The sequence below is a fragment of the Neolamprologus brichardi genome, chromosome 9 (assembly GCF_056152115.1).
Source record: "Neolamprologus brichardi isolate AB-2024 chromosome 9, ASM5615211v1, whole genome shotgun sequence".
Classification (NCBI taxonomy): Eukaryota; Metazoa; Chordata; class Actinopteri; order Cichliformes; family Cichlidae; genus Neolamprologus; species Neolamprologus brichardi.
This window is the reverse complement of record NC_142112.1, coordinates 35,382,346-35,454,434: the sequence shown is the minus strand read 5'-3', so window position 1 is coordinate 35,454,434 and position 72,089 is coordinate 35,382,346. Positions and strand designations below refer to the sequence as shown.

The following is a 72,089-nucleotide window of genomic DNA, read 5'->3' as shown; positions in this document are numbered from 1 at the left end:
GGAGTTACCGTTTCATCCTAAGGAGTAAAATCGTGAATTTGGATGATAAAACAAACTAAATAAACGTTTGGATCGATATCTGCATCGATCTGCCCACCCTTGTCTCCTGGATCGTAGCTGAGATCAGCGTGAACCACGTGGGTCTCTGCTCCCTGATCTGTTTCCTGTGTTTGGAAAGAGTTCCAGCTTCATCACGGAGTTTCTCTCGGTTTGTGGGCTCATCTAAAGGTAAGCACCGAGCTAACTTTACTGTGAGTTCAGTTCATGTTGAGTTTAGCTCCTGAATGAGGTCTTCTGCTGCTCTCCTCGGTGTCTGTTCACAGTTTATTGTGAACACGTTGAGAGAAGAGTGAGAGAGTGTTTGGAGAAAAACACCAACTAATCATTAGCTCAGCATGCTGGGAGAAGTTGGAGCAGAAAAGTCTTTTCATTGTCCCTGCAGCTGTTTTTCTGCATGCACCAAACCTCTACAGCCTCATTTCTATTTGAAGTGATAACAGGAAATGGATGAGAGCGATCTGCTGCAGTATCAGGGTCACAATAAACTTTATTGTCCAGCTGCTGTGGATGAACACATGAGAGGAAGTGAACTCCTACAAAGTGTCATTTTAATGAGTGTGGCTGCTGTAAAGTGATGCACAGGAAGATGTTAACAAAAACTAATGAAACAGAGATGAAAGTAAACTGTTCATATTTGAAAGCACAGAGAATAAAAATATATTGTGGTGGTTAATGTGCAGCTCTTGGTGATTTGGGAGAATCATGTTTTTAATCATGTTGTGCATTGAATGTTGGGTTTTATTTCATTTTGTCTACAGAAGTTTTTCCCACTTGTGATCGTTCAGATTGATTTGTTGGGTTGACTTGAATCATGTGAAAGTTTAAAGCTGCACTTCCCCCAAAAAGAATAAAGTATAATCATGAAGAATGTAATAATGTCTTCATGTGTCAAACACAGCTGCAGTCAAAGCAGGAAGGAAAGCACTGAAACCACTGATCAAAGCTCATGATCAAAGATTGCTGATCAATGGCCATGAGTACCATTCACAAAGAGTTGGGGAGTCGCTGTAAGCGATCAGTGGTTGTTGATCAATGTTCATGAGAATTTCCATATTAATGGTCAATAACTGACCTCCCAGCCCATTGTTCCTTCAGTGGTGCTCGTTTCAGTCATTATGTAAATGTACTGTTGAAGATTGGGGAAACCTGCAGTCAGCTGAAACTGAAGAAGTCACTTGGATGAGTGACGAAACGTTTCTCCTACTGCAAAAGCTACGTCCAGATGAACAGAATCAAACTTTGGGGAATGGTGGAGTTTGGAGAGTGGCACCATGGGGGCTGGAGAGACTTGTGAAGTGGTGATCAGGTGTGGGCCCTGTTATTATGAATGGTTGGGGTGGGGGGTGGAACTGGGGGGCTGAAGGTGTGGAAAGTGTTGGGTGGGGGAGTAACAGGTTTGTCCCTGTTTGTGGAAACCACAGGAGGAGCTGTTCAGGCTGTTGCTGGGTGTGAATTGTTGATGGAGTCTTTAAACTTGTAGTTGCTGTTTTCCAGACTGAAGCAGAGTCGTTAGCTGAAAACTGGTTTTAGAGGTTCATTCAGGACACCTTCTCAGGCTCTTACAGCCTTACCTGTATCATAACAAAGTGTATAAACCCCAATCCACCTTTAACATGGTCCTTCTCCCAAACCTTCAAATAGGACTTTCTGGCCCTGTCATAGTAAAGGGCTGCTTAGAATATTAGAGCCAATGTCACAAAGTTCCTCCTGAAGTATAAGTGAGTGAGAGAGTTTCCTCACTTTGCAGCACAACACGTCTCACAAGATTTCTACAAGCAATCAGAGTGAAATTTGTATTTTGTGTTGTCAGATGAACATATGAGACACTTTGACTCTTCAGTGCAGTGTGGAGCCTAACAAAGATCTGTTTTGTGTCCCAGCTGATCAGCAGGAGGAGAAGAGTCTGACGGAGCAGCAGAGGAACATTTTTAGCCATCTGGACTCAGCTGAGTCACTACAGAGGAAACAATGAGCTCAACACAGAAGGTGAGGAAAATATCACAGTTTCACCAAATAATCAGTCACGTCTAAAACTCTCATACTCCCAACCTGTTATGACTGTGTTGCATTTTATTATGTATTTTTAAATTGTGTTTACAACCATTAAGAAGTCACAAGCAATTATTATTCTTTATTATTAGTAGTAGTATTAATTACATTTTCAATTCAGTGTTACTTATACAGCACCAAATCACAACAACAGTCGCCTCAAGGTGCTTTGTATTGTAATGTGGATCCTACAATAATACATACAGAGAAAAACCCAACAATCATATGACCTCCTATGAGCAAGCACTTTGGCGACAGTGGGAAGGAAAAACTCCCTTTTAACAGGAAGGAGGAGAAAAACCCAAAATTAAATTGGAGACACTACAGTTACCGAAAGTTCTGGGCGGGTGGGGAGTGCCAAACATAGAAAATTATGTTCTTTCAATACAAGCGAGGATTCTTTCTCCCTGGATACATGAACATTCTGATCTACCATGGCTAAATATTGAGGAAGTATTATGTAAACTATCCTCACCTTTTAACTTTCTATGGAAATGCCTAAATTGAGATTCACAGAATCTACAGAAAATGCAAAATGTTGTGATCTATATCGTTGTCGGAACGATAAGTGTATTATATGGGGATATGGGACTTTGGTCATACTGCACAGCCCTACCCTCAAATGCCTTAAAACAAAACTAAAAAGCCTGTTTTATAATTGTAAGGATTAGTTTGTGTGTTCTTAGGGAACTTTTCCAGGAAAAAGACTTTCCACACAAATATATATATATATATATATATATATATATATATATAGTGTGTATATATACTTATATATATATAGTGTGTATATATACTTATATATATATATATGTAGGGAGTAAAAGTAAAAAATTCCTAAGGTTACAATCAGACTATGACATTTTCCTTCACTGAAACAAGCTAGTAGCTGATACTTTTGATTTATTATCGTTTAATAAATTAGAAAATTATAAAAAATATATAAAACAGTGTGTACCTTACTACTCTGACTGTGTTAGCATGCTAGCATTACTATTAGTCTACAGCAGGAGGGACGGGCAGGATTTTAGAGTGTTTGAACAGTCATTATTATTTTTAACACCAGGTTGGATGTAATGTGTTACTATTACCAGTGGGTGGGGACAAGAGACCTTTAAGGTGTTTGGTGCCACACTCCACCTTCAGGTTTAAAACTAGTGTTAATGGAGGGAGTTTGAAGGTTGAGTTTGTTCCACGACTGCATTTCACTCACTGCCTCTGTTTGTATCTCTGTCACTGCAGGACCAACATGGAGCGAGAAGTCAGCGCTCTCAGGAGGCCGACAAACCTCACAGAAGAAAGAGAGAGAAAACATACAGCTGTGACGAGTGTGGGAAGGATTTTACTTTGAAGGATTCACTAAAACAGCATCAGGTCATCCACACTGGAGAGAAACCGTTCAGCTGTGATTTGTGTGGAAAGTCTTTTTCCTGGAAAAGTTCCCTAAGAACACACAAACTCATACACAGTGGAGTTAAAGCGTACAGCTGTGATCAGTGTGGCAGAGCTTTTACTCAAAGAATCAGCTTACAGAATCATCTAGTTACCCACTCTGGAATTAAGGCATACAGCTGTGACATTTGTGGGAAAATGTTCAGCCACATAGAGAGCCGAAATATACACCTACGCATTCACACCAGACATGATGTGTACTGCTGTGATCAGTGTGGCAGACAGTGTACAACCAACAGGCAGTTACAACGCCACATGTTGACCCACACTGAGGAACGACCTTATAAATGTGACCTTTGTGAGAAGACTTTTAAATCTCCACGTCACCTGAAACAACACCAACAGATCCACACCAGAAAGAGACTCTACAAGTGCAGTTACTGTGAGGTATGTATTTTTATTTTTATCTTTATCTGTGTTAACTGAAACAGTAAAATGTAATACGACGTCTGCAGAGATGCTCTTTCTTTAAGGCGACGTTCAGGATAAAGATGTTGAAGGACTGATTTACACTGTCTTTGTGTCTTTGTTTAGAAGCACAGCGACACAGATGGATCCAGTTCTCAACCCTGTCATCACTGTGGTGGTGGGAAAGACTTTCGTTGTGACCTCTGTGGAAAAACTTTCAGTTGGCAAGGCTCCCTAAAAAGACATCAACGTAGACACAGTAGAGACAAACTGAAATACTGCAAAGAATGTGGGAGAAGCTTCACCACACTAACTGAGTTAAAACGACATGAACTGATTCACAGTGGGGTTAAAAAGCACCTCTGTGAACAGTGTGGGTCATCCTTCACATCTAAAGGTGGGCTTAAATCACACAAACGAGTCCACACAGGAGAGAAACCATACAAGTGCAGACACTGTGAAAAAAGCTTCTCACACTCATATGGTCGTAACAAGCATGAACATACACACATGGAAGGAAACTACAGCTGTGACCAGTGTGACAAGAGCTTCAGGAATCTCAGTTCATACTCCGAACACAAACGATCCCACGTTACTAATAAACTGTTTCACTGTTACCAATGTGCCCAAACATTCACTTCATTATCTGCTCTGTGCAAACATCAGCGTGATCACTCAGGGCTGAAATCACTCCCATCACTGGATCACAGTGAATCTGAAGTGACAGAAAGATCCTCTGGTTTCAGTGTCAGACTTAAAACCCTTGAGATCAGGCTCCACAGAGTTCAGATCAAATCTCCTGTAAAGATCTGATGAAAATGTTCCACTGGATGGATGGATGTATAATTTCTTTTTCTGAAGGTTGCTCTCTTCCTGTTTCTGCCAGTGCTGACTGCACAGATGTAATATAGATCCATGTCACTGTTTGGAAGTATCAGAGAACTGCTGATGCTGTAAAGCTGCTGCTCAGTCTGATGGGCTGTTGTGTTGTTATTGGTGATGCTGGATGAAGGGCTGGTGGACCAGGTGAGCTCAGGTTGAGGGTAGATTCCGTCTGAGCTGCAGGTGATCCTTTGTCCTACTTGTTGGAGATTAACTTTATGGACTTGAGCTGGAAAAAAAACTAAGAATAAAAAAAAAAACAAAAGAAAAATATATTTCTAAAGAAGTCAGAAAGAGATTTTCTTGTCACAATTTTCCTTTTCTGAAAATTGAATCTGAATCTCAGACCACAGTAAAATATAACATTTGTCTTAGTGTTTTGACAAAGCATTTCTAAATACAGATAATGATTAGTGATGTAACATGTCATGTTTTCTTTATGTATTTGAAGTGTTATAAAAATGACTCTGGATCAGTCCTGGTGTCACAGACAGGCTTCGGGGCTTCAAACCTCAGAAAGTCCCTTTGGCTCTCAGCTGAATTCCTCTGACACACTTTAACAACTATAAGTCAAAGGTCAGAGGTCATATGATTTGGGAATGACAATGCTGAATAACCACATCACTGATTAGGTATTGTAGTAACAACTATTATAATTATTTAGTTAATAATACGGGTTCAAGATGTTGTTTGTGGTTCAATTTCTTGCGTAGGTTGTAAATGTGGCAGCTTTAGTCTTTCCTCTCTTTTTAAAAAGAGTTTTGTTACCGTCCACATTCAGGATGATGAACATTTCACTGATGGTGCTGGTGTGGCACTGGTATCTCCCCTCATCCTGAATGTTCACCTCTGTCAGCTGGAGTGAGGCGTTTCCTCTGGAGACCTGATCCTTGGAAAGTGAAGTCCTACTTCTGACTTAATATATGATCGAGCAGTTATATAAACATGAATCTATCCACCGAGCTCCTCCTCGTCTGCTGTGCATCCGTGTTCAGCAGCCTTTCATCTGTATCTCAGGTTTTGTATATTAAATAGTACCTGCTTCTGGGGTTCGACATGTTTCGGTTGTCTTATTTTACGTATATAATTAAGATGCTGTGAATAAGTATTTCAGTTGTATCCCGTAGTTGTTTGCTTGACATCGAGCTTTATCCAAGGAAAAGATTTAGCCATCCTTTTTCAGATTTAGCCATCCTTATATTTTGCTTGTTTTATTTTATTGTATTTTTGCACAACGCTGTTGCTTGTGAAGCTCGCACACAAGAATTTCACTCGCATGTAATGTACCCGTGTACCTGCACATGTGATGTGACAATAAAAGTGATTTGATTTGAAAAACAAAAACACTGTCTGTCTTTCCTCCAAAATCACACTTGGATTACAGTTGGACTGATTTACCAGGTGGTGATACAAAAGATAAAAGTCTAAGCTATTTAAATCTATAGAACATAATCAACAACAGAGACCAGACCTGAAAGTGTGAAACATACTGTATTTGGCAAAAATATATATACAACAAAATATAATAAAAATAGTTATAAACAAAAATATTTTTTGAATAAGTGTTTTCATTAAGTGTTAGATAATAAACTCAAAAAGCTGCACTGTACCATAACAGCCAAGGAGCAACAAAGTCAGTGTCCACATCTACCTCACATTAAACAGACATATTCATATGAAATAACTGAAATGTAAAACTGTAGAAAGCTGACTAAAATATTTTAATTCTCTTGAAAACACCATGAATGGTTTTCATGGGTACCCCTTTAATGAGCTGATGGGGGCACCCAGTGTATTTATAACTGAAGCAGAGTCTCTCAGAGTGAACGTCCAGATGTGATCAATAGTGAGTCAGGATGTGATTCCTTCAAGAGTATACAGTCGTGGTGAGAATTACATAAATATTGGAAATTGGAAAAGTTGCTGCTTAAGTTTTTATAATAGCATTTTGCATACACTCCAGAATGTTATGAAGAGTGATCAGATGAATTGCATCGTCCTTCTTTGCCATGAAAAGGAACTTAATCCCAAAAAACCCCTTACCACTGCACTTCATTGCTGTCATTAAAGGACCTGCTGAGACCATTTCAGTAATCGTCTTCTTAACTCAGGTGAGAATGTTGACGAGCACAAGGCTGGATCTCATCATTTCAGGCTGATTGTGTTAAAATGGCAGACCTGACATGTTAAATGGAGGGTGATGCTTGAAATCATTGTTCTTCCATTGTTAACCTGCAAAGAAATGCGTGCTGCCATCATTGCGTTGCATAAAAATGGCTTCACAGGCGAGAATATTGTGGCTACTAAGATTGCATCTAAATCAACAATTTATAGGATCATCAAGAACTTCAAGGAAAGACGTTCAATTCTTGATAAGAAGGCTTCAGGGCGTCCAAGAAAGTCCAGCAAGCACCAGGATCGTCTCCTAAAGAGGATTCAGCTGCGTGATCGGAGAGCGTGCTCGGGAATGGCAGCAGGCAGGTGTGAGCGCATCTGCACGCACAGTGAGGCGAATACTGTTGGAAGACGGCCTGGTGTCAAGAAGGGCAGCAAAGAAGCCACTTCTCTCCAAAAAAATAACATCAGGGGCAGATTGATCTTCTGCAGAAAGTATGGTGTATAGACTGCTGAGGACTGGGGCAAAGTCATATTCTCAGATGAAGCCTCTTTCCGATTGTTTGGGGCATCTGGAAAAATGCTTTTCCGGAGAAGAAAAGGTGAGCGCTACCATCAGTCCTGTGTCAGGCCAACAGTAAAGCATCCTGAGACCATTCATGTGTGGGGTTGCTTCTCATCCAAGGGAGTGGGCTCCCTCACAATTTTGCCCATAAACACAGCCATGATTAAAGAATGGTACCAAAACAGCCTCCAACAGCAACTTCTTCCAACAATCCAACAACAGTTTGGTGAAGAATTATTGGAATTATTTTCCAGCACGATGGAGCGTCGTGCCATAAGGCAAAAGTGATAACTAAGTGGCTCGGAGACCAAAACGTTTAAATTTTGGGTCCATGGCCTGGAATCCTAAACCTATTGATAATTTGTGCTCAATACTCAAGAGGCAGGTGGACAAACAAAAACCCACTAATTCTTACAAACTCCAAGAAGTGATTATGACAGACTTTTATGTTTTGGTGTTGCACTGACACGTCACGTGACTTAGACACTTTGGGGGTTGTTAAGTTGTTTACATATTAATTATATTGTGGCGGACCACCAGGTGGCTCCACTCATACCCAAGTTGAAGGGAAGTGCTGGGGTGGAGATTTTGGCGCTTACTATATGTGATGTTCTGAGAGTCAGTTAATAAAGTTGGAGTGACTGAGACACTGCGACCTCTCCTGTCGTTATTACATACCCCCACATTGGTGACCCCTGTAGCGAACATGCTAAGGCTCGACGACGAAGCCAGCATGCCTGGAGGCATCGGCTGCCGCCGGACTTTCACCTCCATGATGGCTGCGTTTGCTGTGGCGCTTAAATTGCCGGATTTTTGGCTTCACAATCCTCCTTCATGGTTCGTGCACGTGGAAGCTCAGTTTGCTCTTCGTGGAGTTTCAGCCGACGATACTAAATACCACCATGTGGTGGCCAAGGGTCTCGCGCAACCGCATACAACCCGCAAGCTAATGGGATGTGTGAACGGTTCCACCCAGTAGCGGTCCTAGCCTGTTTGGCGCCCTGGGCAAACACCCCCTCTGGTGCCCCCCACCCCCACTTTCTCATTTAAAAAATGAGAAAAGAACTTTAAAAACGGGTTGTGTGTGAGACTTTAGATCAACAAAATATAAAATATACATTTTAAATTGTTATTGATCCCTTTACCCCTGGTCCTAAAGTGTATATTTATTTTCTTACTCTTCTTATATATATTGTTTGTTTACTTGCACTGCTGTAACTAGAGCCTCGTTGTCTCGTCTCTCTATATACTGGACTGTATGTAGCGAAGATGACAATAAAGTTTACTTTGACTTCAGCAGCAAGCAGGCGCACTCGCGCTCACTTTTTGCGTATAGAATTTTGAAAAAACATCGGTGCAAATGATAAGTCTGTATCATAATGTCTGGTGTTTTCGTGTTTGTTGGTTTGTATGTCTTAAAGACATAAAGACTTGGATGGCCACTAACTTTCTGCTTCTTAACTCAGATAAAACTGAGGTCATTGTACTCGGCGCTGAAAAGCTTAGAAATATGGTATCTAACCAGATTCTTACTCTGGATGGCATTACCTTGGCCTCCAGTAACACTGTGAGGAACCTTGGAGTCATTTTTGACCAGGATATGTCCTTCAACGCACATATTAAACAAATATGTAAGACTGCGTTCTTCCATTTGCGCAACATCTCTAAAATTAGAAATATCCTGTCTCAGAGTGACGCTGAAAAACTAGTTCATGCATTTATTACTTCCAGGCTGGACTACTGTAATTCATTATTATCAGGATGTCCAAAAACTCACTGAAAAGCCTTCAGTTAATCCAAAATGCTGCAGCAAGAGTACTGACAGGGACTAGAAAGAGAGAGCATATTTCTCCTGTTTTGGCTTCCCTTCATTGGCTTCCTGTTAAATCCAGAATTGAATTCAAAATCCTTCTCCTCACATACAAGGTCTTAAATAATCAGGCCCCATCTTATCTTAATGACCTTGTAGTACCATATCACCCTATTAGAGCACTTCGCTCTCGCTCTGCAGGCCTACTTGTTGTTCCTAGAGTATTTAAAAGTAGAATGGGAGGCAGAGCCTTCAGTTTTCAGGTCCCTCTTCTGTGGAACCAGCTTCCAGTTTGGATTCGGGAGACAGACACTATCTCTACTTTTAAGATTAGGCTTAAAACTTTCCTTTTTGCTAAAGCATATAGTTAGGGCTGGACCAGGTGACCCTGAATCCTCCCTTAGTTATGCTGCAATAGATGTAGGCTGCCGGGGGATTCCCATGATGCATTGAGTTTTTCCTTTCCAGTCACCTTTCTCACTCACTATGTGTTAATAGACCTCTCTGTATTGAATCATATCTGTTATTAACCTCGGTCTCTCTTCCACAGCATGTCTTTTATCCTGTCTTCCTTCTCTCACCCCAACCGGTCGCAGCAGATGGCCGCCCCTCCCTGAGCCTGGTTCTGCCGGAGGTTTCTTCCTGTTAAAAGGGAGTTTTTCCTTCCTACTGTTGCCAAAGTGCTTGCTCATAGGGGGTCATATGATTGTTGGGTTTTTCTCTGTATCTATGAAGCGCCTTGAGGCGACTTTTGTTGTGATTTGGCGCTATATAAATAAAATTGAATTGAATTGAATTGAATTTGTTTGTAATTTGTTTTATTTTGCGAGTTGGTAATTTTTGCTGCTCCAGCCAGCCAGAGCATCCCCCGCTGCCCCGCCCTGTGCCGCAAGCAGCAAGCGCACCTCGCAAACGGAGGGCGCCCTTACTCCCAGCAAATGGGCGATAGAAAACCAATGCCCTTCCCAATATGCGCTGGCATGATGTCGGGGCAGCATGAGAACGAGCCGTGATGCCGCCCCCACCACGATGCCGCCCCGGGCAACCGCCTGTGTCGCCCGTATCTAAAACCGCTACTGGTTCCACCGGTCGCTTAAGGCTGCTTTTCGCGCCTCCTTAAAGGATGGCAAATGGGTTGACCGCCTCCCGTGGGTTTTGCTTGGGCTGCGCTCTGCTGTTAAGGAGGATCTCGGAGCTTCCCCAGCTGAGCTACTGTTTGGTCAGCCCCTCCGCGTGCCTGGAGAATTCTTGCCCGAGAACCCTCCCCCCTGCTTCGATCCATCTGTGCTATCTTTCAACCCGCTTTTGTACTCGCTTCGGGTTCCTGGTCCGGTGCACCATTGCGTGCCTGACACTTTTGTTCCAAAGACTTTAGAGACTGCTAAGTTTGTTTTTGTCAGGCACGATGCCCGCAGGACACCGCTGCGGCCGCTGTATGACGGCCCATTCAGGGTTATCGAACCAGGCCAGAAACATTTTGTTTTGGATTTTGGGGATCCAAGGGAGACTGTGTGTGTTGACAGACTTAAACCTGCACATGTTCTTCCGGGCAGTAATGTAGTGCCGGCCCAGGCCCCTCGCCGTGGCCGCCCTCCTTCGATGGGGTTGACAGACTCTGGTTTTCCCCCCAGGACTACCCCAGGACTACCCCCGGACCACCGGCGTTTGAGCCTTCTTCTGCCTTTCCTGCTCGCCTTCACCAGCCTCGTTCACAGTATGGACCTTCCTCTGCCTGTTCTCTCCCTCCCAGGTTCAGTCGTTTGGACCATTTGTGGTGTAATCTAAATTGATGTACATCATGCGCCACTAGGCGGCAGTACTTACCATCTAGTCAGGAAATGGTGGTATGTAATCAGCACGAGAGTAAGCTAAAATAAAGATGGTTGTTGCTCCACGTTATCGCTTGAGCGGGGAGTTTTATTCAAGAGCCCAACACAACATGGTGTCAGAAGTGCACTCGCTCTAAGCGGTGAACTGAGAAAATTGAAAAGAAAGTCAGCTTGGCGATCGGCTAGCGACAAACATGACGGAGCAAGCAGCAGCTCTACTGGTAGCAACTGGCCCGGTTATGGCAGCTCCACCAGCGGCTACTTTCACCATCAAACCACCGGAACCGTTCGACTTCGCAAAGCCCCAGGAATGGGAGAAGTGGATCAGACGTTTCGAACGTTTTAGAATGGCAAGTAATCTGAACAGCTCAACAGATGCTAACCAAGTGAACACATTAGTTTACTGCATGGGAGACGAGGCTGACGACGTGCTAAGAGGACTTGACCTAACAGACGGGCAGCGCCAGCAGTACGATGCAGTCAGAAACGCATTTGATAGACATTTTGTCCCCAGAAAGAATGTGATTTATGAAAGAGCAAAGTTTAATAAGCGAGTACAACAGCCATCAGAAACAGTTGACTCCTTCATAACAGCTCTATATGCTCTCGCTGAAAACTGTGAATATGGTGAACTTCACGATGAACTTTTGAGGGATAGGCTCGTTGTGGGTCTTAAAGATTCACCACTGTCAGAGAGAATGCAGCTCAACAAAGATTTGACCCTAACTAAAGCTATCACAATGGCAAGACAATCTGAGGAAATAAAAAGACAGCAAACTGACCTAAGAGGTGAAAGCAGCACTGGCAAAACAGCCGTGGATGCCGTGCATGTCAGAAAATCACAGCCAAATAAATTCAGAAGCAGAGAGCAAAAGCAGTTCAAGCCACAAAAACCACAAATGACAAAACAAGAGAAAAAAACATGTTCTAAATGTGGAAAAGCACAGATGCACCCAGCAGTGCCCAGCTAAAAATGCAGAATGCCACAACTGTGGGAAACGTGGACACTACGGGAGAGTTTGTAGGTCTACAACTGTGCATGAGGTGGCAAACAGTGCAGATGGACTTTTCCTAGGTGAACTGGATTCAGGAGAAGACCCGTGGCTTGCTAACATCTGCATGAGAGGCAAAAGCATGACACTTAAATTAGACTCGGGGGCAGATGTCACAGCTATCTCAGAGGAGACATTCAAAGACATTAAGCAGCCAAATGAACATTTGCAAAAAGCTGAAAAGCCACTGTATGGACCAGGAGGTGCAGCACTGACCGTGCTTGGGTCCACAAAGGAAGACATTTCCTACAGTGACAGGAGCACTACAGAGACAATCTATGTAGTCAGAAATCTGCGTGTAGCTCTCTTAAGCAGGACAGCTTCTGTGAGACTGAAACTAATTGGCCGAATGGACAATGTTGACCTTGAGACAGTGAAGAAAGCGTACCCGAAACTATGTGATGGGCTTGGGCTTGTTCAAAAACCATACACGATTAAGCTGAAGCCTGACGCTAAACCTTATTCACTGAAAGTGCCAAGGCGTGTTCCACTGCCACTACTGGGCAAAGTCAAAACAGAGCTGGAGAGGATGGAACAGTTGGGAGTAATCAGTCGTGTGGAAGAGCCCACAGACTGGTGTTGCGGCATGGTCGTAGCCCCCAAAAAGGACAAAGAGAAAGTCCGTTTCTGTGTGGACATGACACCATTAAATGAGTCAGTGTGTCGTGAAAGATATATCCTTCCCTCTGTAGACCAAACACTAGGCATGCTCACAGGTGCGCAGTATTTCTCCAAGCTCGATGCTAACATGGGCTTTTGGCAAATACCGCTGTCCAAAGAATCTGCTCTCCTCACCACATTTATTACGCCATTTGGTAGGTACCATTTCAATTGTTTGCCATTTGGTATTTCCAGTGCACCGGAGCATTTCCAAAACATGATGGTGACGGAAGTGACAGCCGGCCTCGCGGGAGTCGTGTGCCACATGGACGACATCCTGGTCTGGGGATCCACGAGAGAGGAGCACGACATGAGACTCCACGCTGTCCTCGACCGTGCAGAGAAGGCGGGCGTTACCCTGAACATGTCAAAATGTGAGTTTGGCAAAAGAGCAGTGAAATTCTTAGGATTCATTGTGTCATCTGAAGGCATGAGTCCTGACCCTGACAAAACTAGTGCGGTGCAGAATATGAAAGAGCCAAGCACCGTGAGTGAGCTTAGGAGCTTCTTAGGAATGGTGAATCAGCTGGGAAAATTCATCCCAAACCTCTCCGAAAAAGACAAACCACTGAGAGACTTGCTTTCAACTAAAAACATTTGGTACTGGGGGCACGAGCAACAAAACGCGTTTAACAGTTTAAAACAAGAACTGTCATCTGCACCAGTACTACAGCTTTACAACCCAAACAAACCCCAAAAGATCTCAGCAGATGCCTCTTCATACGGGTTGGGGGCAGTTTTACTACAGAAAGACAATGACGTGTGGTCACCAGTCGCGTATGCCTCACGATCATTGACAGCCACAGAGCAGCGCTATGCTCAGCTGGAAAAAGAAGCGCTGGCGCTCACCTGGGCCTGTGAAAGATTCAGTGACTTTATTCTAGGGCTACACTTTGAGCTTGAGACTGACCATAAGCCACTTGTGAGCCTACTTGGAGGACAAGTCTTGGATTTGCTTCCACCGCAGATACAGAGATTCCGCATGCGCCTAATGAGGTATTCTTACACTATAAGGCACATTCCAGGCAAAAGCCTCACCACAGCCGACACGCTGTCACGGTTACCGCTGGCAGGCAGCGTGATGCCCAGAGACAATGATCTTATGGAGGACACCGATATTTACGTTGACGCAGTGCTGGAGGGCCTTCCTACTAGCAGCAAATACCTTACAGATCTCCATGAGCAGCTACAGTCTGACAGCGTCTGTTCCCAAGTCATGAAGTTCTGTGCAGAGGGCTGGAAGGACAGGAACAAGCTGCAGGGAGTGGTAAAACACTACTGGTCCGAAAGAGCAGTTTTGAGTGTACACAATGGACTACTACTGCGAGGCACAAGGTTGGTCATACCTGCAAACATGCGAAATGCAGTTTTGGACAAAATACACGAGGGACACCAAGGGGTAGTTAAGTATAGAGAACGTGCCCGACAAGCAGTGTGGTGGCCAGGCTTAAGTAATCAGATCAGTGAACTTGTCCTTAAGTGCAGGCTGTGCATACAGTTGAGAGTTAACGTGAGGGAACCTCTTATGCCCACACGTTTACCTGAGAGGCCATGGCAGAATTTAGGAGCTGATTTGTTCACACTAAAAGACAAAAACTATCTGTTGGTAATAGATTATTTCTCGAGATATGTCGAGATTGCTCAACTCAGCCCAACTCGTTCAGCCAATGTGATTGTGCATTTAAAGTCAATATTTGCACGCCATGGAATACCTGAAGTATTGATTACCGATAATGGCCCACAATTTGCATGTCAAGAAATGAGAGACTTTGCAAAGGACTACTGTTTTGAGCATGTCACCAGTAGTCCCAGGTACCCGCAGAGCAACGGCGAGGCAGAGAGGGGCGTCCAGACCATCAAGAATCTCCTCAAAAAAGCTAGCGATCCATACAAGGCATTGCTGGCATACAGAACAACAGCACTGGCGAATGGCTACAGCCCGGCTCAACTTCTCATGGGGCGCAGGCTTCGTACTATCTTGCCAATGCTTCCTGCAACCTTACAGCCCTGTCTGCCTGATTTTCAGCAGATTTGTCATTCAGAGAGAGAGAAAAGGCTGAGACAAACCGAATGTTTTAACAAAAGACATAGAACAAGAGAACTGGATAAATTGTTGCCAGGGCAACCAGTCTGGATCATGGATGCAAAAGTACAGGGCACAGTGACATCAGTCCACCCAACTCCACGATCATACATCATCAGTCGACCCCAAGGGACAATCAGAAGGAACCGCAGTCATCTTGTGGCGATCCCGCAAACAGAGACTCAAACCGAAGCAAAACAGATCCAGTCCACTCCTACAGAGACTGTTTCTGAGCCAAGCACACCCCATACACCAGGTGTGGTTAGAACCCGGTCTGGTAGGGAAGTGATTAAACCGAAAAGGCTTGATCTGTGAAGCTAATTGTTTGGAAAGGGAAAAGTTATATTTCCAATGCTAAGTTGTAGTTTTGAGAATAGCATGTTTAAAAGGGAAAATGGTTGGACATATGTTACAAGAGAAAAGAAAGTGTTTATGAAAATACCGAGTTTATGTTTCCTGAAATGCTGGGGTATGTCTGTATTGAAAAAAAACCATTATGCAGTTATGTTTTGTTTGAAGAGCAAAAGAATGTACCAGCCTAACTTCAGTAAGGGGGATGTGGTGTAATCTATATTGATGTACATCATGCGCCACTAGGCGGCAGTACTTACCAACTAGTCAGGAAATGGTGGTATGTAATCAGCACGAGAGTAAGCTAAAATAAAGATGGTTGTTGCTCCAAGTTATCGCTTGAGCGGGGAGTTTTATTCAAGAGCCCAACACGGCACAGTTTGCTTAGGCCCAGGGTCCTGGACTGAATAGAGACCTAACTGTGTTTTCGGGGGGGGGGGGGGGGGGGGGGGTATGCGTGGCGGACCACCAGGTGGCTCCACTCACACCCAAGTTGAAGGGAAGTGCTGGGGTGGAGATTTTGGCACTTACTATATGTGATGTTCTGAGAGTCAGTTAATAAAGTTGGAGTGACTGAGACACTGCGACCTCTCCTGTCGTTATTACATACCTCCACAATGTATATATTTTTTTGTTTTTGTTGTTGAGAATTTTAATTGTGATTTTTTGTATTATAGTTTATCAACAGTATTTGTTTTAATTTGTTTACTGGTTTGCGTGCACTTAAGATCAAAAAAAAAAAAAAAGATCACCACCACGGCAGACCCGATGGCATTTTCATGCTTCGCTGCATCATTTATTCTTACAATAATCACACGGTTGCTGTAACAGTACATTCAACGGCTTCAGCTCTCCTGCTTGCAGCCATACACATCACCACCACCAAACCTGCAGCGGCATCGCAGAAGTGGAAGTGAGCTTGGGCTTACAGGCAGCTGAGCTGACGGCCGGTGTTGTGCCAAAAAGTGATTGCCTGCCAAAAACTGATTTCCAATGTTTCCGTGTATTTTTTATGTGTAATATCTTTATGTAAGTTGGTAAATAGACTTCGGTGAACAGCGTTTACAAAGGGGTTATGTATAGAATTAAAAAATTATCTGTTTTTTCAAGTATCTTTACAGCTCTGTGTTATTGTACTTACATTATAACCAATCCGGTCCTTTATCCTTGTTTAAAATATTTTTACAGAACTATTGTCATATTTGCTGCCATTTCTGCTGTTCTCTTGGCCAACTTACTCTGACAAAATACATTTTTAATGTTAATGAGATTTTTTTAACTGCATAAATAAAGGTTATATAAAAGTCACTGCCAAAAACTGATTGCGGCTTCTACCTTGTTACACGAATGTTGTTTGTGGCTCAATATAACTTTATGTCATCCATGAGGGATGCATTTAACATATGTTTCACATATTATAGCCCAACAAGTTACTTATAGCAGTTTAAATACGAGCAATCAGTTTTTGGCAAATACCGGAAATCACTTTTTGGCAGACAATCACTTTTTGGCACAACACCGGCACGCAGGACCATGCAGCCTGCGTGCCGAAGTGGACAGCATGCCGCCTTCATACGTGGCAGGACCCCCACACACCTCGACCTCCGTCTCCAGCTTGGCAGGTCCCGCTGGCGCGCCAGCCTCCGGCTCACCCCGAGCCGCGCGCTGTCCACCCTTACAGTGATCACACGGTTGTTGTAAAAGTACTACAGTACCTACATTCAACGGCTGCAGCTCTCCTGCTGCCAGCTGTACACATTAACACCAAAAACAACAACAGCACAAGCAGCGCACAGGTTTTAAGCCGGCGAGGCATCATTGTAGATGCAGTGAAGGTGAGTCCATCTCACCTGCAGCGGCATCGCAGACCACGAGCCGCCACAATAATAAAACATTTTTTTATTTAATTATAAATAAATTATTTCTCCTAATTATGTATAATTAGGAAAGATAACAAAAAACACTTAAGTTCATGAAAATTAATTGCGATTTAGCAATTCAATGAGGAATCCCCCTTATTTATTGAAAAGTATTGTATGGGTATCAGCGATACTGGCCCATATTTACTTGGTATCTGATACCAAAATCTGCAGTTTCGCACACCACTAATTTGAGGGTCGATGTTCCAGTTCACACTCCACACCAGTTGGTGGCGGTAATTCACAATTTTGTTGTTTGACCACCGCCAATAAACGATATAAAGAAGAAGGAGGGGGCGGAGCAAAGTAAGGACCTCCACGAGAAGAGGTGTTTGCACAGAGAGCTGCTTTTCCATTCAAAGAGACTAAAGTAGTACCAACGCTTGGATCGATATCTGCATCGATCTGCTCACCCTTGTCTCCTGGATCGTAGCTGAGATCAGCGTGAACCACGTGGGTCTCTGCTCCCTGATCTGTTTCCTGTGTTTGGAAAGAGTTCCAGCTTCATCACGGAGTTTCTCTCGGTTTGTGGGCTCATCTAAAGGTAAGCACCGAGCTAACTTTACTGTGAGTTCAGTTCATGTTGAGTTTAGCTCCTGAATGAGGTCTTCTGCTGCTCTCCTCGGTGTCTGTTCACAGTTTATTGTGAACACGTTGAGAGAAGAGTGAGAGAGTGTTTGGAGAAAAACACCAACTAATCATTAGCTCAGCATGCTGGGAGAAGTTGGAGCAGAAAAGTCTTTTCATTGTCCCTGCAGCTGTTTTTCTGCATGCACCAAACCTCTACAGCCTCATTTCTATTTGAAGTGATAACAGGAAATGGATGCGAGCGATCTGCTGCAGTATCAGGGTCACAATAAACTTTATTGTCCAGCTGCTGTGGATGAACACATGTGAGGAAGTGAACTCCTACAAAGTCTCATTTTAATGAGTCTGGCTGCTGTAAAGTGATGCACAGGAAGATGTTAACAAAAACTAATGAAACAGAGATGAAAGTAAACAGTGTTCATATTTGAAAGCACAGAGAATAAAAATATATTGTGGTGGTTAATGTGCAGCTCTTGGTGATTTGGGAGAATCATGTTTTTAATCATGTTGTGGATTGAATGTTGGGTTTTATTTCATTTTATCTACAGAAGTTTTTCCCAACTGTGATCGTTCAGATTGATTTGTTGGGTTGACTTGAATCATGTGAAGGTTTAAAGCTGCACTTCCCCCAAAAAGAATAAAGTATAATCATGAAGAATGTTATAATGTCTTCCAGTGTCAAACACAGCTGCACTCAAAGCAGGAAGGAAAGCACTGATCAAAGCTAATTAATCAATGGCCATGGTTACCGTTCACAGTGAGTGAGTCGCTGCAATTACAGCATTTGATCAATGAGCTTTAATCACTGGTTGTTGGGGAATGGTGGAGGTGGTGGGACTGGGGTCTGAAGGTGTGGAAAGTGTGGGGTGGGGGAGTAACAGGTCTGTCCCTGTTTGTGGAAACCACAGGAGGAGCTGTTCAGGCTGTTGCTGGGTGTGAATTGTTGATGGAGTCTTTGAACTTGTAGTTGCTGTTTTCCAGACTGAAGCAGAGTCGTTGGCTGAAAACTGGTTTTAGAGGTTCATTCAGGACACCTTCTCAGGCTCTTACAGCCTTACCTGTATCATAACAAAGTGTATAAACCCCAATCCACCTTTAACATGGTCCTTCTCCCAAACCTTCAAATAGGACTTTCTGGCCCTGTCATAGTAAAGGGCTGCTTAGAATATTAGAGCCAATGTCACAAAGTTCCTCCTGAAGTATAAGTGAGTGAGAGAGTTTCCTCACTTTGCAGCACAACACGTCTCACAAGATTTCTACAAGCAATCGGAGTGAAATTTGTACTTTGTGTTGTCAGATGAACATATGAGACACTTTGACTCTTCAGTGCAGTGTGGAGCCTAACAAAGATCTGTTTTGTGTCCCAGCTGATCAGCAGGAGGAGAAGAGTCTGACGGAGCAGCAGAGGAACATTTTCAGCCATCTGGACTCAGCTGAGTCACTACAGAGGAAACAATGAGCTCAACACAGAAGGTGAGGAAAATATCACAGTTTCACCAAATAATCAATCACATCTAAAACTCTCATACTCCCAACCTGTTATATGACTGTGTTGCATATTATTATATATTATGTATTTTCAATTATGTTTACAAACATTAAGAAGTCACAAGCAATTATTATTCTTTATTATTATTAGTAGTAGTATTAATTACATTTTCAATTGAATTCAGTGTTATTTATACAGCACCAAATCACAACAACAGCTGCCTTATGAGCACCTGCAGTTGTTTAGTGCTGTGCAAGGGGGGGGGGACCCCCACCAGCCCATTTTAACCCCTGACTATGTCACACAGTTTTGCCTCTTTCATCTTCATCTTAGCTTTCATGTGTTACTGTTTAGGCTCAGATCGGTTTGATTTTTGATGCCTGCAGTGATGAAATATCTCCCCGCAAATGCCTTAAACCAAAAGTAAAAAGCCTGTTTTGTAAATGTAAGTTGTAGAAAATAAAGATATGTATGTGATATAGAGGGACTAAAAGTAAAAAATTCCTCAGGTTACAATCCGACTCTGACGTTCTCCTTCACTCAACCAAGCTAGTAACTGTTACATTGGATTTAATAATTTGGAAAATTATAAAAAAAATATCTAATAGGAAACAGCAACGGGAAATATAAAGAAGTATAGACCTGGTAAAGTTCTAGTCTTAATATTAGTGTACAGCAGGAAGGATGGGCATGATTTTAGAGTGTTTGAACAGTCATGAATTATTTTTAACAGCAGGTTGGATGTAATGTGTTTCTACTACCAGCAGGTGGGGATAAGAGACCTTTAAGGTGTTTGGTGCCACACTCCACCTTCAGGTTTAAAACTAGTGTTAATGGAGGGAGTTTGAAGGTTGAGTTTGTTCCACGACTGCATTTCACTCACTGCCTCTGTTTGTATCTCTGTCACTGCAGGACCAACATGGAGCGAGAAGTCAGCGCTCTCCGGAGGCCGACAAACCTCACAGAAGAAAGAGAGAGAAAACATACAGCTGTGACGAGTGTGGGAAGGAGTTTACTAGGAAGGCTGAACTAAAACGTCATCAGGTCATCCACAGTGGAGAGAGACCGTTCAGCTGTGGCTTGTGTGGAAAGTCTTTTTCCTGGAAGGATGCTCTAAAACAACACCAACTCATCCACAGTGGAGTTAAAGCGTACAGCTGTGATCAGTGTGGCAGAGCTTTTACTCAAAGTAGCAGCTTACAGAGTCATCTAGTTACCCACTCTGGAATTAAGGCATACAGCTGTGAGATTTGTGGAAAATCGTTCAGCCACTTAAGGAACCGAAATACACACCTAAACATTCACACCAGACATTATGTGTACTGCTGTGAACAGTGTGATAAACAGTTTATAACGGGCACACAGTTACAACAACACATGTTTACCCACACTGAGGAGAGACCTTATAAATGTGACCTGTGTGAGAAGACTTTTAAAGCTCCACGTTACCTGAGGCAACACCAACAGATCCACACCAGAAAGAGACTTTACAAGTGCAGTTACTGTGAGGTATGTATTTATAATTTTATCTTGTCATTTTAGCCTGACTGTTTGGAACAACTCTGCTCATTAAACTGTGTTTGCATGGTAGCAATTCTACTGCATGGAAAAGCAGCTCTGGGTGATTATTCAGATTTTCATTTCAGTTATGATTTTTGTTTACACGATCATGAAAAACTAAAAGTGCTGAAAATTTATATGATAATGTTATGTAATGTTCAGGCAGTTTCCTGGTATATCATGATATTGTTATTATTTCAGCAGAAATGGCATTTTGTTTACAAAGCCTGATTCCTCTTTCAGGAGTACATGGAATAAAATAAAACACAAATGAAAATAAGCTCAAAACCAAACCATTCAGTAATCTTCTCTTATGGTTAACAAAGTTGTATCATTACGTAATGGTATTGTAATATTGTAGCAGTAGTATCATTGCTTGTTTTTAACTTTAGTACTTTTAGACATTAGTGTTAAAATACTCATTTAATATTATAATTGCAGTGTCATGGGGGTAGTAGTGTTTGTCTTGTGTCCCATTCAGCTGAGTGTTTTAACTGCACAGTTACAGTGTTATTAATGCAGTATTAAATGAGTATTACTGCAGTGTTACATTAGTAGTTTAGCACTGTGTTGGTACCCTGCAAATATTAGCATAGTAGTACTTTAGTGTAACTCAGATGTTGTTGTAACATGAAATAAGTATTACTGTAGTATTATGATGGTAGTATTGTAGTTATTGCAGCCCAGTAAACTGAGTGTGTTAACTGAAACAGTAAAATGTAATTGGACGTCTGCAGAGATGCTCTTTATTTCAGGCGACGTTCAGGATAAAAATGTTGAAGGACTGACTTACACTGTCTTTGTGTCTTTGTTTAGAAGCAGAGCGACACAGATGGATCCAGTTCTCAACCCTGTCATCGCTGTGGTGGTGGGAAAGACTTTTGTTGTGACCTTTGTGGAAAAACTTTCAGTTGGCAAGCTGACCTAAAAACACATCAACATAGACACACTGGAGACAAACTAAAATACTGCAAAGAATGTGGGAGAAGCTTCACCACATCACATCACTTAAAACGTCATGAACTCATTCACAGTGGGGTTAAAAAGCACGTTTGTGATCAGTGTGGGTCATCTTTCATCACTGCAGTCACCCTTAAAAGACACAAACGAGTCCACACAGGAGAGAAACCATACAAGTGCAGACACTGTGAAAAAAGCTTCTCACATTCAGGTAATCGTAACAAGCATGAATGTGCACACATGGAAGGAAACTACAGCTGTGACCAGTGTGACAAGAGCTTCAGGAATCTCAGTTCATACTCCAAACACAAACGATCCCACGTTACTAATAAACTGTTTCACTGTTACCAATGTGCCCAAACATTCACCTCATTGTCTACTCTGTACAAACATCAACGTGATCACTCAGGGCTGAAATCACTCCCATCACAGCGAATCTGAAGAGACAGAAAGATCCTCTTCTGGTTTCAGTGTCAGACTTAAAACCCTTAAGATCAGGCTCCACAGAGTTCAGGTGTAAAAATGTGATGAGGCAGCTGTGAATGAACATGTTCGTCTAGTGTACTGAGAAAAATTAAACAGGTGATGAATAACATAACCATGTTAAACTGTGTTATAGACAGGGATGCACCTAGCTGCTGCGCAGATACGCATGTGTGACAAAAATTACAAATATGTAGTGACACTTATGTTACCAAGCGCCTTTGCGTACTTGACCATCTTATTCAACCTGACACGTGTTGCTGCAGCTTCTTTGGTGTTTCGCCACCACCTAATAAACACCAAACGGAGCCAGAGCCAAAGAAAATACTTTTTTCTAAAAAGTGGCTCCAAAGTGCCGTGGCTTGAAGCTAACAATGAGTGCACTGAAATGTGGTGCAAGTCATTGCTAATAAACAAGCTAGCTGAGAAGAAATGTCCATATTTATATTCTGAGGATATTATTATTGTAGTGGCTAGGAGTAAATGTCAGACGTGCATATCATTCACGTGAAGGGGGCACGGATCGTTCAGAGCATCACACCATCACACCATCAGCTGGGAGTTAGGAGCCAAATTGCAGTTTGCTGAATTTTGGGGGATGCTTTCCAATCACAAAAGTCGAGCAGGAAATCATTTACATTGTGTCTTTCCAGCAATGGAGAGTTTACCTCCGACTCTCTTGGACTGATTGAACTGGATGCTGACCACACCGCGTAGGGATGGACTTGTGAGACTTCTTGAGGACAGAGGCTTGGATGACTGGACAACAAAGTTGGTCGCTGCGTGCACAAACGAGGCTGCTATCAATGTGGCTATGTCCAATGGCGTTGTGCCAAAACTCCAGTAACTTGCTACAGTTGGAGACTCCCTTGTGCACATTCTGTGCAAAGCACACACACTGGAAGATTTCTTAAATTTAGTTGATCACAAGGATCCTTACTGTGAGACGTTTAATCACTGTGTGGTCAAGCTGCTGCAGTTTTATTTGTAAAAAAAAAAAAAAAAGTGGAGCAAAAAAATAAATGCTACACTGAAGAAGCTGTGTGAAGAAAATGGGCTCCCCTTTGTAAAACTGGGTAAGTCTCATAATACATGGAGGCATGAAGACCACCTGCCAGCCATTATAATGCAACTGGCTACAAGTGATAACAGTGACTTGTAGCATATCTGCAATAGAGCGTTTTCAATGCGTACTAAAAACCGTCTCCTGAGTAGCTCACTAAAAAAGTTATGTGCACCCCTGGTTAGAGTCTGACAGCTGCTGGTAAGAATGACCTGCAGTAACGCTCCTTCCTACACTGTGGGTGTAAAAGTCTACTGCTGAACGAGCTGCTCAGTGCTTGTACCGTCTCATGCAGAGGTGTCCATGATGGATGTGAGCTTAGACCAGCGGTCTGTCATTTGTTTCGTACCAGGTCGCAAGAGTTGAGGCTCGGGCATGAAATTTATGGTTTTCAGAGTTTTTAATCATTAACTCAGTTCCCCTGCGACTTCTCCCATGTGTTATGAATAAATTTCAAATGCTTACACGTTACCATAGCGGCCAGAGAGCATTAAGAGGCAGAGAGGAGGATGTTACTCTGTTGTTGGCCCATTTTCAGAAGGAGGCTTCTAATAAAGTTAGTGAATACAGGTTTATTGTTATATTTACAAAATACCACAGTTTTTGTCTTGGTCATATCATTTTATTCTTTTGTATTTATCTGCAACACCTTAAATGTCTGTCTGGGAAAATATGTTTTGACATTAAACTGGTCCATGGCCCAAAAAAGGTTGGGGACCGCTGGCTTAATACATGATAGACACCAAATACACAACAAACTCAAAATGCTGCGTCAAATGACCCAGAACCATGACAATGACATCTATATTGTCTATATCTATACATAGTGTTGCAATGCTACGAAGGAACTGCAGTGTTTGGAGGAGTTAAGCATGCCAGCTAACATTAAAATTCTGATGTAAAAGTTTCCATTTAAACTGAGAGAAAAATGAAACAGGATCTTCAAGAGGACTGGCCAAAGAGCATGTTTCCCAGATTTTGGATAACAAATGGAGTTTCAGCTGTGCAAAGGGTCATAGCAAAATGTTTATTCAGTAAACTGTATGGAGGAAAACCGAGCCAACAGTACAGCGCAGTATTGTAAAACGGTATGTAGTTGTCATGGTCCTGGGTCGGTGACCCAGCGCTTTCAGTTGATGATTCTCACTTTCTAGTTTTTTTCTGATCTTGTATTGGTTGTTGGTGTTTGGTTGTGTTTATCTTCCCTACCTGCGTCTCCCTCGGTGCTCTGTTCATGTCCTCGTGTTGTTATGTAAAACAGTCTGTGTGTTTCCTGTTTTACTTTGTAGGGTTGTGTCTCGTTATGTCCATTAGTTCCAGCTGTGTCCCCTCCTGTGTGCCATTTCCTGATTACCTGGTGTGTGTATTTATAGTGGGTGTCGGTCTGTGTTCGTTGTTGGCTCGTCTGTGTTTCATGGTGTCCTGTTCCTCGTCTGCGTCTCTCTGCCACTCACCCCGTTCGTATGATCTCTGGTTTGTTGTTTAGCTCACCCAGTTTAGGTTTATGTTCTGTCCTGCCCTCAGTTGTATTATTTGTGCACTGTAAATAAAACCCTCACTCATATCATCGTATCGGCTGTCTGCATTTTGGGTCCTCCTTTTCCTCCACACCACACGGCTCACCCCGCCAGCCGTGACAGTAGTAGTGTTCACTTGCATGACAAGCAGAGCTGTGCACCTTGAAGGGATTACTTTTTAGATACTGACTGATGTTTAATGCAACATCACAAAGTTATTGCTTGTCATGAAGTGAAAACCAGCTCTCCGTCCAGGACTATTTGACAAAAAAATACTTTTTACTCCTAGAAGAAGGTGGGAACAAATCCAGTACATTTCAGACCTCTCTGGAAACTGTGGATTTGAGAATATTTACCATTGCTACAAGAATGACAGAAATGGATAAAAGGGAAAAGTTGTTTTGTGCCTGGAGATGTTGTCATGGTTAGATCCCAATGTAAAAACCTCGAGGGTCTTGGGTATTCTGAAAAAATTATAACAACCTTTGCAGATAAGAAAGGTCTGGTACGTGTAGTTCGTCTTCACACAAAAACAAACGTGATTGAAAAACCTGTAGCAAAAATTACTTTTGTTATGTGAAGCTACAAACTGATGAACTAGATTACTGGTAGAATGATGTATGAATGAAACATGGTCTGCCCTCTTATGCATATTGTATTAATGTATCATGACTTATTATGGCTCCTTTAAGTTAAAAACCACTCCTGCATGTTTTAGTAATAAAATCTTTGATCAGTTTCATAAATTGTAACACTGCTCATTTTAAGTGTTTTTTCATTTAGTGCAACAGCTGGATATTAAACTCATAATCAACATAAGCAGCTGTTTGTTTTCATTAGTGTGTTTTCACTATGTTGACAAAATACAACATAAAATACTTAATATAACCATGAGATGTGATTTGAGAAGTATTTTGTATATTGTGTAGGAAAAGCTGCACTGTACCGTAAAGCTGAGCATCAAAGTCTGTGTCCAGCCAGAGACGTCTACCTCAGATAAAAATGACATATTAGATATAAAAAATAACTGAAATGGCTGAAACTTTAATCCCAATGTAAAACAGAAAAAAGTTCCTCCATCCCTTTAACTGTGTTTTGTTCTGTACTGTGTCATAAATCTAGAGTGTGAACAAGAGTCTGATACATGAAAACACCCATTCAAAGGCATTGTGTAGTGCAGATTAGTGTGTGTTAGTCAGATGACTTCAAAACACAAATCTAAAGCAGGTTTTCCATCTATGAAAGTTCCTGTTCTGATGAGTCGAGAGAGAAAATTATTTCAGCTGCTAGTTCAATTCCAGCTTCTTTGGTTTTGTTGTTTAAGTCTTTTCAAGTTTCTATCAGTGCAGTTTGGGAATATTGGAAAAAAAATATTCATTGACAGGAAAGAACCAGTGGGGAAGATCTGAGAATATCAGGAACAACGTGAGCGTTCAAAGCTGTCATAGAAAATGTTTTTAGTTTAGGGTCAAAAACATATATGAAAATAATCTAAAGTAAACCATACTCATTAAACTCAACATATTATTACTGCTTTGAGAATTACATGGAAAAAATAATAACAGACGAAGGAAAACCTAAACTGGAAACAGCTAAACAAAGGATCAAGTGAAACATGGAGAACATAGCAAAAACCTGACAACCAGGAACAAGGAGCATGAGACAAACACTGAGGAGGAAATGCAGAGTGAAACACCGGGATGACAAACGGACGATCCGACAGGGAGCAGAAGGAAACACACAGCAAATATACACAAAGAGGACAATGAGAGGATGGAGAACTGGTGGGAACACAGCTTTGATTAATCAGACGTGACGAGGCGGGGAGCAGAGCTGAAGACATGATACAAGACACAGACTGTCAAAGTAAAAGAGGAAATACAAGACAGACACAGAGACGCAGTCTCAACACTGAGACATGGAAACATGAGAATAGGTGAGGTGAGCCGCAGGAAGAGAACAGAAACCAGGAACAATCAGAGTTGGGTCGAGTATCCAAAAATTGTACTCAAGTAAGAGTAGCATTACTTTAAAATATTATTGCTCAAGTAAAAGTGAAAAGTAGTCGTCAAAAAAGTTACTCAAGTAAGAGTAAAAAAGTACTTGGCGAAAAGACTACTCAAGTAGCGAGTCACTGTTTGAAATGTCCGATTTATTTTTTAAATAAATGTTATCAGACAAACAAAAATAAATAAATATACAAATGTTACCATTTTCAAAAGGAATATATGTAAAAACATCAACAAAATAAGGCACAACAATTCTAATTTCCAGATTTTAGTTTTTCACAACACAAAGCTTTTTTCACCAATACCTACAGTAAATAATATAAATATATAAACAGTGCAAATAATGTGTAATCCAGTGACAAGATATGCTGTAAACTTTATATTCATTTTTGCTCCAAATGGCACAGCAGCCTCAGAGAAAACATTAGAACGAGGCATCTTCAACATATGTACATACAAGGCAGCTCAGTTTACCATAAATTGTATGGGTGTGCATCTATTTCTGCATATTTAGCAAAAATGTGCCATTTCTTCACTCAGTGAGGTGATGGTTAAGCTTCAGCAGCAGTTTGCTCTCAAGATTCTTTCTGTGAAGCTGTGACTGTTTAGCAGTGAACAGGAGTCCTGCATGACTAAGAAGTCCTTCACAAGCTCCAGATGCAGGAAGAGCTGTATTGACTTTGATCGACAGCTTCTTGATGTGAGGAAAGCCATGCAATAGATCCACACCTCCAGTGAATGGACATGAAAGGTACCTCTCCAGCCCTGCTTCTGGCTTTCCTGACCCCATGGATCCACCATCTTCGTCGAATAGGCCGCTGTTTGTGCTGACCTCATCCAGCTCTGTGTCTAGTTGATGTCTGATGAAGTGGAGACCTGTGGAAAGATGTAAGGTTTTCAAAATAATTAGGTCTGGTCATTATAGTGCTGTATACACTGCCAAGCAGAAGATGTTTGTTTGGAGCTAGCCTCCAAAAGCTGGCCATACACTGTGCGACTTTTGGCCCATTTTGAGCCGATTTTTCAGTTGCGCAACTGTTTTGGGGATCACCCTTAATCGTGTGTGCATCGTGTCGTATACATGGGGTAACGAAAAGCAGTTAACACCTCACGACCAGCTCACAATCATCAATCGTATGGTCACATGATAATCAAACCTGTTTGAAATCCTGTCGCCCCTCAACGCAGCCTCTCACACTGCGCATGCACAAACACAGAAATGAAAGAGAAAAGGTGGAGCAGCACGGCAGTGCAGCGTGTGATCTCGACAAAAGAGATGGAGGCACAACTTGTAGGATGAGGCAAGCTCATCTGAGTACGTAAGCGTAGAGCTGCCACCCAGGCAAAAGAAAAATAGAGCTATATCATGTTATAACGTGAAAAGTTTATTGTTCTAGCAATATACCTTTCACGTTCGTACAATATAATATTTATATTGTACGAACGTGATAATTATGTATATTGTAATAACTTTTTACTTTCTACTTTTTAATAAGAAAAAAAATTGTTTGGGAGGATTTGAGGGTCGACGTTCCAGTTCACACTCCACACCAGTTGGTGGCGCTAATGCACCATTATGTTGTTTGACAACCGCCAATAAACGATGTAAAGAAGACGACGCGCCTTCCGGGATGACAGACGGAGCTATTTTTTCATCCAAAGCGAGTAAAAGAGTGAATTTGGATGATAAAACAAACGAAACCACTGTTTGGATCGATATCTGCATCGATCTGCCCACCCTTGTCTCCTGGATCGTAGCTGAGATCAGCGTGAACCACGTGGGTCTCTGCTCCCTGATCTGTTTCCTGTGTTTGGAAAGAGTTCCAGCTTCATCACGGAGTTTCTCTCGGTTTGTGGGCTCATCTAAAGGTAAGCACCGAGCTAACTTTACTGTGAGTTCAGTTCATGTTGAGTTTAGCTCCTGAATGAGGTCTTCTGCTGCTCTCCTCGGTGTCTGTTCACAGTTTATTATGAACACGTTGAGAGAAGAGTGAGAGAGTGTTTGGAGAAAAACACCAACTAATCATTAGCTCAGCATGCTGGGAGAAGTTGGAGCAGAAAAGTCTTTTCATTGTCCCTGCAGCTGTTTTTCTGCATGCACCAAACCTCTACAGCCTCATTTCTATTTGAAGTGATAACAGGAAATGGATGAGAGCAATCTGCTGCAGTATCAGGGTCACAACAAACTTTATTGTCCAGCTGATGTGGATGAACACATGAGAGGAAGTGAACTCCTACAAAGTCACATTTTAATGAGTGTGGCTGCTGTAAAGTGATGCACAGGAAGATGTTAACAAAAACTAATGAAACAGAGATGAAAGTAAACAGTGTTCATATTTGAAAACACAGAATAAAAATATATTGTGGTGGTTAATGTGCAGCTCTTGGTGATTTGGGAGAATCATGTTTTTAATCATGTTGTGGATTGAATGTTGGGTTTTATTTTATTTTATCTACAGAAGTTTTTCCCACTTGTGATCGTTCAGATTGATTTGTTGGGTTGACTTGAATCATGTGAAGGTTTAAAGCTGCACTTCCCCCAAAAAGAATAAAGTATAATCATGAAGAATGTAATAATGTCTTCCTGTGTCAAACACAGCTGCAGTCAAAGCAGGAAGGAAAGCACTGAAACCACTGATTTTGCATATTAATGCTCAAATAACTGACCTCCCAGCCCTTTGTTCCTTCAGTGGTGCTCTTTTCAGCCATTATGCAAATATAAAAGACCACCACCACCCTCTCCAATCCAGACTCAACGACCTCCATCACACCTCTCACACCCCCCCCCCCCCCCCCCCCCCTTTCCTCCTCCCTGAAACTCAGAATACACACTGAGGATGTGAGCCAAATATTTCAGAAACAGAAGCCCAGGAAAGCCCCCGGACCAGACGGTGTCTCAGCCTCCTGCCTCAAAACCTGTGCTGAACAGCTGGCGATAGGTGTGGAAAGTGTGGTGTGGGGGAGTAAAAGGTCTGTCCCTGTTTGTGGAAACCACAGGAGGAGCTGTTCAGGCTGTTGCTGGGTGTGAATTGTTGATGGTGTCTTTAAACTTGTAGTTGCTGTTTTCCAGACTGAAGCAGAGTCGTTAGCTGAAAACTGGTTTTAGAGGTTCATTCAGGACACCTTCTCATGCTCTTACAGCCTTACCTGTATCATAACAAAGTGTATAAACCCCAATCCACCTTTAACATGGTCCTTCTCCCAAACCTTCAAATAGGACTTTCTGGCCCTGTCATAGTAAAGGGCTGCTTAGAATATTAGAGCCAATGTCACAAAGTTCCTCCTGAAGTATAAGTGAGTGAGAGAGTTTCCTCACTTTGCAGCACAACACGTCTCACAAGATTTCTACAAGCAATCAGAGTGAAATTTGTACTTTGTGTTGTCAGATGAACATATGAGACACTTTGACTCTTCAGTGCAGTGTGGAGCCTAACAAAGATCTGTTTTGTGTCCCAGCTGATCAGCAGGAGGAGAAGAGTCTGACGGAGCAGCAGAGGAACATTTTCAGCCATCTGGACTCAGCTGAGTCACTACAGAGGAAACAATGAGCTCAACACAGAAGGTGAGGAAAATATCACAGTTTCACCAAATAATCAGTCACGTCTAAAACTCTCATACTCCCAACCTGTTATATGACTGTGTTGTATATTATTATATATTTTTAAATTGTGTTTACAAACATTAAGAAGTCACAAGCAATTATTGTTCTTTAATATTATTATTAGTTGTAGTAGTGATATTAATTAAATTTTCAATTCAATTCAGTGTTATTTATACAGCACCAAATCACAACAATAGTTGCCCCAAGGTGCTTCTTTTCTTTTCTTTTCTTATTTTCTTTTCTAAATGTACTTGTATATTGTTCACATGCTGAAATAAATTACCAATCAATCAATATTGTAATGTGGATCCTACAATAATACATACAGACGAAAAACCCAACAATCATATGACCCCCTATGAGCAAGCACGTTGGTGACAGTGGGAAGGAAAAACTCCCTTTTAACAGGAAGAAACCTCCAGCAGAATAACAGAGGGGCCATCTGCAGAGAGCAGTTAGGATAAAAGACATGCTGTGACATGCATAATAATAATAATTATTATTATTGTTATAATTCTAATTAGTATTAATAATATTATTATTATTGGTATTGTTGTTGTTCGAACAGACTTAATATTGGTTTATCACTGCAAAAAACACGTTCAAAGCACCACAACGGTAGCCCGATATCTGGCAGTAAACACATTAAGTGTGTATATTTTCCCTTTTTTGAGTTTTTTTGCTCATATAAATTGAAATGCTATTAATATAGATTGAAAATGAATGACATTTAATCGCCTTTCATCAAAAATGAATCCAATGTTTTCTACAGTGAAACGTTCGAACAGTCATGAATTATTTTTAACACCAGGTTGGATGTAATGTGTTTCTACTACCAGCAGGTGGGGATAAGAGACCTTTAAGGTGTTTGGTGCCACACTCCACCTTCAGGTTTAAAACTAGTGTTAATGGAGGGAGTTTGATGGTTGAGTTTGTTACACGACTGCATTTCACTCACTGCCTCTGTTTGTATCTCTATCACTGCAGGACCAACATGGAGCGAGAAGTCAGCGCTCTCAGAAGACCGACAAACCTCACAGAAGAAAGAGAGAGAAAACATACATCTGTGACGAGTGTGGGATTTGTTTTACTGTGAAGTCTACACTAAAACAGCATCAGGTCATCCACACTGGAGAGAAACCGTTCAGCTGTTATTTGTGTGGAAAGTCTTTTTCCTGGAAAAGTTCCCTAAGAACACACAAACTCATCCACAGTGGAGTTAAAGCGTACAGCTGTGATCAGTGTGGCAGAGCTTTTAGTCGCAGTAGCTGCTTACAGAAGCATCTAGTTACCCACTCTGGAATTAAGGCATACAGCTGTGAGATTTGTGGAAAAACCTTCAGTCGGATAGACAGCCGAAATATACACCTACGCATTCACACTGGACATGATGTGTACTGCTGTGAACAGTGTGGCAGACAGTTTATAACCAACATGCAGTTACAACGCCACATGTTTACCCACACTGAGGAACGACCTTATAAATGTGACCTGTGTGAGAAGACTTTTAAATCTCAGCGTCACCTGAGACGACACCAACAGATCCACACCAGAAAGAGACTCTACAAGTGCAGCTACTGTGAGGTATGTATTTATATTGTTATCTGTGTTAACTGAAACAGTAAAATGTAATTGGACGTCTGCAGAGATGCTCTTTCTTTCAGGCGATGTTCAGGATAAAAGTGTTGAAGGACTGACTTACACTGTCTTTGTGTCTTTGTTTAGAAGCAGAGCGACACAGATGGATCCAGTTCTCAACCCTGTCATCACTGTGGTGGTGGGAAAGACTTTCATTGTGACCTCTGTGGAAAAACTTTCAATTGGCAAGGCTCCCTAAAAACACATCAACGTAGACACACTGGAGACAAACTGAAATACTGCAAAGAATGTGGGAGAAGCTTCACCACACCAACTGAGTTAAAACAACATGAACTGATTCACAGTGGGGTTAAAAAGCACCTCTGTGATCAGTGTGGGTCATCCTTCACCACTGCAAGTAAGCTTAAAACACACGAACGATTCCACACAGGAGAGAAACCATACAAGTGCAGACACTGTGACAAAAGCTTCTCACAATCAGGTAATCGTAAACTTCATGAACATGCACACATGGAAGGAAACTACAGCTGTGATCAGTGTGACAAGAGCTTCAGGAATCTCAGATCATACTCCAAACACAAACAATCCCACGTTACTAATAAACTGTTTCACTGTTACCAATGTGCCCAAACATTCACCTCATTGTCTGCTCTGTGCAAACATCAGCGTGATCACTCAGGGCTGAAATCACTCCCATCACTGGATCACAGTGAATCTGAAGAGAGAGAAAGATCCTCTGGTTTCAGTGTCAGACTTAAAACCCTTGAGATCAGGCTCCACAGAGTTCAGATGTAATCTCCTGTAAAGATCTGATGAAAATGTTCCACTTGTAGGATGGATGTATAATCTCTTTTTCTGAAGGTTGCTCTCTTCCTGTTTCTGCGAGTGCTGACTGCACAGATGTAATATAGATCCATGTCACTGTTTGGAAGTATCAGAGAACTGCTGATGCTGTAAAGCTGCTGCTTGATGGGTTGTTGTGTTGTTATTGGTGATGCTGGATGAAGGGCTGGTGGACCAGGTGAGCTCAGGTTGTGGATAGATCCCGTCTGAGCTGCAGGTGATCCTTTGTCCTACTTGTTGGAGATTAACTTTACAGACTTGAGCTGGAAAAAAAACTAAGAATAAAAAAAACAAAAGAAAAATATATTTCTAAAGAAGTCAGAAAGAGATTTTCTTGTCACAATTTTCCTTTTCTGAAAATTGAATCTGAATCTCAGACCACAGTAAAATGTAACATTTGTCTTAGTGTTTTGACAAAGCATTTCTAAATACAGATAATGATTAGTGATGTAACATGTCATGTTTTCTTTAGACAGACAGGCCTCGGGGCTTCAAACCTCAGAAAGTCCCTTTGGCTCTCAGCTGAATTCCTCTGACACACTTTAACAACTATAAGTCAAAGGTCAGAGGTCATATGATTTGGGAATGACAATGCTGAATAACCACATCACTGATTAGGTATTGTAGTAGCAACTCAGACTATTATAATTATTTAGTTAATAATACGGGTTCAAGATGTTGTTTGTGGTTCAATTTCTTGCGTAGGTTGTATATGTGGCAGCTTTAGTCTTTCCTCTCTTTTTAAAAAGAGTTTTGTTACCGTCCACATTCAGGATGATGAACATTTCACTGATGGTGCTGGTGTGGCACTGGTATCTCCCCTCATCCTGAATGTTCACCTCTTTCAGCTGGAGTGAGGCGTTTCCTCTGGAGACCTGATCCTTGGAAAGTGAAGTCCTACTTCTGACTTAATATATGATCGAGCAGTTATATAAACATGAATCTATCCACCGAGCTCCTCCTCGTCTGCTGTGCATCCGTGTTCAGCAGCCTTTCATCTGTATCTCAGGTTTTGTATATTAAATAGTACCTGCTTCTGGGGTTCGACATGTTTCGGTTGTCTTATTTTACGTATATAATTAAGATGCTGTGAATAAGTATTTCAGTTGTATCCCGTAGTTGTTTGCTTGACATCGAGCTTTATCCAAGGAAAAGATTTAGCCATCCTTTTTCAGATTTAGCCATCCTTATATTTTGCTTGTTTTATTTTATTGTATTTTTGCACAACTCTGTTGCTTGTGAAGCTCGCACACAAGAATTTCACTCGCATGTAATGTACCCGTGTACCTGCACATGTGATGTGACAATAAAAGTGATTTGATTTGAAAAACAAAAACACTGTCTGTCTTTCCTCCAAAATCACACTTGGATTACAGTTGGACTGATTTACCAGGTGGTGATACAAAAAATAAAAGTCTAAGCTATTTAAATCTATAGAACATAATCAACAACAGAGACCAGACCTGAAAGTGTGAAACATACTGTATTTGGCAAAAATATATATACAACAAAATATAATAACAAATAATTATAAACAAAAATATTTTTTGAATAAGTGTTTTCATTAAGTGTTAGATAATAAACTCAAAAAGCTGCACTGTACCATAACAGCCAAGGAGCAACAAAGTCAGTGTCCACGTCTACCTCACATTAAACAGACATATTTCATATGAAATAACTGAAATGTAAAACTGTAGAAAGCCGACTAAAATATTTTAATTCTCTTGAAAACACCATGAATGGTTTTCATGGGTACCCCCTTTAATGAGCTGATGGGGGCACCCAGTGTATTTAAAACTGAAGCAGAGTCTCTGAGTGAACGTCCAGATGTGATCAATAGTGAGTCAGGATGTGATTCCTTCAAGAGTATACAGTCCTGGTGAGAATTACATAAATATTGGAAATTGGAAAAGTTGCTGCTTAAGTTTTTATAATAGCATTTTGCATACACTCCAGAATGTTATGAAGAGTGATCAGATGAATTGCATCGTCCTTCTTTGCCATGAAAATGAACTTAATCCCAAAAAAACCCTTACCACTGCACTTCATTGCTGTCATTAAAGGACCTGCTGAGACCATTTCAGTAATCGTCTTCTTAACTCAGGTGAGAATGTTGATGAGCACAAGGCTAGAGATCATCATTTCAGGCTGATTGTGTTAAAATGGCAGACCTGACATGTTAAAGGGGTGATGCTTGAAATCATTGTTCTTCCATTGTTAACCTGCAAAGAAACGCGTGCAGCCATCATTGCGTTGCATAAAAATGGCTTCACAGGCGAGAATATTGTGGCTACTAAGATTGCATCTAAATCAACAATTTATAGGATCATCAAGAACTTCAAGGAAAGACATTCAATTCTTGATATGAAGGCTTCAGGGCGTCCAAGAAAGTCCAGCAAGCACCAGGATCATCTCCTAAAGAGGATTCAGCTGCGTGATCGGAGAGCGTGCTCAGGAATGGCAGCAGGCAGGTGTGAGCACATCTGCACGCACAGTGAGGAGAAGACTGTTGGAAGACGGCCTGGTGTCAAGAAGGGCAGCAAAGAAGCCACTTCTCTCCAAAAAATAACATCAGGGGCAGATTGATCTTCTGCAGAAAGTATGGTGTATGGACTGCTGAGGACTGGGGCAAAGTCATATTCTCAGATGAAGCCTCTTTCCGATTGTTTGGGGCATCTGGAAAAATGCTTGTCCGGAGAAGAAAAGGTGAGCGCTACCATCAGTCCTGTGTCAGGCCAACAGTAAAGCATCCTGAGACCATTCATGTGTGGGGTTGCTTCTCATCCAAGGGAGTGGGCTCACTCACAATTTTGCCCATAAACACAGCCATGAATAAAGAATGGTACTAAAACAGCCTCCAACAGAAACTTCTTCCAACAATCCAACAACAGTTTGGTGAAGAATTATTGGAATTATTTTCCAGCACGATGGAGCGTCGTGCCATAAGGCAAAAGTGATAACTAAGTGGCTCGGAGACCAAAACGTTGAAATTTTGGGTCCATGGCCTGGAATCCTAATCCCATTGATAATTTGTGCTCAATACTCAAGAGGCAGGTGGACAAACAAAAGCCCACTAATTCTGACAAACTCCAAGAAGTGATTATGACAGACTTTTATGTTTTGGTGTTGCACTGACACGTCACGTGACTTAGACACTTTGGGGGTTGTTAAGTTGTTTACATATTAATTATATTGTGGCGGACCACCAGGTGGCTCCACTCATACCCAAGTTGAAGGGAAGTGCTGGGGTGGAGATTTTGGCGCTTACTATATGTGATGTTCTGAGAGTTAGTTAATAAAGTTGGAGTGACTGAGACACTGAGACCTCTCCTGTCGTTATTACATACCCCCACATTGGTGACCCCTGTAGCGAACATGCTAAGGCTCGACGACGAAGCCAGCATGCAACCGCCCGTGTCGCCCGTATCTAAAACCGCTACTGGTTCCACCGGTCGCTTAAGGCTGCTTTTCGCGCCTCCTTAAAGGATGGCAAATGGGTTGACCGCCTCCCGTGGGTTTTGCTTAGGCTGCGCTCTGCTGTTAAGGAGGATCTCGGCGCTTCCCCAGCTGAGCTAGTGTTTGGTCAGCCCCTCCGCGTGCCTGGAGAATTCTTGCCCGAGAACCCTCCCCCCTGCTTCGATCCATCTGTGCTATCTTTCAACCCGCTTTTGTACTCGCTTCGGGTTCCTGGTCCAGTGCACCATTGCGTGCCTGACACTTTTGTTCCAAAGACTTTAGAGACTGCTAAGTTTGTTTTTGTCAGGCACGATGCCCACAGGACACCGCTGCGGCCGCTGTATGACGGCCCATTCAGGGTTATCGAACCGGGCCAGAAACATTTTGTTTTGGATTTTGGGGATCCAAGGGAGACTGTGTGTGTTGACAGACTTAAACCTGCACATGTTCTTCCGGGCAGTAATGTAGTGCCGGCCCAGGCCCCTCGCCGTGGCCGCCCTCCTTCGATGGGGTTGACAGACTCTGGTTTTCCCCCCAGGACTACCCCAGGACTACCCCCGGACCACCGGCGTTTGAGCCTTCTTCTGCCTTTCTTGCTCGCCTTCACCAGCCTCGTTCACAGGATGGACCTTCCTCTGCCTGTTCTCTCCCTCCCAGGTTCAGTCGTTTGGACCATTTGTGGTGTAATCTATATTGATGTACATCATGCGCCACTAGGCGGCAGTACTTACCATCTAGTCAGGAAATGGTGGTATGTAATCAGCACGAGAGTAAGCTAAAATAAAGATGGTTGTTGCTCCACGTTATCGCTTGAGCGGGGAGTTTTATTCAAGAGCCCAACACAACATGGTGTCAGAAGTGCACTCGCTCTAAGCGGTGAACTGAGAAAATTGAAAAGAAAGTCAGCTTGGCGATCGGCTAGCGACAAACATGACGGAGCAAGCAGCAGCTCTACTGGCAGCAACTGGCCTGGTTATGGCAGCTCCACCAGTGGCTACTTTCACCATCAAGCCACTGGAACCGTTCGACTTCGCAAAGCCCCAGGAATGGGAGAAGTGGATCAGACGTTTCAAACGTTTTAGAATGGCAAGTAATCTGAACAGCTCAACAGATGCTAACCAAGTGAACACATTAGTTTACTGCATGGGAGACGAGGCTGACGACGTGCTAAGGGGACTTGACCTAACAGACGGGCAGCGCCAGCAGTACGATGCGGTCAGAAACGCATTTGATAGACATTTTGTCCCTTAGAAAGAATGTGATTTATGAAAGAGCAAAGTTTAATAAGCGAGTACAACAGCCATCAGAAACAGTTGACTCCTTCATAACAGCTCTATATGCTCTCGCTGAAAACTGTGAATATGGTGAACTTCACGATGAACTTTTGAGGGATAGGCTCGTTGTGGGTCTTAAAGATTCATCACTGTCAGAGAGAATGCAGCTCAACAAAGATTTGACCCTAACTAAAGCTATCACAATGGCAAGACAATCTGAGGAAATAAAAAGACAGCAAACTGACCTAAGAGGTGAAAGCAGCACTGGCAAAACAGCCGTGGATGCAGTGCATGTCAGAAAATCACAGCCAAATAAATTCAGAAGCAGAGAGCAAAAGCAGTTCAAGCCACAAAAAACACAAATGACAAAACAAGAGAAAAAAACATGTTCTAAATGTGGAAAAGCACAGATGCACCCAGCAGTGCCCAGCTAAAAATGCAGAATGCCACAACTGTGGGAAACGTGGACACTACGGGAGAGTTTGTAGGTCTACAACTGTGCATGAGGTGGCAGACAGTGCAGATGGACTTTTCCTAGGTGAACTGGATTCAGGAGAAGACCCGTGGCTTGCTAACATCTGCGTGAGAGGCAAAAGCATGACACTTAAATTAGACTCGGGGGCAGATGTCACAGCTATCTCAGAGGAGACATTCAAAGACATTAAGCAGCCAAATGAACATTTGCAAAAAGCTGAAAAGCCACTGTATGGACCAGGAGGTGCAGCACTGACCGTGCTTGGGTCCACAAAGGAAGACATTTCCTACAGTGACAGGAGCACTACAGAGACAATCTATGTAGTCAGAAATCTGCGTGTAGCTCTCTTAAGCAGGACAGCTTCTGTGAGACTGAAACTAATTGCCCGAATGGACAATGTTGACCTTGAGACAGTGAAGAAAGCGTACCCGAAACTATGTGATGGGCTTGGGCTTGTTCAAAAACCATACACGATTAAGCTGAAGCCTGACGCTAAACCTTATTCACTGAAAGTGCCAGGCGTGTTCCACTGCCACTACTGGGCAAAGTCAAAACAGAGCTGGAGAGGATGGAACAGTTGGGAGTAATCAGTCGTGTGGAAGAGCCCACAGACTGGTGTTGCGGCATGTTCGTAGCCCCCAAAAAGGACAAAGAGAAAGTCCGTTTCTGTGTGGACATGACACCATTAAATGAGTCAGTGTGTCGTGAAAGATATATCCTTCCCTCTGTAGACCAAACACTAGGCATGCTCACAGGTGCGCAGTATTTCTCCAAGCTTGATGCTAACATGGGCTTTTGGCAAATACCGCTGTCCAAAGAATCTGCTCTCCTCACCACATTTATTACGCCATTTGGTAGGTACCATTTCAATTGTTTGCCATTTGGTATTTCCAGTGCACCGGAGCATTTCCAAAACATGATGGTGACGGAAGTGACAGCTGGCCTCGCGGGAGTCGTGTGCCACATGGACGACATCCTGGTCTGGGGATCCACGAGAGAGGAGCACGACATGAGACTCCACGCTGTCCTCGACCGTGCAGAGAAGGCGGGCGTTACCCTGAACATGTCAAAATGTGAGTTTGGCAAAAGAGCAGTGAAATTCTTAGGATTCATTGTGTCATCTGAAGGCATGAGTCCTGACCCTGACAAAACTAGTGCGGTGCAGAATATGAAAGAGCCAAGCACCGTGAGTGAGCTTAGGAGCTTCTTAGGAATGGTGAATCAGCTGGGAAAATTCATCCCAAACCTCTCCGAAAAAGACAAACCACTGAGAGACTTGCTTTCAACTAAAAACATTTGGTACTGGGGGCACGAGCAACAAAACGCGTTTAACAGTTTAAAACAAGAACTGTCATCTGCACCAGTACTACAGCTTTACAACCCAAACAAACCCCAAAAGATCTCAGCAGATGCCTCTTCATACGGGTTGGGGGCAGTTTTACTACAGAAAGACAATGACGTGTGGTCACCAGTCGCGTATGCCTCACGATCATTGACAGCCACAGAGCAGCGCTATGCTCAGCTGGAAAAAGAAGCGCTGGCGCTCACCTGGGCCTATGAAAGATTCAGTGACTTTATTCTAGGGCTACACTTTGAGCTTGAGACTGACCATAAGCCACTTGTGAGCCTACTTGGAGGACAAGCCTTGGATTTGCTTCCACTGCAGATACAGAGATTCCGCATGCGCTTAATGAGGTATTCTTACACTATAAGGCACATTCCAGGCAAAAGCCTCACCACAGCCGACACGCTGTCACGGTTACCGCTGGCAGGCAGCGTGATGCCCAGAGACAATGATCTTATGGAGGACACCGATATTTACGTTGACGCAGTGCTGGAGGGCCTTCCTACTAGCAGCAAATACCTTACAGATCTCCGTGAGCAGCTACAGTCTGACAGCGTCTGTTCCCAAGTCATGAAGTTCTGTGCAGAGGGCTGGCCGGACAGGAACCAGCTGCAGGGAGTGGTAAAACACTACTGGTCCGAAAGAGCAGTTTTGAGTGTACACAATGGACTACTGCTGCGAGGCACAAGGTTGGTCATACCTGCAAACATGCGAAATGCAGTTTTGGACAAAATACACGAGGGACACCAAGGGGTAGTTAAGTGTAGAGAACGTGCCCGACAAGCAGTGTGGTGGCCAGGCTTAAGTAATCAGATCAGTGAACTTGTCCTTAAGTGCAGGCTGTGCATACAGTTGAGAGTTAACGTGAGGGAACCTCTTATGCCCACACGTTTACCTGAGAGGCCATGGCAGAATTTAGGAGCTGATTTGTTCACACTAAAAGACAAAAACTATCTGTTGGTAATAGATTATTTCTCGAGATATGTCGAGATTGCTCAACTCAGCCCAACTCGTTCAGCCAATGTGATTGTGCATTTAAAGTCAATATTTGCACGCCATGGAATACCTGAAGTATTGATTACCGATAATGGCCCACAATTTGCATGTCAAGAAATGAGAGACTTTGCAAAGGACTACTGTTTTGAGCATGTCACCAGTAGTCCCAGGTACCCGCAGAGCAACGGCGAGGCGGAGAGGGGCGTCCAGACCATCAAGAATCTCCTCAAAAAAGCTAGCGATCCATACAAGGCATTGCTGGCATACAGAACAACAGCAATGGCGAATGGCTACAGCCCGGCTCAACTTCTCATGGGGTGCAGGCTTCGTACTATCTTGCCAATGCTTCCTGCAACCTTACAGCCCTGTCTGCCTGATTTTCAGCAGATTTGTCATTCAGAGAGAGAGAAAAGGCTGAGACAAACCGAATGTTTTAACAAAAGACATAGAACAAGAGAACTGGATAAATTGTTGCCAGGGCAACCAGTCTGGATCATGGATGCAAAAGCACAGGGCACAGTGACATCAGTCCACCCAACTCCACGATCATACATCATCAGTGGACCCCAAGGGACAATCAGAAGGAACCGCCGCAGTCATCTTGTGCCGATCCCGCAAACAGAGACTCAAACCGAAGCAAAACAGATCCAGTCCACTCCTACAGAGACTGTTTCTGAGCCAAGCACACCCCATACACCAGGTGTGGTTAGAACCCGGTCTGGTAGGGAAGTGATTAAACCGAAAAAGCTTGATCTGTGAAGCTAATTGTTTGGAAAGGGAAAAGTTGTATTTCCAATGCTAAGTTGTGGTTTTGAGAATAGCATGTTTAAAAGGGAAAATGTGTATGCGTGGCGGACCACCAGGTGGCTCCACTCACACCCAAGTTGAAGGGAAGTGCTGGGGTGGAGATTTTGGCGCTTACTATATGTGATGTTCTGAGAGTCAGTTAATAAAGTTGGAGTGACCGAGACACTGCGACCTCTCCTGTCGTTATTACATACCTCCACAATGTATATATTTTTTTGTTTTTGTTGTTGAGAATTTTAATTGTGATTTTTTGTATTATAGTTTATCAACAGTATTTGTTTTAATTTGTTTACTGGTTTGCGTGCACTTAAGATCAAAAAAAAAAAAAAGATCACCACCACGGCAGACCCGATGGCATTTTCATGCTTCGCTGCATCATTTATTCTTACAATAATCACACGGTTGCTGTAACAGTACATTCAACGGCTTCAGCTCTCCTGCTTGCAGCCATACACATCACCACCACCAAACCTGCAGCGGCATCGCAGAAGTGGAAGTGAGCTGGGGCTTACAGGCAGCTGAGCTGACGGCCGGCACGCAGGACCATGCAGCCTGCGTGCCGAAGTGGACAGCATGCCGCCTTCAGGCGTGGCAGGACCCCCACACACCTCGACCTCCGTCTCCAGCTTGGCAGGTCCCGCTGGCGCGCCAGCCTCCGGCTCACCCCGAGCCGCGCGCTGTCCACCCTTACAGTGATCACACGGTTGCTGTAACAGTACTACAGTACCTACATTCAACGGCTGCAGCCCTCCTGCTGCCAGCTGTACACATTAACACCAAAAACAACAACAACACAAGCAGCGCACAGGTTTTAAGCCGGCGAGGCATCATTGTAGATGCAGTGAAGGTGAGTCCATCTCACCTGCAGCGGCATCACAGACCACGAGCCGCCACAATAATAAAACATTTTTTTATTTAATTATAAATAAATTATTTCTCCTAATTATGTATAATTAGGAAACATCACAAAAAACACTTAAGTTCATGAAAATTAATTGCGATTTAGCAATTCAATGAGGCAATCCCCTTATTTATTGAAAAGTATCGTATGGGTATCAGCGATACTGGCCAGTATTTACTTGGTATCTGATACCAAAATCTGCAGTATCGCACACCACTAATTTGAGGTTCGATGTTCCAGTTCACACTCCACACCAGATGGTGGCGGTAATTCACAATTTTGTTGTTTGACAACCGCCAATAAAAGATATAAAGAAGAAGGGGGCGGAGCAAAGTAAGGACCTCCACGAGAAGAGGTGTTTGCACAGAGAGCTGCTTTTTCATTCAAAGAGACTAAAGTAGTACCAACGTTTGGATCGATATCTGCATCGATCTGCCCACCCTTGTCTCCTGGATCGTAGCTGAGATCAGCGTGAACCACGTGGGTCTCTGCTCCCTGATCTGTTTCCTGTGTTTGGAAAGAGTTCCAGCTTCATCGCGGAGTTTCTCTCGGTTTGTGGGCTCATCTAAAGGTAAGCACCGAGCTAACTTTACTGTGAGTTCAGTTCATGTTGAGTTTAGCTCCTGAATGAGGTCTTCTGCTGCTCTCCTCGGTGTCTGTTCACAGTTTATTGTGAACACGTTGAGAGAAGAGTGAGAGAGTGTTTGGAGAAAAACACCAACTAATCATTAGCTCAGCATGCTGAGAGAAGTTGGAGCAGAAAAGTCTTTTCATTGTCCCTGCTGCTGTTTTTCTGCATGCACCAAACCTCTACATCCTCATTTCTATTTGAAGTGATAACAGGAAATGGATGAGAGCGATCTGCTGCAGTATCAGGGTCACAATAAACTTTATTGTCCAGCTGCTGTGGATGAACACATGAGAGGAAGTGAACTCCTACAAAGTCTCATTTTAATGAGTGTGGCTGCTGTAAAGTGATGCACAGGAAGATGTTAACAAAAACTAATGAAACAGAGATGAAAGTAAACAGTGTTCATATTTGAAAGCACAGAGAATAAAAATATATTGTGGTGGTTAATGTGCAGCTCTTGGTGATTTGGGAGAATCATGTTTTTAATCATGTTGTGGATTGAATGTTGGGTTTTATTTTATTTTATCTACAGAAGTTTTTCCCACTTGTGATCGTTCGGATTGATTTGTTGGGTTGACTTGAATCATGTGAAGGTTTAAAGCTGCACTTCCCCCAAAAAGAATAAAGTATAATCGTGAAGAATGTAATAATGTCTTCCTGTGTCAAACACAGCTGCAGTCAAAGCAGGAAGGAAAGCACTGAAACCACTGATCAAAGCTCATTAATCAAAGATCGCTGATCAATGGCCATGAGTACCATTCACAAAGAGTTGGGGTGTCGCTGTAAGCGATCAGTGGTTGTTGATCAATGTTCATGAGAATTTCCATATTAATGGTCAATAACTGACCTCCCAGCCCATTGTTCCTTCAGTGGTGCTCGTTTCAGTCATTATGTAAATGCACTGTTGAAGATTAGGGAAACCTGCAGTCAGCTGAAACTGAAGAAGTCACTTGGATGAGTGACGAAACGTTTCTCCTACTGCAAAAGCTACGTCCAGATGAACAGAATCAAAGTTTGGGGAATGGTGGAGTTTGGAGAGTGGCACCATGGGGGCTGGAGAGACTTGTGAAGTGGTGATCAGGTGTGGGCCCTGTTATTATGAATGGTTGGGGTGGGGGGTGGAACTGGGGGGCTGAAGGTGTGGAAAGTGTTGGGTGGGGGAGTAACAGGTCTGTCCCTGTTTGTGGAAAACACAGGAGGAACTGTTCAGGCTGTTGCTGGGTGTGAATTGTTGATGGAGTCTTTAAACTTGTAGTTGCTGTTTTCCAGACTGAAGCAGAGTCGTTAGCTGAAAACCGGTTTTAGAGGTTCATTCAGGACACCTTCTCAGGCTCTTACAGCCTTACCTGTATCATAACAAAGTGTATAAACCCCAATCCACCTTTAACATGGTCCTTCTCCCAAACCTTCAAATAGGACTTTCTGGCCCTGTCATAGTAAAGGGCTGCTTAGAATATTAGAGCCAATGTCACAAAGTTCCTCCTGAAGTATAAGTGAGTGAGAGAGTTTCCTCACTTTGCAGCACAACACGTCTCACAAGATTTCTACAAGCAATCAGAGTGAAATTTGTACTTTGTGTTGTCAGATGAACATATGAGACACTTTGACTCTTCACTGCAGTGTGGAGCCTAACAAAGATCTGTTTTGTGTCCCAGCTGATCAGCAGGAGGAGAAGAGTCTGACGGAGCAGCAGAGGAACATTTTCAGCCATCTGGACTCAGCTGAGTCACTACAGAGGAAACAATGAGCTCAACACAGAAGGTGAGGAAAATATCACAGTTTCACCAAATAATCAGTCACGTCTAAAACTCTCATACTCCCAACCTGTTATATGACTGTGTTGTATATTATTATATATTTTTAAATTGTGTTTACAAACATTAAGAAGTCACAAGCAATTATTGTTCTTTAATATTATTATTAGTTGTAGTAGTGATATTAATTAAATTTTCAATTCAATTCAGTGTTATTTATACAGCACCAAATCACAACAATAGTTGCCCCAAGGTGCTTCTTTTCTTTTCTTTTCTTATTTTCTTTTCTAAATGTACTTGTATATTGTTCACATGTTGAAATAAATTACCAATCAATCAATATTGTAATGTGGATCCTACAATAATACATACAGACGAAAAACCCAACAATCATATGACCCCCTATGAGCAAGCACGTTGGTGACAGTGAGAAGGAAAAACTCCCTTTTAACAGGATGAAACCTCCAGCAGAATAACAGAGGGGCGGGGCCATCTGCAGAGAGCAGTTAGGATAAAAGACATGCTGTGGAAGTACATTATTATTATTATTATTATTATTATTGTTATTATTCTGATTACTATTAATAATATTATTTTTATTGGTATTATTGTTGTTCGAACAGACTTAATATTGGTTTATCGCTGCAAAAAACACGTTCAAAGCACCACAACGGTAGCCCGATATCAGGCAGTAAACACATTAAGTGTGTATAGTTTCCCTTATTTGAGTTTTTTTGCTCATACAAATTGAAATGCGATTAATATAGATTGAAAATGAATGACATTTAATCGCCTTTAATCAAAAATGAATCCAATGTTTTCTACAGTGAAACGTTTGAACAGTCATGAATTATTTTTGATTCGTTGCACCGCTATAAAAATATCTAATAGGAAACAGCAACGGGACATATAAAAAAAAAGTATAGATCTGGTAAACATTTATTACTTTTCTGAGTGTGTTAGCATGCTAGTCTTAATATTTGTGTACAGCAGGAGGGATGGGGGAGGGAAATCCTTGAAAGAGTAGTTGTCAATCAGCTAACAGATCATCTGCAGAGGAATGGTTTATTTGAAGAGTTTCAGTCAGGTTTCAGAGCTCATTACAGCACAGAAACAGCTTTAGTGAAGGTTACAAATGATCTTCTTATGGCCTCTGACAGTGGACTCATCTCTGTGCTTGTCCTTCTTGACCTTAGTGCAGCATTCGATACTGTTGACCATAATGTCCTATTAGAGCGATTAGAACATGCTGTAGGTATTACAGGTACTGCACTGCAGTGGTTTGTATCATATCTATCTAATAGACTCCAATTTGTGCATGTAAATGGAGAGTCCTCTTCACACACTGAGGTTAATTATGGAGTTCCACAGGGTTCAGTGCTAGGACCAATTCTGTTTACATTATACATGCTTCCCTTAGGCAGCATCATTAGAAGACATAGCATACATTTTCACTGCTATGCAGATGACACCCAGCTCTATCTGTCCATGAAGCCAGATAACACACACCAATTAGTTAAACTGCAGGAATGTCTTAAAGACATTAAGACCTGGATGGCCGCTAACTTTCTGCTTCTCAACTCAGATAAAACTGAGGTCATTGTACTCGGCGCTGAAAAGCTTAGAAATATGGTATCTAACCAGATTCTTACTCTGGATGGCATTACCTTGGCCTCCAGTAACACTGTGAGGAACCTTGGAGTCATTTTTGACCAGGATATGTCCTTCAACGCACATATTAAACAAATATGTAAGACTGCGTTCTTCCATTTGCGCAACATCTCTAAAATTAGAAATATCCTGTCTCAGAGTGACGCTGAAAAGCTAGTTCATGCATTTATTACTTCCAGGCTGGACTACTGCAATTCATTATTATCAGGATGTCCAAAAAACTCACTGAAAAGCCTTCAGTTAATCCAAAATGCTGCAGCAAGAGTACTGACAGGGACTAGAAAGAGAGAGCATATTTCTCCTGTTTTGGCTTCCCTTCATTGGCTTCCTGTTAAATCCAGAATTGAATTCAAAATCCTTCTCCTCACATACAAGGTCTTAAATAATCAGGCCCCATCTTATCTTAATGACCTTGTAGTACCATATCACCCTATTAGAGCACTTCGCTCCCGCTCTGCAGGCCTACTTGTTTTTCCTAGAGTATTTAAAAGTAGAATGGGAGGGAGAGCCTTCAGTTTTCAGGCCCCTCTTCTGTGGAACCAGCTTCCAGTTTGGATTCGGGAGACAGACACTATCTCTACTTTTAAGATTAGGCTTAAAAGTTTCCTTTTTGCTAAAGCATATAGTTAGGGCTGGACCAGGTGACCCTGAATCCTCCCTTAGTTATGCTGCAATAGATGTAGGCTGCCGGGGGATTCCCATGATGCACTGAGTTTTTCCTTTCCAGTCACCTTTCTCGCTCACTATGTATTAACAGACCTCTCTGCACTGAATCATATCTGTTATTAACCTCTGTCTCTCTTCCACAGCATGTCTTTTATCCTGTCTTCCTTCTCTCACCCAAACCGGTCGCAGCAGATGGCCGCCCCTCCCTGAGCCTGGTTCTGCCGGAGGGTTCTTCCTGTTAAAAGGGAGTTTTTCGTTCCCACTGTCGCCAAAGTGCTTGCTCATAGGGGGTCATATGATTGTTGGGCTTTTCTCTGTATCTATGAAGCGCCTTGAGGCGACTTTTGTTGTGATTTGGCGCTATATAAATAAATTGAATTGAATGGCCATGATTTTAGAGTGTTTGAACAGTCATGACTTGTTTTTAGCACCAGGTTGGATGTAATGTGTTTCTACTACCAGCAGGTGGGGATCAGAGACCTTTAAGGTATTTGGTGCCACACTCCACCTTCAGGTTTAAAACTAGTGTTAATGGAGGTAGTTTGAAGGTTGAGTTTGTCCCACGACTGCATTTCACTCACTGCCTCTGTTTGTATCTCTGTCACTGCAGGACCAACATGGAGCAAGAAGTCAGCGCTCTCAGGAGGCCGACAAACCTCACAGAAGAAAGGGAGAGAAAATATACACCTGTGATGATTGTGGGAAGGATTTTGCTGAGAAGTCTACACTAAAACGTCATCAGGTCATCCACACTGGAGAGAAACCGTTCAGCTGTGACTTGTGTGGAAAGACTTTTTCCTTGAAGGATTCCCTAAAAAAACACCAACTCATCCACAGTGGAGTTAAAGCGTACAGCTGTGATCAGTGTGGCAGAGCTTTTACTCAAAGTAGCCACTTACAGAGGCATCTAGTTACCCACTCTGGAATGAAGGCACACAGCTGTGAGATTTGTGGAAAAACCTTCAGCCAGATAGGGAACCGAAATACACACCTACGCATTCACACTGGACATGATGTGTACTGCTGTGATCAGTGTGGCAGACAGTGTACAACCAACATGCAGTTACAACGCCACATGTTTACCCACACTGAGGAACGACCTTATGAATGTGACCTTTGTGAGAAGACTTTTAAATCTCCACGTCACCTGAAACAACACCAACCGATCCATACCAGAAAGAGACTCTACAAGTGCAGTTACTGTGAGGTATGTATTTATATTTTTATCTTTATCTGTGTTAACTGAAACAGTAAAATTTAATTGGACGGCTGCAGAGATGCTCTTTCTTTCAGGCGACGTTCAGGATAAAAATGTTGAAGGACTGACTTACACTGTCTTTGTGTCTTTGTTTAGAAGCAGAGTGACACAGATGGATCCAGTTCTCAACCCTGTCATCACTGTGGTGGTGGGAAAGACTTTCGTTGTGACCTCTGTGGAAAAACTTTCAGTTGGCAAGCCTCCCTAAAAAGACATCAACGTAGACACAGTAGAGACAAACTGAAATACTGCAAAGAATGTGGGAGAAGCTTCACCACACCAACTGAGTTAAAACGCCATGAACTGATTCACAGTGGGGTTAAAAAGCACCTCTGTGATCAGTGTGGGTCATCCTTCACATCTAAAGGTGGGCTTAAATCACACAAACGAGTCCACACAGGAGAGAAACCATACAAGTGCAGACACTGTGACAAAAGCTTCTCACATTCAGGTAATCGTATTTTTCATGAATGTGCACACATGGAAGGAAACTACAGCTGTGACCAGTGTGACAAGAGCTTCAGGAATCTCAGTTCATACTCCAAACACAAACGATCCCACGTTACTAATAAACTGTTTCACTGTTACCAATGTGCCCAAACATTCACTTCATTATCTGCTCTGTGCAAACATCAGCGTGATCACTCAGGGCTGAAATCACTCCCATCACTGGATCACAGTGAATCTGAAGAGACAGAAAGATCCTGTGGTTTCAGTGTCAGACTTAAAACCCTTGAGATCAGGCTCCACAGAGTTCAGATCTAATCTCCTGTAAACATCTGATTAAAATGTTCCACTGGATGGATGGATGTATAATTTCTTTTTCTGAAGGTTGCTCTCTTCCTGTTTCTGCCAGTGCTGACTGCACAGATGTAATATAGATCCATGTCACTGTTTGGAAGTATCAGAGAACTGCTGATGCTGTAAAGTTGCTGGTCAGTCTGATGGGCTGTTGTGTTGTTGTTGGTGATGCTGGATGAAGGGCTGGTGGACCAGGTGAGCTCAGGTTGATCCCGTCTGAGCTGCAGGTGATCCTTTGTCCTACTTGTTGGAGATTAACTTTACGGACTGGAGCTGGAAAAAATCTAAGAATAAAAAAAACAAAAAATATATATTTCTAAAGAAGTCAGAAAGAAATTTTCCTTTTGTGTTCATTTCATGTTAACATGATTTAATTTATCAAAAATCATGTAAACATGGTGAATGGACTGCTGAGGACTGGGGCAAAGTCATATTCTCAGATGAAGCCTCTTTCCGATTGTTTGGGGCATCTGGAAAAAGGCTTGTGCAGAGAAGAAAAGGTGAGCGCTACCATCAGTCCTGTGTCATGCCAACAGTAAAGCATCCTGAGACCATTCATGTGTGGGGTTGCTTCTCATCCAAGGGAGTGGGCTCACAATTTTGCCCCAAAACACAGCCATGAATAAAGAATGGTACCAAAACACCCTCGAACAGAGAGCTAAAGATTAAAAATGCCCAAGGCGAAGCACTCAAAAGTCTGGCTGTCCTTCACAGCATCTGATGAAGCACCTGGTGATGCATAGCGTTTTTGTAAAAGCTAGAAAATGCACCGTATTTTATAGCTTGCTGCAAGACCTCACACCGAGCTCATCTACTGCGGATGTGGTGCCTGTTATCGGACATGGAGTTAGCAACATCCCCCAAGAACCCGAAGAGTGGAGTCCTGGCCTCTAGCCCTGCCAGTGTAGCACCGGTTCCAACCAAAGGAGTTATGTTGTATCAACAGAAAAGGCTAACTTGGTTATCATTTTGCAGAAAAAAAAGAGACTGCTAAAAATAAAAAAACACAAGAGGTTTTTGTACAAAGTTTGTGTTTTCCATTCTTTAACCTCCAGTTTTTGGGTCTGCTCTAACGAACACGCCGGTGCTCCCCGCCGTGAAATACGGTTAAAACTGTATGATTGTAAGATTGTAAGCAGTGTTGGTCAAGTTACTTGACAAAAGTAATCAGTAACTAATTACTGATTACTTCCCCCAAAAAGTAATCCCGTTACTTTACTGATTACTTATTATCAAAAGTAATTAATTACTTAGTTACTTTTTAAAAACACAATTTACAACCTGAATAGGTGATAAAGCAATAGATCTTTTAGCCCAATTCTACTTTTTCTACATAATCCATCATATAAAATGTAATCAAATGGAAAAGTCTCTTTTTAAAACTTGTTTTATTAGTTTTAATCTTTTAACTTTATGCATCAAGCAAAAATTTATTTATATGCAACATTCTCTGACTTGAAGAAATTTGTTGAACATTTAAACCTATTTTCTGCACATTCCAGCACATAAAATAAAATAGTTTTTGTTTTTACACTCAGTCTTTCAAATAGATGCAAGACTATTTGAAAGCAGAAAATAAATAAAATTAAAGACTCAGCAGTCCTGTTGCTCTATTTTCACCTGTAAAGCAGGAGTGGGGTAGGCGCAGGTTTACCCTGGTGCAGGTGTGCTGCAGAGGTCAGTGAAAGAATCCACGAGTTTCTCTGTGAATTTCCAATAACGTGGTAGCGCACTCGGTGCTTGCTTGGAAGTTTAGGGGGTTTTTTTCCGCTGTAAAAAGAAGTTTTCTTCCCATGCACAACGGACACAAATGTTTTTGTCACTTTTTATGGAATCAAACTCAAAGTAAGGTCAGTACTTCCACACTTTAAACACTGCATGCTCATACTCTCTCAGCACTCGATATATGATCCATTGTTGACCTGCACACAGCTGTTGTCACAAACGTCGCACTTGCTTACGTCACTGTCATGAGACATTCTCGCAAAAAATCAAAGTTTTAGTAACGCGGTAACGCAGCGTTCCTACAGGAAAGTAACGGAAATCTAATTACCATTTTTGCAATAGTAATCCCTTACTTTACTCGTTACTTGAAAAAAGTAATCGGATTACGCGTTACTGCCCATCTCTAATTGTAAGTGGGAGACAGGATGAAAACAGGACATCCCCTACAATGAACGACTGACCACAGCAGGAATATTCCTCCCACATGGCTTCATATGTGTTGTTCAATTACCTGTTTACAAGTTGGCGACACCCCTTAAGAAATATCAGCAAACAGTGGCTGAGTCCACCACATGTCCACAAGTCCACACCTCCACCAAATTAACAAAATGTAAGTGGAACACTTTCAGGGACCTACCACTCCAGTAGATAGCTTGCTGAGATTTTGTTGTCACAACTTCTTTCTGTTTATTATTATATATATAATATTTATATATTTTACAGAAATCATGTAATTCTTGAATCTTATGGAACTGCCATAACGAATTAATTAAATACACCCTTAAATAATGAATTAAACATGGCAATAATTAATTACATAAATATTTATGACACATGTAATTAATTAATTATTGAATCTGTTCTGTTATTACTAAAAGTTTTAAAATGTATCACTAAAATATCATTCTCAGTCAGTTGTTATTCATTATGTGTTTACAGCATCCTCTGTGGTTGCTCCAAGTAATGCACTTTAGAAACGCCTTTATTTTGAAAAAAAAAACCAACTAACCCTAACCATAACCCTATTGAACAGGAAGTCCGCTCAGTCGAGCAAAGCAAGTGAGCAATAGTGATGGTAAATTCGATTCCTTTTACTGAATCGAGTTTTAAGGAGTCATGCACCAAAGTGAATCGGGTTCTTTGAGTCATTTGATTCACTAAGTCAGTTGACCATAGAGTGGAAAAAATGTACATTTTCACTCAAACTTAATTTGTTTCTCTTTTCATGTATATCCTACTGCTAAGATGAGTGATTCTATAAGAAAACAACTATTTTATAGAGCAAAAAAAGAGCAAAAAAATTTCTAAAGGGAATATTTATTTTGTTTATTTTTATTTTCCTTAAATGTCTCAAATATATATATGTGTGTGTACTTTTTTTTTTTTTTCTAAACATCCACTGAGCTGTGAGCCAGGGGGCGGTAATGCGCCTTAACATTGGTTGCCAACCAAGAAGAAGAAGAAGCTCTAAGCCAGGAGGGAGGAGGTGAGCGAGTCCTGAGTGATTCGCATTATCTATAAGCTGAGGCTGGTGAAAAGGGTCTAATTGCAAGGCTCAAGAAAGTAATTAATTAAGTCTTGACCAGGGGTCAGCAACCTTTAACACCCAAAGAGCCATTTGGACCCGGTTTCTACGCAAAAGAAAACACTGGGAGCCGCAAATACTTTTTAACATCTAAAATGAAGATAACACTGTATATATTGTTTTTTACTTTTATGCTTTGTGTGAACAAATAAAGTGTATTGCTTATTAAATCCATGAAGTGCTACAGAGAAAATTACATTTTATTTATGTAATTAACACATTTTGAACTCTTAAAGAAATATAACAAAAGGAAAAACACCCAGCTGAAATAAAATGATCCATGTAGCAAACAGAAACTGTTGTGAGCCGCCACCCCTTGGGCTTTTGGAGCCTTGACCTGGCATTTAAAAGATATTGGAAAAAAAAGCACTATGTTGCTAAAAGAAAAAGAAAAATAGATATTGCCTAAATATGTATTTTACCTGGTTAATGTGTGTGGCGGGGCGTGGTCTGCAGCGCCGCTGCAATTAAAAAACTAGTTTCAAGTTTTATTTTTCAAGTTTTATTTGTCATATGCAAGTTAGCACAGGGTCAACATTGCAATGAAATGTGTTTGACGAGCAGCAGTCACTCAGCAGCATGATACAGTACAGAAAATATAATAAAATATAATAAAATAAAATATAAAAATATAAAAATAGTAAGGAGCTAAATATTAGAGAGACATGGTAAAAGAGAAAAGATGACTAAATATATATGTATCTATAAATATAAATATATGTACACTAGTGATTAAATAAGAAAATCTTGAAAAGAAATATGACGCGAGGGCAGATGGGATATTGCACAGGAATGAGCAGCAGAAAATTACAGTATTGCACTTTAAATATAAATATCAATGACAATAAAGTGAAGTGACCAGTGCAGATTAAACAGAGTACTTGTGAAGCTGCAGGGTAGCTTCTGAGTGCTGTGTTGTGTGTGTTTAAGTGTTGTGGTTGAGGTGTCGTACGGCTTGGTGGTAAAAACTGTTTTTAAGTCTTGTAGTCCGAGCAGACAGACTCCTGTAACGTCTGCCAGATGGTAACAAGGAGAACAGCTGATGTGCTGGGTGGCTGTGGTCCTTGATGATGCTGTGTGCTTTACGGAGGCATCGCTGGAGATAAATGTCCTGAATGGCAGGAAGCCTCGTGCCAGTGATGTGCTCTGCTGCGTTCACCACCCTCTGTAGTGCTTTACGGCTGCTGGCAGAGCAGCTTCCGTACCAAACTGTGATGCAGCTCGTCAGCAAGCTCTCAATTGCACACCTGTAAAAATTTGAGGTGATGTTGGCGTTCATGCTAAACTTCCTCAGCCTCCTCAGGAAGTAAAGCCGCTGGCGAGCTTTCCTGATAGCAGTGTCTGTGTGAAGGGTCCAGGAGAAGTCCTCGGTGATGTTGACTCCAAGGAACTTGAAGCTGCTGACCCTTTCGACCTTGACACCGTTGATGTGGATGGGCTGGTGTTCTCTGACTGGTCATTTCCGGTAGTCCACTATCATCTCTCTAGTTTTGCTGATGTTGAGAGTCAGGTTATTTTCCAGGCACCACTCGTACAGTGCCATCACCTCCTCTCTATAGGCCGTCTCATCATTGCCTGTGATGAGGCCTATGATGGTTGTGTCATCAGCAAACTTGATGATGGTGTTGGACTCGTGTTTAGCAACACAGTTGTGTGTGAACAGGGAATATAGGAGGGGGCTAAGCACACAACCCTGTGGCGTACCTGTGTTTAAGATGAGTGATGAGGAGGTGTGCTTACCAACTCTCACCACCTGGGGCCTGTTTGTGAGGAAGTTTAGAATCCATCTGCAGATTGGTGTTCCCAGCCCAAGGTCGACGAGCTTCGTGGCAAGTTTCGAGGGGATGATGGTGTTAAACGCAGAGCTGTAGTCGATGAAGAGCATCCTTGCATATGTATTCCCTTTTTCCAGGTGAGTGAGGGTGGTGTGCGTTGCCAGGGCGATGGCATCCTCTGTGGCTCTGTTTGTCTGATAGGCAAACTGAAGAGGGTCCAGTGTGTCAGGGAGGGAGGAGCAGATGTGACCTTTGACCAGCCGCTCCAGGCACTTCATGATGACGGATGTCAGTACAACAGGACGGTAGTCATTCAGACAGGAGACCACTGATTTTTTGGGAACGGGAATGATGGTGGATGCTTTGAGGGACGTGGGGACCACTGACTGCCTCAGGGAGAGGTTGAAGATGTTGGTGAACACCTCTGCCAGCTCGTCTGCACACACTCTGAGTAGCCGGCCTGGGATGCCGTCTGGTCCTGGAGCTTTGTGAGGATTTACCTTTTTAAAGGTCCATCTCACAGCTTCTGTTCTCAGAGTTAAAGTTGCAGCCTCACTGTCCTCCTGAGGGTAGAGGATCTGCTCTCTGTTGTCTGCATCAAAACGAGCATAGAAGTTGTTGAGCTCATCTGCGAGAGATGCAGTGGGCTGAACACTGACTGTGTTGACCTTCTTGTAGTCAGTGATGCAGCGCAGTCCATTCCACAGTCGCCTGGTGTCAAAGCTGTGGTAGCTGGACTCCATTTTGTCCCTGTAGTCCTTTCTGGCCTTTTTTATGGACTTTTGGAGGTCATACCTGGCTGCTTTATAAGCATCAGCATCCCCAGAGTTGAAGGCAGAGGTCCGCACTTTTAGCTTGGCGCGAACGTCTTTATTTACCCAGGGTTTCTGATTTGGATATATGCGGACAGTGGTTTTTGTGATGATATCATCCATGCACTTTCCAATATATCCAATGACAGAGTCTGTGAGTTCAGTTTAGTTTAAGGTGTCCTGCATATGTGATATATATTTTTCCCTATATGAAGTCATTCTTTTTTGAACAAAACTTGAAACAGAGCCAATAAATCTTTCAGTCATTTCTACTCCCCCCCCCCCCCCCCCCCAATCCTACATGCATACTGCCCTTTAGGGCTAAGCCCTGGGTGTATGTGATGTCTGCCTCCGCCTCTGCTGAGAGATATGGAGCCAGCGAGGAATAGAGGAGGTTCTATTGTGTGGGAGTATTTTGAGTTGCTTTTGGTCAATCGGGTGGGTTTTCCAGCTTTGTGTTCTTGTTGTTTGCTTTTGTTTTGTGCGTGTTTATTTTGAAAACGGGAAAACTTAAAATGTCAAAAATCTGCTTTTCATAATATAAATATCATGAAATAACTTTAGAAAAACTTCCACTTGACTCTTTACGTTTAATGTTATTAAAATATAAATTTGATTTTTTGAATAATCTTAAAATGTTAGTCTGCCAAATGTGCAGCAATTTAATTTATTTATTCTCTTTAGCTGATATTTTTCAATATAAAGGAAATAAAGGAGATTATAATGAATCAAGCATTTCTGTTCTTTTAGTTCCAAAGTGGGAGTTTTCTCACTGTAAAGACTCGAGTTCAGTGTTGACTGTGTGCTCTGTGTTCTCGAACTCCTGAATGCGCTGGGTTGTTCAGTTTTCCAGCAAAACAAAATTTGTGTTCAAGCATTATTTGCTAATTTCCATCGAGCTCCTCCTCACCTGCTGTGCATCTGTGTTCAGCAGCCTTTCCTCTGTGTTTCTCAGGTTTTGTATTTCAAATAGTACTAGTATTTTAAAAGGTAATAAAATCTTTCATCAGTTTCATAAACTTTAACCCTGTATTAGTGTTATTGTTTTCGAAACTCACCTGTAATGTTTTCTGTCAGTGGTGTATGTTTAACATCACTGTGGCTTCTGTGAATCTGTTCTGTTTTATTGTTTCTAAACTTTTACGTTGTCTATTTACAGCCTTTGGTTAGAGAAGTGCTTTTAGCTGCTTATCGGAGGAGAATGTACTTCCTGAACAAAAATGACCCCTAGAGGCTGAAGATAGTAATGCATATATCATGTTTTAGATTTTTCGTTTCTGTTTATGCATTACAGTAAAATGTTTAGGAAGTTGTGGGGATAAAAACAAACACTTCAGTCAACTCACACTTGGACCCTGAAATGTGTGAAGATCTAAATATTTATCAAAGTCAGATTTATAATATGTGATGTATAACTGTGTTTTATAGGGAAAACAAAAACAAGGTTGAGTATGGAGAGAAATAACAGAATAACAGAGACTAATGAAATATTACACAGACATAAAGAATCCCATTTTTAAAATCAGTCACTCCTGTTAAAAGATATTATTGGAATATGTTTACAAATCTCTAAATAACATTTACCCTGCAATAACACAACTTGGAAACTCCCATTGTAAATTAGTGCTATATATAAAAGGAAATACATACATGAACTAATAAAAAAATAAAATACAATTTCATAACATTAATATAACCACTAAGGAAACCTAAAATCATCAAAACAACTTCGCCAGTACAATAAAATACCCTGAAATTGATCAGAAACTGAACTGATGACTTCCTACTTAGATATTTGTTTCAGTTCAGTGATGGTGGATTATAACCTCCATTCAAATCATTCAAATCATTAAAAAAAGAGAAAACTATTGAACATGTTATATTACACTGTGAGAAGGTAACTGATCCAAAACCTCAGTAACATAAAAATGAAACTGGATCTTATTGATTTACAGCAAAAGGACTCAAGAAGTGAAAGTTATCAGCCCTTATTCCAGTTTTTAAAAGAGAATAAATTGTTTGGGAGGATGTGAGGGTCGATGTTCCAGTTCACACTCCACACCAGTTGGTGGCGGTAATGCACCATGTTGTTGTTTGACAACCACCAATAAACAATAGAAAGAAGAAGAAGAGGGCGGAGCAAAGTGAGGACGCTCCACGAGAGGAGGTGTTTGCACAGAGAGCTGCTTCTTCATTCAAAGAGAATAAAGTAGTACCAACGTTTGGATCGATATCTGCATCGATCTGCCCACCCTTGTCTCCTGGTTCGTAGCTGAGATCAGCGTGAACCACGTGGGTCTCTGCTCCCTGATCTGTTTCCTGTGTTTGGAAAGAGTTCCAGCTTCATCACGGAGTTTCTCTCGGTTTGTGGGCTCATCTAAAGGTAAGCACCGAGCTAACTTTACTGTGAGTTCAGTTCATGTTGAGTTTAGCTCCTGAATGAGGTCTTCTGCTGCTCTCCTCGGTGTCTGTTCACAGTTTATTGTGAACACGTTGAGAGAAGAGTGAGAGAGTGTTTGGAGAAAAACACCAACTAATCATTAGCTCAGCATGCTAGGAGAAGTTGGAGCAGAAAAGTCTTTTCATTGTCCCTGCAGCTGTTTTTCTGCCTGCACCAAACCTCTACAGCCTCATTTCTATTTGAAGTGATAACAGGAAATGGATGAGAGCGATCTGCTGCAGTATCAGGGTCACAATAAACTTTATTGTCCAGCTGCTGTGGATGAACACATGAGAGGAAGTGAACTCCTACAAAGTGTCATTTTAATGAGTGTGGCTGCTGTAAAGTGATGCACAGGAAGATGTTAACAAAAACTAATGAAACAGAGATGAAAGTAAACAGTGTTCATATTTGAAAGCACAGAGAATAAAAATATATTGTGGTGGTTAATGTGCAGCTCTTGGTGATTTTGGAGAAGAATAGGACTTTATGACTTTCTGGCCCTGTCATAGTAAAGGGCTGCTTAGAATATTAGAGCCAATGTCACAAAGTTCCTCCTGAAGTATAAGTGAGTGAGAGAGTTTCCTCACTTTGCAGCACAACACGTCTCACAAGATTTCTACAAGCAATCAGAGTGAAATTTGTACTTTGTGTTGTCAGATGAACATATGAGACACTTTGACTCTTCAGTGCAGTGTGGAGCCTAACAAAGATCTGTTTTGTGTCCCAGCTGATCAGCAGGAGGAGAAGAGTCTGACGGAGCAGCAGAGGAACATTTTCAGCCATCTGGACTCAGCTGAGTCACTACAGAGGAAACAATGAGCTCAACACAGAAGGTGAGGAAAATATCACAGTTTCACCAAATAATCAGCAGGGCTCGCAAAATTTTAATATTCCCTGGTAGCCTTTCGGGCAGGGACTTTTTGGTAGCCCAAAATAAATTTAAGTAGCCCCAATAAAAAAGAGAGCAATTTTTTGGTTGATGTTTTGTTTCCTGTTTTGTTTCCATTACAATATTATACATTAAAGTATAATATTGTAATGGAAATAAAACATTAATCAAAAAAACACAAATTACAACATTGTATAAAAATTACAATCATCAACTCAAATACTTGGTTCTAACTGAACAGAAATTTCTATGAACTTGTAAGAACTGTGTAGAACATGAATCAGTCTGTGTCAGATCCTGAATTTGAAATTTCCACCTAAGTCACAGGTAAGAGGCAAGAGGAACCAACATCTAGGCCATTTGCTTTTTGAAGTTTGCAAAAACTGATAAATTGTGCCAGTGGTAGTTCACTCTTTGCAACATTGTACGCTGTTCTAAACAGATTTTTCAGGTTTATTTTTAGTATGTTATTTGCAATTGGTGTTTGTTCTGGGAAAGATTTTGCAGACTGAGCAATAATGCATTTCTTGAGGGAAAACCAACAACACACCCGGCAGAACATCATGTTATTTACACGGGTGCACATAAGTGGTCCGCATGTGCGCATTCGCTGTCAAAATAAAAGACGCGCACCAGATAAGAAGTTGCAACGCGCGTTTGCGTCCATATAAAAGGCAGTGTTTTTGTCCGCTAGAGTGGGATTTTCACGACACATTCTGCACCACATCTCTGTGCGTTCATCATTTGTTTGAAGCCAGCTCACCTCCTGCAGCCACTTTTCCGAGAATACGCGCTTCTTTTGTGGTTCGGACTCCTTCTGACATTTCTTTGGAGGTGGAGGAACACCAAAGTAATTGCTTAGAGGAGCTTCTTCGACATCTTTAAGAGTTCTAAACAAATGTCTGTCCTCCTCCAGAAAATCTTATGTACGCAAACACGCATTGCAACTTCTTATCTTGTGCGTGTTTTTTAAAAAAGTATAGACCTGGTAAACATTTATTACTTTTCTGAGTGTGTTAGCATGCTAGTCTTAATATTTGTCTACTGCAGGAAGGATGGGCAGGATTTTAGAGTGTTTGAACAGTCATGAATTATTTTTAACACCAGGTTGGATGTAATGTGTTTCTACTACCAGCAGGTGGGGACAAGAGACCTTTAAGGTGTTTGGTGCCACACTCCACCTTCAGGTTTAAAACTAGTGTTAATGGAGGGAGTTTGAAGGTTGAGTTTGTTCCACGACTGCATTTCACTCACTGCCTCTGTTTGTATCTCTGTCACTGCAGGACCAACATGGAGCGAGAAGTCAGCGCTCTCAGGAGGCCGACAAACCTCACGGAAGAAAGAGAGAGAAAACATACACCTGTGACGAGTGTGGGAAGGAGTTTACTGTGAAGGCTGAACTAAAACGTCATCAGGTCATCCACACTGGAGAGAGACCGTTCAGCTGTGACTTGTGTGGAAAATCTTTTTCCTGGGAGCGTTCCCTAAAACAACACCAACTCATCCACAGTGGAGTTAAAGCGTACAGCTGTGATCAGTGTGGCAGAACTTTTACTCAAAGGAGCCACTTACAGAATCATCTAGTTACCCACTCTGGAATTAAGGCATACAGCTGTGACATCTGTGGAAAAATGTTCAGCCACATAAGGAGCCGAAATACACACCTAAACATTCACACCAGACATTATGTGTACTGCTGTGAACAGTGTGATAAACAGTTTATAACGGGCACACACTTACAACAACACATGTTTACCCACACTGAGGAGAGACCTTATAAATGTGACCTGTGTGAGAAGACTTTTAAAGCTCCACGTTACCTGAGGCAACACCAACAGATCCACACCAGAAAGAGACTCTACAAGTGCAGTTACTGTGAGGTATGTATTTATATTTTTATCTTGTCATTTTAGTCTGACTGTTTGGAACAACTCTGCTCATTAAACTGTGTTAGCATGTTAGCAATTCTACTGCATGGAAAAGTAGCTCTGAGTGATTATTCAGATTTTCATTTCAGTTATGATTTTTGTTTACAGAATCATGAAAAACTAAAAGTTTTGAAAACTAATATGATAATGTTATGTAATGTTCAGGCAGTTTCCTGGTATATAATGATATTGTTATTATTTCAGCATAAATGGCCTTTTGTTTACAAATCCTGATTCCTCTGTCAGGAACACATGTAATAAAATAAAACACAAATGAAAATAAGCTCAAAACCAAACCATTCAGTAATCTTCTCTTATGGTTAACAGTTGTATCGTTACATAATGGTATTGTAATATTGTAGCAGTAGTATCATTGCTTGTTTTTAACTTTAGTAGTTTTAGACATTAGTGTTAAAATACTCATTTAATATTATAATTGCAGTGTCATGGGGGTAGTAGTATTTGTCTGTAGTATGTGTCCCATTCAGCTGAGTGTTTTAACTGCACAGTTACATTGTTATTAATGCAGTATTAAATTAGTATTACTGCAGTGTTACATTAGGAGTTTAGCACTGTGTTGGTACCCTGCAAATATTAGCATAGTAGTACTTTAGTGTAACTCAGATGTTGTTGTAACATGAAATAAGTATTACTGTAGTATTATGATGGTAGTATTGTAGTTATTGCAGCCCAGTAAACTGAGTGTGTTAACTGAAACAGTAAAATGTAATTGGACGTCTGCAGAGATGCTCTTTATTTCAGGCGACGTTCAGGATAAAAATGTTGAAGGACTGACTTACACTGTCTTTGTGTCTTTGTTTAGAGGAAGGGCGACACAGATGGATCCAGTTCTCAACCCTGTCATCACTGTGGTGGTGGGAAAGGGTTTCGTTGTGACCTTTGTGGAAAAACTTTCAGTTGGCAAGCCGCCCTAAAAACACATCAACATAGACATACTGGAGACAAACTAAAATACTGCAAAGAATGTGGGAGAAGCTTCACCACATCAAGTTACTTAAAACGTCATGAACTCATTCACAGTGGGGTTAAAAAGCACCTCTGTGATCAGTGTGGGTCATCTTTCATCACTGCAGTCACCCTTAAAAGACACAAACGAGTCCACACAGGAGAGAAACCATACAAGTGCAGACACTGTGAAAAAAGCTTCTCACATTCAGGTAGTCGTAACAAGCATGAACGTGCACACATGGAAGGAAACTACAGCTGTGACCAGTGTGACAAGAGCTTCAGGAATCTCAGATCATACTCCGAACACAAACGATCCCACGTTACTAATAAACTGTTTCACTGTTACCAATGTGCCAAAACATTCACCTCATTGTCTGCTCTGTGCAAACATCAGCGTGATCACTCAGGGCTGAAATCACTCCCATCACTGGATCACAGTGAATCTAAAGAGACAGAAAGATCCTCTGGTTTCAGTGTCAGACTTAAAACCCTTGAGATCCGGCTCCACAGAGTTCAGATGCTAACAATGCTAACAATGAGTGCACTGAAATGTGGTGCAAGTCATTGCTAATAAACAAGCTAGCTGAGAAGAAATGTCCACATTTATATTCTGAGGATATTATTATTGTAGTGGCTAGGAGTAAATGTCAGACGTGCATATCATTCACGTGAAGGGGGCACTGATCGTTCAGAGCATCACACCATCACACCATCAGCGGGTGGTTAGGAGCCAAATTGCAGTTTGCTGAATTTTGGGGGATGCTTTCCGATGGATCTCTGGACATCACAAAAGTCGAGCAGGAAATCATTGACATTGTGTCTGTCCAGCAAAGGAGAGTTTACCTCTGACTTTCTTGGACTGATTAAACTGGGTGTTGACCGCACCGCATAGGGATGAACTTGTGAGACTTCTTGAGGACACAGGCTTGGATGACTGGACAACAAAGTTGGTCGCTGCGTGCACAAACGAGGCTGCTATCAACGTGGCTATGTCCAATGGCGTTGTGCCAAAACTCCGGCAACTTGCTACAGTTGGAGACTCCCTTGTGCACATTCTGTGCACAGCACACACACTGGAAGATTGCTTAAAATCAGTTGATCACAAGGATCCTTACCGTGAGACGTTTAATCACTGTGTGGTCAAGCTGCTGCCGTTTTATTTGTAAAAAAAAAATTAAAAAAATGCTACACTGAAGAAGCTGTGTGAAGAAAATGGGCTCCCCTTTGTAAAACTGGGTAAGTCTCATAATACATGGAGGGATGAAGACCACCTGCCAGCCATTATAATGCAACTGGCTACAAGTGATAACAGTGACTTGTAGCATATCTGCAATAGAGAGTTTTCAATGCGTACTAAAAACGGTCTCCTGGGACTCACCTGAGTAGCTCACTAAAAAAGTTATGTGCACCCCTGGTTAGAGTCTGACAGCTGCTGGTAAGAATGACCTGCAGTAACGCTCCTTCCTACACTGTGGGTGTAGAAGTCTACTGCTGAACGAGCTGCTCAGTGCTTGTACCGTCTCATGCAGAGGTGGGAGGTGTTGTCCATGATGGATGTGAGCTTAGACCAGCGGTCCGTCATTTGTTTCGTACCAGGTCGCAAGAGTTGAGGCTCGGGCATGAAATTTATGGTTTTCAGAGTTTTTAATCATTAACTCAGTTCCCCTGCGACTTCTCCCATGTGTTATGAATAAATTTCAAATGCTTACACGTTACCATTAGCGGCCAGAGAGCATTAAGAGGCAGAGAGGAGGATGTTACTCTGTTGTTGGCCCATTTTCAGAAGGAGGCTTCTAATAAAGTTAGTGAATACAGGTTTATTGTTATATTTACAAAATACCACAGTTTTTGTCTTGGTCATATCATTTTATTCTTTTGTATTTATCTGCAACACCTTAAATGTCTGTCTGGGAAAATATGTTTTGACATTAAACTGGTCCATGGCCCAAAAAAGGTTGGGGACCGCTGGCTTAATACATGATAGACACCAAATACACAACAAACTCAAAACGCTGCGTCAAATGACCCAGAACCATGACAATGACATCTATATCGTCTATATCTATACATAGTGTTGCAATGCTACGAAGGAACCGCAGTGTTTGGAGGAGTTAAGCATGCCAGCTAACATTAAAATTCTGATTCAAAAGTTTATATTTAAACTGAGAGAAAAATGAAACGGGATCTTCAAGAGGACTGGCCAACGAGCATGTTTCCCAGATTTTGGAAAACAAATGAAGTTTCAGCTGTGCAAAGGGTCATAGCAAAATGTTTGTTCTGTAAACTGTATGAAGGAAAACCCTGCCAACAGTACAGCGCAGTATTGTAAAACGGTATGTAGTAGTGTTCACTTGCATGACAAGCAGAGCCGTGCACCTTGAAGGGATTACTTTTTAGATACTAACTCATGTTGAATGCAACATCACAAAGTTATTGCTTGTCATGAAGTGAAAACCAGCTCTCCCTCCAGGACTATTTGACAAAAAAAGACTTTTTACTCCTAAAAGAAGGTGGGAACAAATCCAGTACATTTCAGACCTCTCTGGAAACTGTGGATTTGAGAATATTTACCATTGCTACAAGAATGACAGAAATGGATAAAAATGAAAAGTTGTTTTGTGCCTGGAGATGTTGTCATGGTTAGATCCCAATGTAAAAACCTCGAGGGTCTTGGGTATTCTGAAAAAATTATAACAACCTTTGCAGATAAGAAAGGTCTTGTACGTGTAGTTCGTTTTCACACAAAAACAAACGTGATTGAAAAACCTGTAACAAAAATTACTTTTGTTATGTGAATCTACAAACTGATGAACTAGATTACTGGTAGAATGATGTATGAATGAAACATGGTTTGCCCTCTTATGCATATTGTATTAATGTATCATGACTTATTATGGCTCCTTTAAGTTAAAAACCACTCCTGCATGTTTTAGTAATAAAATCTTTGATCAGCTTCATAAATTGTAACACTGCTCATTTTAAGTGTTTTTCATTTAGTGCAACAGCTGGATATTAAACTCATAATCAACATAAGCAGCTGTTTGTTTTCATTAGTGTGTTTTCACTATGTTGACAAAACACAGCATAAAATACTTAATATAACCATGAGATGTGATTTGAGAAGTATTTTGTATATTGTGTAGGAAAAGCTGCACTGTACCGTAAAGCTGAGCATCAAAGTCAGTGTCCAGCCAGAGACGTCTACCTCAGATAAAAATGACATATTAGATATAAAAAATAACTGAAATGGCTGAAACTTTAATCCCAATGTAAAACAGAAAAAAGTTCCTCCATCCCTTTAACTGTGTTTTGTTCTGTACTGTGTCATAAATCTAGAGTGTGAACAAGAGTCTGATACATGAAAACACCCATTCAAAGGCATTGTGTAGTGCAGATTAGTGTGTGTTAGTCAGATGACTTCCAAACACAAATCTAAAGCAGGTTTTCCATCTATGAAAGTTCCTGTTCTGATGAGTCAAGAGAGAAAATTATTTCAGCTGCTAGTTCAATTCCAGCTTCTTTGGTTTTGTTGTTTAAGTCTTTTCAAGTTTCTATCAGTGCAGTTTGGGAATATTGGAAAAAAATATTCGTTGACAGGAAAGAACCAGCGGGGAAGATCTGAGAATATCAGGAACAACGTGAGCGTTCAAAGCTGTCATAGAAAATGTTTTTAGTTTAGGGTCAAAAACATATATGAAAAAAATCTAAAGTAAACCATACTCATTAAACTCAACATATTATTACTGCTTTGAGAATTACATGGAAAAAATAATAACAGACGAAGGAAAACCTAAACTGGAAACAGCTAAACAAAGGATCAAGTGAAACATGGAGAACATAGCAAAAAGCTGACAACCAGGAACAAGGAGCATGAGACAACACTGAGGAGGAAATGCAGAGTGAAACACCGGGATGACAAACGAACGATCCGACAGGGAGCAGAAGGAAATACAGCAAATATACACAAAGAGGACAATGAGAGGATGGAGAACAGGTGGGAACACAGCTTTGATTAATCAGACGTGACGAGGCGGGGAGCAGAGCTGAAGACGTGACACAAGACACAGACTGTCAAAGTAAAAGAGGAAATACAAGACAGACACAGAGACGCAGTCTCAACACTGAGACATGGAAACATGAGAATAGGTGAGGTGAGCCGCAGGAAGAGAACAGAAACCAGGAACAATCAGAGTTGGGTCGAGTATCCAAAAATTGTACTCACGTAAGAGTAGCATTACTTTAAAATATTATTACTCAAGTAAAAGTGAAAAGTAGTCGTCAAAAAAGTTACTCAAGTAAGAGTAAAAAAGTACTTGGCGAAAAGACTACTCAAGTACCGAGTAACTGTTTGAAATGTCCGATTTATTTTTTAAATAAATGTTATCAGACAAACAAAAATAAATAAATATACAAATGTTACCATTTTCAAAAGGAATATATGTAAAAACATCAACAAAATAAGGCACAACAATTCTAATTTCCAGATTTTAGTTTTTCACAACATAAAGCTTTTTTCACCAATACCTACAGTAAATAATATAAATATATAAACAGTGCAAATAATTTCCAGCGACAAGATATGATGTAAACTTTATATTCATTTTTGCTCCAAATGGCACAGCAGCCTCAGAGAAAACATTAGAACGAGGCATCTTCAACATATGTACATACAAGTCAGCTCAGTTTACCATAAATTGTATGGGTGTGCATCTATTTCTGCATATTTAGCAAAAATGTGCCATTTCTTCACTCAGTGAGGTGATGGTTAAGCTTCAGCAGCAGTTTGCTCTCAAGATTCTTTCTGTGAAGCTGTGACTGTTTAGCAGTGAACAGGAGTCCTGCATGACTGAGAAGTCCTTCACAAGCTCCAGATGCCGGAAGAGCTGTATTGACTTTGATCGACAGCTTCTTGATGTGAGGAAAGCCATGCAATAGATCCACACCTCCAGTGAATGGACATGAAAGGTACCTCTCCAGCCCTGCTTCTGGCTTTCCTGACCCCATGGATCCACCATCTTCATCGAATAGGCCGCTGTTTGTGCTGACCTCATCCAGCTCTGTGTCTAGTTGATGTCTGATGAAGTGAAGACCTGTGGAAAGATGTAAGGTTTTCAAAATAATTAGGTCTGGTGATTATAGTGCTGTATACACTGCCAAGCTGCAGATGTTTGTTTGGAGCTAGCCTCCAAAAGCTGGCCATACACTGTGCAACTTTTGGCCCATTTTGAGCCGATTTTTCAGTTGCGCAACTGTTTTGGGGATCAGCCTTAATCGTGTGTGCATCGTGTCGTATACATGGGGTAACAAAAAGCAGTTAACACCTCACGACCAGCTCACAATCATCAATCGTATGGTCACATGATAATCAAACCTGTTTGAGATCCTGTCGCCCCTCAACGCAGCCTCTCACACTGCGCATGCACAAACACAGAAATGAAAGAGAAAAGGTGGAGCAGCACGGCAGTGCAGCGTGTGATCTCGACACAAGAGATGGAGGCACAACTTGTAGGATGAGGCAAGCTCATCTGAGTACGTAAGCGTAGAGCTGCCACCCAGGCAAAAGAAAAATAGAGCTATATCATGTTATAACGTGAAAAGTTTATTGTTCTAACAATATACTTTTCATGTTCGTGCAATATACCTTTCACGTTTGAACAATATAATATTTATATTGTACGAACGTGATAATTATGTATATTGTAATAACTTTTTACTTTCTACTTTTTAATAAGAGAAAAAATTGTTTGGGAGGATTTGAGGGTCGACGTTCCAGTTCACACTCCACACCAGTTGGTGGCGGTAATGCACCATTATGTTGTTTGACAACCGCCAATAAACGATGTAAAGAAGACGACGCGCCTTCCGGGATGACAGACGGAGCTATTTTTTCATCCAAAGCCAGTAAAAGAGTGAATTTGGATGATAAAACAAACTAAACCGACGTTTGGATCGATTTCTGCATCGATCTGCCCACCCTTGTCTCCTGGATCGTAGCTGAGATCAGCGTGAACCACGTGGGTCTCTGCTCCCTGATCTGTTTCCTGTTTGGAAAGAGTTCCAGCTTCATCACGGAGTTTCTCTCGGTTTGTGGGCTCATCTAAAGGTAAGCACCGAGCTAACTTTACTGTGAGTTCAGTTCATGTTGAGTTTAGCTCCTGAATGAGGTCTTCTGCTGCTCTCCTCGGTGTCTGTTCACAGTTTATTGTGAACACGTTGAGAGAAGAGTGAGAGAGTGTTTGGAGAAAAACACCAACTAATCATTAGCTCAGCATGCTGGGAGAAGTTGGAGCAGAAAAGTCTTTTCATTGTCCCTGCAGCTGTTTTTCTGCATGCACCAAACCTCTACAGCCTCATTTCTATTTGAAGTGATAACAGGAAATGGATGAGAGCGATCTGCTGCAGTATCAGGGTCACAATAAACTTTATTGTCCAGCTGCTGTGGATGAACACATGAGAGGAAGTGAACTCCTACAAAGTGTCATTTTAATGAGTGTGGCTGCTGTAAAGTGATGCACAGGAAGATGTTAACAAAAACTAATGAAACAGAGATGAAAGTAAACAGTGTTCATATTTGAAAGCACAGAGAATAAAAATATATTGTGGTGGTTAATGTGCAGCTCTTGGTGATTTGGAAGAAGAATGTTTTTAATCATGTTGTGGATTGAATGTTGGGTTTTATTTCATTTTGTCTACAGAAGTTTTTCCCACTTGTGATCGTTCAGATTGATTTGTTGGGTTGACTTGAATCATGTGAAAGTTTAAAGCTGCACTTCCCCCAAAAAGAATAAAGTATAATCGTGAAGAATGTAAAAATGTCTTCCTGTGTCAAACACAGCTGCAGTCAAAGCAGGAAGGAAAGCACTGAAACCACTGATCAAAGCTCATGATCAAAGATTGCTGATCAATGGCCATGAGTACCATTCACAAAGAGTTGGGGAGTCGCTGTAAGCGATCAGTGGTTGTTGATCAATGTTCATGAGAATTTCCATATTAATGGTCAATAACTGACCTCCCAGCCCATTGTTCCTTCAGTGGTGCTCGTTTCAGTCATTATGTAAATGTACTGTTGAAGATTGGGGAAACCTGCAGTCAGCTGAAACTGAAGAAGTCACTTGGATGAGTGACGAAACGTTTCTCCTACTGCAAAAGCTACGTCCAGATGAACAGAATCAAACTTTGGGGAATGGTGGAGTTTGGAGAGTGGCACCATGGGGGCTGGAGAGACTTGTGAAGTGGTGATCAGGTGTGGGCCCTGTTATTATGAATGGTTGGGGTGGGGGGTGGAACTGGGGGGCTGAAGGTGTGGAAAGTGTTGGGTGGGGGAGTAACAGGTTTGTCCCTGTTTGTGGAAACCACACGAGGAGCTGTTCAGGCTGTTGCTGGGTGTGAATTGTTGATGGAGTCTTTAAACTTGTAGTTGCTGTTTCCAGACTGAAGCAGAGTCGTTAGCTGAAAACTGGTTTTAGAGGTTCATTCAGGACACCTTCTCAGGCTCTTACAGCCTTACCTGTATCATAACAAAGTGTATAAACCCCAATCCACCTTTAACATGGTCCTTCTCCCAAACCTTCAAATAGGACTTTCTGGCCCTGTCATAGTAAAGGGCTGCTTAGAATATTAGAGCCAATGTCACAAAGTTCCTCCTGAAGTATAAGTGAGTGAGAGAGTTTCCTCACTTTGCAGCACAACACGTCTCACAAGATTTCTACAAGCAATCAGAGTGAAATTTGTACTTTGTGTTGTCAGATGAACATATGAGACACTTTGACTCTTCAGTGCAGTGTGGAGCCTAACAAAGATCTGTTTTGTGTCCCAGCTGATCAGCAGGAGGAGAAGAGTCTGACGGAGCAGCAGAGGAACATTTTCAGCCATCTGGACTCAGCTGAGTCACTGCAGAGGAAACAATGAGCTCAACACAGAAGGTGAGGAAAATATCACAGTTTCACCAAATAATCAGTCACGTCTAAAACTCTGATGCTCCCAACCTGTTATATGACTGTGTTGCATTTTATTATGTATTTTTAAATTGTGTTTACAACCATTAAGAAGTCACAAGCAATTATTATTCTTTATTATTAGTAGTAGTATTAATTACATTTTCAATTCAGTGTTACTTATACAGCACCAAATCACAACAACAGTCGCATCAAGGTGCTTTGTATTGTAATGTGGATCCTACAATAATACATACAGAGAAAAACCCAACAATCATATGACCTCCTATGAGCAAGCACTTTGGCGACAGTGGGAAGGAAAAACTCCCTTTTAACAGGAAGGAGGAGAAAAACCCAAAATTAAATTGGAGACACTACAGTTACCGAAAGTTCTGGGCGGGTGGGGAGTGCCAAACATAGAAAATTATGTTCTTTCAATACAAGCGAGGATTCTTTCTCCCTGGATACATGAACATTCTGATCTACCATGGCTAAATATTGAGGAAGTATTATGTAAACTATCCTCACCTTTTAACTTTCTATGGAAATGCCTAAATTGAGATTCACAGAATCTACAGAAAATGCAAAATGTTGTGATCTATATCGTTGTCGGAACGATAAGTGTATTATATGGGGATATGGGACTTTGGTCATACTGCACAGCCCTACCCTCAAATGCCTTAAAACAAAACTAAAAAGCCTGTTTTATAATTGTAAGGATTAGTTTGTGTGTTCTTAGGGAACTTTTCCAGGAAAAAGACTTTCCACACAAATATATATATATATATATATATATATATATATATATATATATATATATATATATATAGTGTGTATATATACTTATATATATATATATGTAGGGACTAAAAGTAAAAAATTCCTAAGGTTACAATCAGACTATGACATTTTCCTTCACTGAAACAAGCTAGTAGCTGATACTTTTGATTTATTATCGTTTAATAAATTAGAAAATTATAAAAAATATATAAAACAGTGTGTACCTTACTACTCTGACTGTGTTAGCATGCTAGCATTACTATTAGTCTACAGCAGGAGGGATGGGCAGGATTTTAGAGTGTTTGAACAGTCATTATTATTTTTAACACCAGGTTGGATGTAATGTGTTAGAACTACCAGCAGGTGGGGACAAGAGACCTTTAAGGTGTTTGGTGCCACACTCCACCTTCAGGTTTAAAACTAGTGTTAATGGAGGGAGTTTGAAGGTTGAGTTTGTTCCACGACTGCATTTCACTCACTGCCTCTGTTTGTATCTCTGTCACTGCAGGACCAACGTGGAGCGAGAAGTCAGCGCTCTCAGGAGGCCGACAAACCTCACAGAAGAAAGAGAGAGAAAACATACAGCTGTGACGAGTGTGGGAAGGATTTTACTTTGAAGGATTCACTAAAACAGCATCAGGTCATCCACACTGGAGAGAAACCGTTCAGCTGTGATTTGTGTGGAAAGTCTTTTTCCTGGAAAAGTTCCCTAAGAACACACAAACTCATACACAGTGGAGTTAAAGCGTACAGCTGTGATCAGTGTGGCAGAGCTTTTACTCAAAGAATCAGCTTACAGAATCATCTAGTTACCCACTCTGGAATTAAGGCATACAGCTGTGACATTTGTGGGAAAATGTTCAGCCACATAGAGAGCCGAAATATACACCTACGCATTCACACCAGACATGATGTGTACTGCTGTGATCAGTGTGGCAGACAGTGTACAACCAACAGGCAGTTACAACGCCACATGTTGACCCACACTGAGGAACGACCTTATAAATGTGACCTTTGTGAGAAGACTTTTAAATCTCCACGTCACCTGAAACAACACCAACAGATCCACACCAGAAAGAGACTCTACAAGTGCAGTTACTGTGAGGTATGTATTTTTATTTTTATCTTTATCTGTGTTAACTGAAACAGTAAAATGTAATACGACGTCTGCAGAGATGCTCTTTCTTTAAGGCGACGTTCAGGATAAAGATGTTGAAGGACTGATTTACACTGTCTTTGTGCCTTTGTTTAGAAGCAGAGCGACACAGATGGATCCAGTTCTCAACCCTGTCATCACTGTGGTGGTGGGAAAGACTTTCGTTGTGACCTCTGTGGAAAAACTTTCAGTTGGCAAGGCTCCCTAAAAAGACATCAACGTAGACACAGTATAGACAAACTGAAATACTGCAAAGAATGTGGGAGAAGCTTCACCACACTAACTGAGTTAAAACGACATGAACTGATTCACAGTGGGGTTAAAAAGCACCTCTGTGAACAGTGTGGGTCATCCTTCACATCTAAAGGTGGGCTTAAATCACACAAACGAGTCCACACAGGAGAGAAACCATACAAGTGCAGACACTGTGAAAAAAGCTTCTCACACTCATATGGTCGTAACAAGCATGAACATACACACATGGAAGGAAACTACAGCTGTGACCAGTGTGACAAGAGCTTCAGGAATCTCAGTTCATACTCCGAACACAAACGATCCCACGTTACTAATAAACTGTTTCACTGTTACCAATGTGCCCAAACATTCACTTCATTATCTGCTCTGTGCAAACATCAGCGTGATCACTCAGGGCTGAAATCACTCCCATCACTGGATCACAGTGAATCTGAAGAGACAGAAAGATCCTCTGGTTTCAGTGTCAGACTTAAAACCCTTGAGATCAGGCTCCACAGAGTTCAGATCAAATCTCCTGTAAAGATCTGATGAAAATGTTCCACTGGATGGATGTATAATCTCTTTTTCTGAAGGTTGCTCTCTTCCTGTTTCTGCGAGTGCTGACTGCACAGATGTAATATAGATCCATGTCACTGTTTGGAAGTATCAGAGAACTGCTGATGCTGTAAAGCTGCTGCTCAGTCTGATGGGCTGTTGTGTTGTTATTGGTGATGCTGGATGAAGGGCTGGTGGACCAGGTGATCTCAGGTTGAGGGTAGATTCCGTCTGAGCTGCAGGTGATCCTTTGTCCTACTTGTTGGAGATTAACTTTACGGACTTGAGCTGGAAAAAAAACTAAGAATAAAAAAAAAAACAA

The 72,089-nt window shown here is 41.7% G+C and overlaps 3 protein-coding genes across 3 annotated transcripts in view; all 3 read left to right on the top strand.

Moving 5' to 3' along the window:
- LOC148101557 (uncharacterized) overlaps positions 1-4,782 on the top strand; it is a 137,058-nt gene extending 132,276 nt beyond the window's left edge. The window contains exons 6-7 of the mRNA XM_087846407.1: positions 3,352-3,948; positions 4,096-4,782. Coding sequence (XP_087702533.1) covers positions 3,352-3,948; positions 4,096-4,782 — 1,284 coding nt within the window. The remainder of the gene's footprint in view (positions 1-3,351; positions 3,949-4,095) is intronic.
- A 14,496-nt stretch (positions 4,783-19,278) lies between these two features.
- Positions 19,279-33,804, top strand: LOC148101556 (uncharacterized). Its single transcript, XM_087845524.1, has 5 exons — positions 19,279-19,296; positions 20,225-20,821; positions 31,493-32,089; positions 32,231-32,851; positions 33,721-33,804. The coding sequence occupies exons 1-5, from the start codon at positions 19,279-19,281 to the stop codon at positions 33,802-33,804; spliced, it is 1,917 nt and encodes a 638-aa protein (XP_087701650.1).
- Positions 33,805-44,575: 10,771 nt separating this feature from the next.
- LOC148101555 (uncharacterized) lies at positions 44,576-71,761 on the top strand. Its single transcript, XM_087846447.1, has 6 exons — positions 44,576-44,593; positions 47,534-48,130; positions 59,495-60,091; positions 70,331-70,927; positions 71,075-71,358; positions 71,524-71,761. The coding sequence occupies exons 1-6, from the start codon at positions 44,576-44,578 to the stop codon at positions 71,759-71,761; spliced, it is 2,331 nt and encodes a 776-aa protein (XP_087702573.1).
- Positions 71,762-72,089: the final 328 nt, after the last annotated feature.

Excerpts from the sequence above, each read along its gene's own strand:
- LOC148101556 (XM_087845524.1), top strand. Across the intron at positions 20,822-31,492 it reads ACAAGTGCAGTTACTGTGAG|GACCAACATGGAGCGAGAAG; the intron begins GTATGTATTTAT and ends CTATCACTGCAG. Across the intron at positions 32,090-32,230 it reads ACAAGTGCAGCTACTGTGAG|AAGCAGAGCGACACAGATGG; the intron begins GTATGTATTTAT and ends GTCTTTGTTTAG.
- LOC148101555 (XM_087846447.1), top strand. Across the intron at positions 48,131-59,494 it reads ACAAGTGCAGTTACTGTGAG|GACCAACATGGAGCGAGAAG; the intron begins GTATGTATTTAT and ends CTGTCACTGCAG. Across the intron at positions 70,928-71,074 it reads ACAAGTGCAGTTACTGTGAG|AAGCAGAGCGACACAGATGG; the intron begins GTATGTATTTTT and ends GCCTTTGTTTAG.